At 37.3% G+C, this 72,089-nt stretch overlaps 3 protein-coding genes across 9 annotated transcripts; all 3 read left to right on the forward strand.

The window, feature by feature from the left end:
* The first annotated feature begins 12,904 nt into the window (after nucleotides 1-12,904).
* LOC113705841 (uncharacterized) lies at nucleotides 12,905-36,844 on the forward strand. 4 transcript variants are annotated; one of them, XM_072063294.1, is made up of 19 exons: nucleotides 12,905-13,137; nucleotides 14,440-14,568; nucleotides 14,859-15,086; nucleotides 17,789-17,875; nucleotides 19,895-19,984; nucleotides 20,096-20,222; nucleotides 20,313-20,413; nucleotides 22,163-22,331; nucleotides 22,430-22,551; nucleotides 24,967-25,095; nucleotides 25,173-25,271; nucleotides 25,363-25,420; nucleotides 25,500-25,575; nucleotides 25,647-25,776; nucleotides 28,769-28,926; nucleotides 32,339-32,411; nucleotides 32,765-32,959; nucleotides 34,013-34,106; nucleotides 35,742-36,844. In XM_072063294.1, exons 2-19 carry the CDS (start codon nucleotides 14,494-14,496, stop codon nucleotides 36,629-36,631), a joined length of 2,901 nt encoding a protein of 966 aa, XP_071919395.1. In that variant the 5' UTR covers nucleotides 12,905-13,137; nucleotides 14,440-14,493; the 3' UTR covers nucleotides 36,632-36,844. The 4 variants fall into 4 exon arrangements, with proteins under 4 accessions (XP_071919395.1, XP_071919397.1, XP_071919396.1 ...); XM_072063296.1 differs by lacking the exons at nucleotides 12,905-13,137; nucleotides 14,440-14,568; nucleotides 14,859-15,086 and adding an exon at nucleotides 16,885-17,184; XM_072063295.1 differs by lacking the exons at nucleotides 12,905-13,137; nucleotides 14,440-14,568; nucleotides 14,859-15,086 and adding an exon at nucleotides 17,225-17,492.
* Nucleotides 36,845-39,590: 2,746 nt separating this feature from the next.
* Nucleotides 39,591-45,836, forward strand: LOC113706497 (uncharacterized). 4 transcript variants are annotated; one of them, XR_011820663.1, is made up of 2 exons: nucleotides 39,591-45,202; nucleotides 45,331-45,836. XR_011820663.1 is itself a non-coding variant. In XM_027228410.2 (2 exons), the coding sequence occupies exon 1, from the start codon at nucleotides 40,859-40,861 to the stop codon at nucleotides 41,618-41,620; it is 762 nt and encodes a 253-aa protein (XP_027084211.1). In that variant the 5' UTR covers nucleotides 39,591-40,858; the 3' UTR covers nucleotides 41,621-41,669; nucleotides 41,781-45,836. The 4 variants fall into 4 exon arrangements, 1 of the variants encoding a protein (XP_027084211.1); XR_011820664.1 differs by having other exon boundaries at nucleotides 45,335-45,836; XR_011820662.1 differs by having other exon boundaries at nucleotides 39,591-44,807; nucleotides 44,923-45,836.
* On the forward strand, nucleotides 42,027-43,145 carry LOC140013425 (uncharacterized). Its single transcript, XM_072062702.1, has 2 exons — nucleotides 42,027-42,286; nucleotides 42,611-43,145. Exons 1-2 carry the CDS (start codon nucleotides 42,027-42,029, stop codon nucleotides 43,143-43,145), a joined length of 795 nt encoding a protein of 264 aa, XP_071918803.1.
* Nucleotides 45,837-72,089: the final 26,253 nt, after the last annotated feature.

Below are 72,089 nucleotides of genomic sequence, written 5' to 3' on the forward strand. Positions count from 1 at the left end.
CATCTTGACAGAAATCCAATGTTAAAGTATTTCATTGGATAGATTAAAGCAATAAAAGTGACTCAAACACACACCAGCGGCAAAAAATATGCATCAAGAGATGCTACAAGCACCCGTGTCTCTAGAACCCAAGGGAAAGTGAAATTGCAGCAGAGGCATGAAGATACCCAACGGCAAACATGCTTACAATCTACTATCATAGGAATCGAATGTTAACAAACCGCAGCTTGAACCAGCAAAAGAAGGTACCATAAAACAGCAAGTAAAACCCCAGCTTAGGAAGAAAAGATTACCTGCAATGCTTTCTTCCTCTTCCGAAGGTGATGACAACGGCATGAAATGGAGATAACTCCACTCCTTGCAATAGACAGCGGCTGCAAAGGCTTCTCGTCCCCTGCCTCACAAAGTTCTCTTTTTCCTAAAACTCTTCTCCTGATTTTCTTCCTTAGTCACGGAACTTTCCCCCCCAGATTTCAGCCGTCAAAAGCCTCTTGCCTTCTCGCTCAACTCAGCCGCAAGTCTGACTTTTTCTCGTCCCTTTTGCCGTCGCCTCCAGTTTCTCACCGTAGCTCTCTTACATTTCTTCCTCCTGGTTGTGGTTTCTTCTTTTCTACCCTAGCCCCTCATCCGATTCTATTCTCAGCAAGTTTTTTGTGGTTTTTGCTCTCTCAAAACCCTCCTTAAACCTGGCCGCCAACTATCTCCGTCCCTCTCTTTTCTCCCTTCGGAGTTTTTTCCTTTCCAAGTTTCTTTCTCTGCTTAGCCGTCACCTCCCATATGAAGCCTCCCACGTAACTTCACGTTTCCGCCGCCCCTTTTTCTGTTTTTTTTTTAACTCTCAGCCGTTGTATCCCCCTAAAATCCCTCTGTTGCGGCTTCCGTTTCTGTCTTTCTTTTGCTCTCTCCTTCTTTTTTCCAAACTCAGCCGCTAATTCCTTTCTTCTCTAAAACCCTCTCCCCCTGCGGCTGCTGCTTCTTGTTCTATTTATATGAAGCACTCCCAGGTTAAACCCTCATACGAAGGGTGCTGATGAAGGGTTGGTCCCTGCCTTCCATCCAGCCCTTCAATGGTTAGTGAGGCTGTCATTTGCACGCTGCAAAAATTTGCAGCGTGCATGCTGCGGCTCTCTCTTTTTTTTTTTTTTTTTTAATTAATTAAACAACAACAATAATAATAATAAAACAATAATAATTAATGATGAAAACAACTTAATTAACATTAGATAAAAATAATCTAAAAACAACAAAAAATGCAATTTTCCATTTTTCCATTTTTCTCATTTTTCACCTTAATAAAATAAAATGCCAAAAAGCTGAATTTAAAAGAAATAAACATATTTTTGTGAACAAATTTTCCTTTTTTTTCCTCTTTCTTTTTTTTCATTTTTCCAATCCCACTAAAGCCTATTTTTTCAATTTTTCTTCTTTTTTTTTTCTATTTTTCTTTAATTTTCTCTTTCAAAATAAACAAAATGCCAACAGATTGAACTTAAAAGAAATGAACGTATTTTTGAACCATTTTCTTTTTTTCCTTTTTTTTTTTTTTCTTCAAGAAAGCATTGAATAAAAACAAAATGACTAAAACATATTTTTGATGCTTTTTCTTTTCTTTCTTTTCTTTTTCTTCAACAAATTCTATGATAAAACTTAAAAATAAAAATAAAACTGGAAACTAAAAACTAAAAATGAACACGACAAATAAATAAAAAAACTAAAAATTACACCAAAAATTTGGTGTCTACAAACGGGTAGAAGGCAACTGAAGAGTCAACTAGCCGTTGGTGCTATCGGACGTCCGATGTTTGGTTTTTATGCGTCCGAGGGTAGGATGCATATTTGGACTTTCTTCTTCAATTCCTTCGGACGGCCGATGCGTCCGGAGTTACTAGTCCGAAGAGCAGCAATACTTGTCGGACGTCCGATACACAGGTGTTGAGCGTCCGATCATGATCAGTAGTCAAATAATTCCTGGCTTGTCTTCTTCGGACGTCCGAATCTGAGTTCTTCACTCGTCCGAAGAAACTCAAAGAATGTCGGACGTCCGATACTCTCCTTTTGTGCGTCCGACATCATCCTCAGCAGTTTTCATTCTTTTTTATCTTCTTTTTCTGCTTTAAATCCACAGACCTGTTTGGTTCATTTCTGAAAAGGATCTCTATAAAAAGTATTAGAAACATCCATTTGTTTTGTAATCATCAAAAGATATGAGTTGAGATAAACATATATGTACATATGTGTGTGTGCAAGTGTATGTGCATTATATATATATATGAGTTTGAAATCGAAATAGGTAGCCGATTTTCAATTTTGAATTGTGAATTCAAAATCAGAAAATCCAATTTGAAAAAATATAATCTCAAATTCGAATCAAATTTATAAGTTTCAAAAACAAAAAACCCTATTTCCTTTCTTATTTTCCCTTTTTCTGATTTCCTCGAATTCAATTTGTAAGTTGATTTTTTTTTTCAAAATTTCACACTCCTACTTTTTAGTTTTGAGAGGGTCCATTTCTTTTTTTTTTCTTTTGGTGTGCGTTGAGTTGGTACTAGTTTCATTGAATAGTTCTTATTATTCATAAAATATACGTCTTATTTATTTATTTTTATCTTACATAAATCATATTGTGCTACAATAAATAATACTTAAAAACTCTCGCTAAATAGCCTTCAACCCTAACATACCATTACTTATTGATTACAAATCAACAACCAAATCTTCTTTCCACCGCAAACGGAAAAGAAATCAAATGTTATAATTTTTGTTTGGAATGATGGAGAAGTCAAAGCTACAAAGAAGCAGTAGTAGCACGTGACATGAATGATAAGCGAAACTCTCAACCTTTCATTTCGGGAAATTCCAGCCAGGCTGCTAAAGTTCAAAACAACTACTACCAGTCCCCAAAAGGACTATTAATAATTTTTTCACATCGTAGATGTATATTTCTTTTTCCAACCGGCAACAGACTTTCATTACTAATCAGTCATTTACATCTCTGGGTAACAGCCTTTTAACGTCAGCTTTTGCTGCTTCAAGCAGCCAGCTTGGGAAGCTATTCTTCCACTCAATCTCAATTAAACAATTAACAGCAAATTTTGCTAAGACATGGCTTCTCTTCCGGTCAAAGAGAAACAACATTTATCAAATTTTTGTTTTAGTTTTCTGATATCAGACAGAATGAGTGTAGTCTCTGCAACATCCTCTTCCCCAGCATTTAACCTGTCTATATTGGTTTTGCAATCGTAGATGTAAAATTGTGTCATTGAAATTTGAATAAAAATTACTGCAAGCCTCTTAGTTGGAAATCTATCCACCAATATTGTACATAAATATCACTGGGTCCGTTCGGTAAGCATGATTTGTTACAAAAAAAATGATTCTTCTTATATTATAAACACAATTTCAATTCACCATTTTATTTCCCACATATTACAACACAAAAAATGCTATGGTATTATTTCAAATGATTTTTTCTAAGTAATCTCTTGGTATTTTTGAAGTTTGTTATTGTAGATTTCATAAACAAAAACACTTTATGAGAAGGAATCCAAGCAGACCCATTATATAAAGGCGCATCACTTTTATATAAAATTTTCATTATTAAAGCAAATTGTGGTATTTTAACTTTTTTTCGACCAAATAATGGTTACTTTAGTACTTATAATACTTAGAGTCAAGATGGTTACTTCTACTGATAGGATCATTTTGTGATGCATTTGGAATTAAAAGAATTAAATCACCATCTACATATAGAAAGAAAATTAAAAAATATGAATCAAGCTGAAAAAGAAAGAGGAGTTCCAAGATTAGTTATAAATTATAAACCTTTAAACAAAGTTTTACAATGGATTAGATATCCTATTCCTAATAAAAAATAGAAGCTGAATCAAGTACAAATAATTCAATAAATTTAGAAGATCTTAAAAAAGTTTATCAACAAATTAATTATACAAATCAAATTCTTCATACAATTTCTCAACATATGGAAGTATTAAACACTAAAATAGATACAATAAAGAAACCAGAATTGAAATTCCCAAATGATATCTCAGCACCTCATTTTCAACCTCGAAGCCTAACAAGGGAAAAAGAATAAGATTTAGTACAAAATATTAATAATCAAAAAATAAATAATACGGATAATTTACTAAATAAAATATCTTAAGCACTACAAAATATAACTACAGAAGTAAAACCTTCAACACCTAGAATAAATACCTTAGAAAAAATAATAGAAGAAGAAAATTCATCTGAAAAATCATTTGAAAAATCATCTGAAAAATCAATAAATTCAGAAAATGAAGAAGATATAATTTTACCACTAGAAAATCAATTTGAAGATAATCAAATAAATAAAATACGAAGAAAAAGAATTTATAATAAAGGTAATACCAAAGATTGAAAAATGGTTAGTACTAGAAATTATTATCCAAGACCTAGTCCTTCAGATATTCAATACGAAGAAAGATCAAAATTTCGTACTACTAAGTATGATGGAGATTCAATATATGAATGGAATATAGATGGTAAAACAGAATATGAAGTATTAAATAATTTGCAAGAAATGGGAATGGCTAGATTAGCATATAAAATTAAAAATATTCAAGAAAGAAATATTGCAACATTATTAGTTTCAGGATTTACTGGACAGTTAAAAAATTGGTGGGATAATGCCTTAACACTTCAAGATAAATTATCAATATTAGATCATACACAAGAAATTGAAAATGATCAAGGAAATATTCAAATACAGTCAGATGCTGCAGAATTTCTAATTGTAACAATAGTCAAAAGTAACATTAATCCTTCCTTTTTTACAAAAGCGAATAATTGTCCAAAAGTAATATTTTCAAATGAAATAACATCTGTTCCCATTTCTTTTTGTAAACTATCCATTATTTTTTGTGAAAATAAACTTGGTAATCCTGTTATGAATCTTTCTTTCCAAAATGAAGCATTACAATCTGATCTTCTTAATACAATAGTTAAAAACATATCTTTATACCATCTAAAGTCTGATAATGTTAAGAAAAACCCAAAACCTTGGACAGAAGAACATACTCAAAAAATAAAATATTTAAAAGAAAAAATTGAATCTTTACCATGTTTATGTTTACCACATCCTAAAGCATTCATGATAGTTGAAACAGATGCATCAGAATTAGGATATGGAGGAATATTGAAATAAAGAATAGACGATTCAAAAGAAGAATTAGTTAGATTTCATTCAGGAACTTGGTCTGACCCTCAAAAGAATTATTCAACAATTAAAAAAGAAATTTTATCTATAGTTTTATGTATATCAAAATTCAAGATGATTTATATAATGAGAAATTTTTAATTAGAATAGATTGTAAATCTGCAAAAGAGATTTTACAAAAAGATGTTCAAAATATAGTTTCAAACAAATATTTGCTAGATGGCAAGCTATTTTATCTGTGTTCGATTTCGAAATTGAATTTATAAAAGGAGAAAATAATTATTTACCAGATTTTCTTACTCGAGAATTTTTACAAGGACATGGATCGTGAATATACAAATTACCTGAGAATACAAAGAGATTTTCCTAAATTACAAAACAAAGAAGCAGTTCTGCAATCCAGAGGTTATCAGTACTCCATTTAGACTAAAGCCGGAAGACAACTCATTCCAGTTTATCAGATCCCAAAATATGATACAGTAAAAATACACAAAAGCCCTTATGCAACCCTTACTCCAAAAGAGAGAGCTTTTCTCTTTCAGAGAGAAATTCAGAGAAACCTTATCAGAATTCAAGTTCTTCAAAAAGCTGGTAGAAATGAGCAAAATCCTCAATATGGAGAAATTCTTCAATATTACAAGGATCAGAATAAACAATTATCTAATCAATTAAAAGATGTTATTTATTGATTTTGCAGGAATATGGATTCAAAAGCAGGAAATTCCAGGCCAAAGACTCCTCAGAATTATGAGATGAGTCTTACTCCTGTAACTCAAAATAGATTCCAAATATTACAAGACTTTCCAGCTTTGACATACAGTCAAGCTGCCTGCACTCCCACTTTCTCTCAAATAACACCTCTTCAACAAATTCCAAAACCCTTAGAAAAATCTAATGAAAATACCTATTTTACCAAGCCATTTACTCAACACATTACTCTAACCAGATTTCAAGAAGTACCTCTATATTCTACACTCAATTAAATTACCCAAAAAATCTTTCCTCAAAAGTGTTTTTGGCAACCAGATGATCTCTCAAAAAATCTGGATTACTATGAATTAATCCTTACAGACACTCAGTCTGTAGAAATTTTCCCTATTCCAGATAGAAAAAATTCAAATATAATCAGTCATTCGAAATGTATAATAAAGAAAGTTTGTTCTCTAAATGAATGGACTTCTCTTTATTCCAAAAAATCCTTTTCAGTAAGATTTATTCCAGATGGATTTACATATCAAGATTACAAAATGGCATGGTATCGTGCTTTCCTTTTTAGACCATTCAATCATTCCTGGTTCTTTACATTCAAAGAAAGTTGTAGCCGTGAATTTCCAATTTAGTTCAATTACTGGTGGAAATGGTTTGGACCACAACCAGAAATTCTACCTCCAAAAGTACTTATGGGATTTCAAACATATCTAAAAAGAGCAAAGGGGGAAGAATATGCAAGGCCAATTTTATTTCATATGGAGTTCAAAGTACCATGGATTTTTTGCTGGAGTTTCATAATTCATCAAGAACTAGAAAAACCACTTCCAATGTCATTAGTCAAAGAATTCAAGATTAAATGGCGGACAGGATTCAATCAAGAATTCGGAGATCAAGTTAACATCATCAGATTCCTAACTACAGGAGACAAACTCAAATGGACAAAACAGCTACCTACTCCAACTACTACGATACCTACTACAACAACTTCTCCACCAACTCCAACCACTATGGTACCAACTCCAACCACTACTCCAATAAAGAAAGAAAAAGAAAAAGACACCGAGATGGTATTCAAGGCAATTTCAAATGACTTTCTGATGAAAAAGATAATACAAGATCCAAGACTACTCAAAGAATATTTGGACTATTTGCAAAAGAAGGATAAGAAAGAAGAAACCGACAAAATTGACGAGTCAGCAGAATCATCCGAATCTATTTTTGATCCTTTCGGAGGACCATGCGGACAAGATTCAAATGACTTTTGAAAAAAGATGTCGGCCACAAATAAAGAAAGGCAAATGAAATTCAAATGAAGATGAAATGAGAAGATCCAAGCCTCTATAAATAGAATCAAAATTCAGAAGAAAGGCATCGGCGGATAGATCAGTGAGAAAATTTCCCCTATTGTACTTCAACCAATCCCTTTCCAATTTCAACCACTCCCTTGTATTCAAGCCTCTTTACTTTTAATATTAATAAGAAGATTCAAGGATTTTGTGCATCTATCAAGCTTCCGTTATCTGCAACTCAAAATTTAGTAAGTCCATCTACTTATGATCATTACAAGTTTGTATAGCTTGGGTAGAAGTGGTATCAGAGCCACATAGAATTATACATGCATATGCATATTTAAGATTTTGAACTACTATTTCTTTATTTGAATTACATTTCTATTTTGACTTGGCTAATTCATGCATTTATGTTTACATATTGAGGATTTAAGATTTAAGATTTCTCCATATTGAGGATTTTGCTCATTTCTACCAGTTCTTTGAAGAACTTGAATTCTGATAAGGTTTCTCTGAATTTCTCTCTGAAGGAGAAAAGCTCTCTCTTTTGGAGTGAGGGTTGCATATGGGCTTTTGTGTATTTTTACTGTATCAAATTTTGAGATCTGATAAACTGGAATGAGTTGTCTTCCGTCTTTAGTCTGAATGGAGTACTGATAACCTCTGGATTGCAGAACTGCTTCTTTGTTTTGTAATTTAGGAGAATCTCTTTGTATTCTTAGGTAATTTGTATATTCACGATCCATGTTCTTGTAAAAATTCTCGAGTAAGAAAATCTGGTAAAGAATTATTTTCTCCTTTTATAAATTCAATTTCGAAATCGAACACAGATAAAATAGCTTGCCATCTAGCAAATATTTGTTTTGAAACTATATTTTGAACATCTTTTTGTAAAATCTCTTTTGCAGATTTACAATCTATTCTAATTAAAAATTTCTTATTATATAAATCATCTTGAAATTTTGATATACATAAAACTATAGATAAAATTTCTTTTTTAATTGTTGAATAATTCTTTTGAGGGTTAGACCAAGTTCCTGAATGAAATCTAACTAATTCTTCTTTTGAATCGTCTATTCTTTATTTTAATATTCCTCCATATCCTAATTCTGATGCATCTGTTTCAACTATCATGAATGCTTTAGGATGTGGTAAGCATAAACATGGTAAAGATTCAATTTTTTCTTTTAAATATTTTATTTTTTGAGTATGTTCTTCTGTCCAAGGTTTTGGATTTTTCTTTAATCTATTGAATAATATAGAGCATTCTTGTCTTAATTTGGGAAAGAAATCTGCTATATAATTTAAACATCCTAAAAATCTTTGTAATTGATTTTTATCTTTTATTTCATCGGAAAATTTAGTAGCAAATTCTAAAGCTCTATTAATTGGTTTTATTGTTCCTTGATATATGTTATGTCCTAAAAATCTTATTTTAGTTTGAAATAATTTCATTTTTGGAGCAGAGACCACTAATCCATTTTTCTTGACTATTTTTAAAAATATGTTTAAATGTTTAAAATGTTGTTCTATTGATTCAGAAAATATTAATACATCATCTATGTATACTATACTGAATGAACTATAAGGATTAAAAATATCATTCATTATGTTTTGAAATTCTGATGATGCATTTTTTAATCCAAATGGCATGACTTTCCATTCATAATGTCCAAAAGGTATTGTAAATGCTGTTTTATATCTATCTTTTGGGTCTATTATTATTTGCCAATATCCTGATTTTAAATCAAACTTTGAAAAGATTTTTGCATTAAATAATCTATTAAGCAAATCTTTTTTATTAGGAATAGGATATCTAATCCATTGTAAAACTTTGTTTAAAGGTTTATAATTTATAACTAATCTTGGAACTACTCTTTCTTTTTCAGCTTGATTCATTACATAGAATGCAGCACAACTCTAGGGTGATTTTGAAGGTGTTATCAATCCTTTATCTATTAATATTTTTATTTCTTTTTTATAAAATTCTAGTAAATCAGAATTCATTTATATTGGTCTAACTTTTGTTAGAATATTCTTTTCATTAAAATCTTTTTAATAAGGTAATTCTATCATATGTTGTTTTCTATCCCAAAAAGTATTAGGAATATCTGCACAAATTTCTTTGTGTAATAACTCTTCTAATTCTGATATTCTTTTTTGTAGTTTAATTTCTTTTAATTGTTCTTCAATTTTTAAATAAGATTTTTCTTCTTTAACATAGTTTATCTGTTGTTGTACTTTAGTAATAGTATTTATTGTTTTATAAATAGAAGAGGTTTGTAAGGTTTGTAATTCTGATGCATCTGTTTCAACTATCATGAATGCTTTAGGATGTGATAAACATAAACATGGTAAAGATTAAGTTCTTCAAAGAGCTGGTAGAAATGAGCAAACTCCTCAATATGGAGAAATTCTTCAATATTACAAGGATCAGAATAAACAATTATCTAATCAATTAAAAGATGTTATTTATTGATTTTGCAGGAATATGGATTCAAAAGTAGGAAATTCCAGGCCAAAAACTCCTCAAGATTATGAGATGAGTCTTACTCCTGTAACTCAAAATAGATTCCAAATATTACAGGACTTTCCAGTTTTGACATACAGTCAAGCTGCCTGCACTCCCACTTCCTCTCAAATAACACCTCTTCAACAAATTCCAAAACCCTTAGAAAAACCTAATGAAAATACCTATTTTACCAAGCCATTTACTCAACACATTACTCTAACCAGATTTCAAGAAGTACCTCTATATTCTACACTCAATCAAATTACCCAAAGAATCTTTCCTCAAAAGTGTTTTTGGCAACCAGATGATCTCTCAAAAAATCTGGATTACTATGAATTAATCCTTACAGACACCCAGTCTGTAGAAATATTCCCTATTCCAGATAGAAAAAATCCAAATATAATCAGTTATTCGAAATGTATAATAAAGAAAGTTTGTTCTCCAAATGAATGGACTTCTCTTTATTCCAAAAAATCCTTTTCAGTAAGATTTATTCCAGATGGATTTACATATCAAGATTACAAAATGGCATGGTATCATGCTTTCCTTTTTAGACCATTCAATCATTCCTGGTTCTTTACATTCAAAGAAAGTTGTAGCCGTGAATTTCCAATTTGGTTCAATCACTGGTGGAAATAGTTTGGACCACAACCAGAAATTCTACCTCCAAAAGTACTTATGGGATTTTAAACATATCTAAAAAGAGCAAAGGAGGAAGAATATGCAAGGCCAATTTTATAAATATGTTCTATTCTTTCTTCGGGGATAGTCTAGTCTGAATTATTAACAGGCATATGATATTCATGACTTTGTACTATATTATCTTGCTTTGAATTAGATCCTATTTTTAATTATCTAAGAAATGCAGCCATATTTTATATTTGATTAAAGTTTTACCTAATCAGGAACAACTGAGCACTATGCCGGGAACATCCTATCATTGGACTTACCAACGGTCTAACAAGGCATCAAAATCTTACCAATGATTTCAGTAAAAGTTTAATAAAATATATAAACATAAATGCATGAATTAGCCAAGTCAAAATAGAAACGTAATTCAAATAAAGAAATAGTAGTTCAAAATCTTGAATATGCATGTGCATATATAATTCTATGTGGCTCTGATACCACTTCTACCCAGGCTATACAAACTTGTAATGATCATAAGTAGATGGACTTACTAAATTTTGAGTTGCAGATAACGGAAGCTTGATAGATGCACAAAATCCTTGAATCTTCTTATTAATATTAAAAGTAAAGAGGCTTGAATACAAGGGAGTGGTCGAAATTGGAAAGGGATTGGTTGAAGTACAAGAGGGGAAATTTTCTCACTGATCTATTCGCCGATGCCTTTCTTCTGAATTTTGATTCTATTTATAGAGGCTCGGATCTTCTCATTTCATCTTCATTTGAATTTCATTTGCCTTTCTTTATTTGTGGCCGACATCTTTTTTCAAAAGTCATTTGGATCTTGTCCGCATGGTCCTCCGAAAGGATCAAAAGTAGATTCGGATGATTCTGCTGACTCGTCAATTTTGTCGATTTTTTCTTTCTTATCCTGCTTTTGCAAATAGTCCAAATATTCTTTGAGTAGTCTTGGATCTTGTATCATCTTTTTCATCAGAAAGTCATTTGAAGTTGCCTCGGATACCATCTCGGTGTCTTTTCTTTTTCTTTCTTTATTGGAGTAGTGGTTGGAGTTGGTGCCATAGTGGTTGGAGTTGGTGGAGAAGTTGTTGTAGTAGGTATCGTAGTAGTTGGAGTAGGTAGCTGTTTTGTCCATTTGAGTTTGTCTCCTGTAGTTAGGAATCTGATGACGTTAATTTGATCTCCGAATTCTTGATTGAATCCTATCCACCATTTAATCTTGAATTCTCTGACTAATGACATTGGAAGTGGTTTTTCTACTTCTTGATGAATTTTGAAACTCCAGCAAAAAATCCATGGTACTTTGAACTCCATATGAAATAAAATTGGCCTTGCATATTCTTCCCCCTTTGCTCTTTTTAGATATGTTTGAAATCCCATAAGTACTCCATAAGTACTTTTGAAATCCCATATTTTTATTTTAGTTTTCTAATATCAGACAGAATGAGTGTAGTCTCTGCAACATCCTCTTCCCCAGCATTTAACCTGTCTATATTGGTTTTGCAATCGTAGATGTAAAATTGTGTCATTGAAATTTGAATAAAAATTACTGCAAGCCTCTTAGTTGGAAATCTATCTACCAATATTGTACATAAATATCACTGGTTCCGTTCGGTAAGCATGATTTGTTACAAAAAAAATGATTCTTCTTATATTATAAACATAATTTCAATTCACCATTTATTTCCCACATATTACAACACAAAAAATGCTATGGTATTATTTCAAATGATTTTTTCTAAGTAATCTCTTGGTATTTTTGAAGTTTGTTATTGTAGATTTCATAAACAAAAACACTTTATGAGAAGGAATCCAAGCAGACCCATTATATAAAGGAGCATCACTTTTATATAAAATTTTCATTATTAAAGCAAATTGTGGTATTTTAACTTTTTTTCGACCAAATAATGGTTACTTTAGTACTTATAATACTTAGAGTCAATCATTTTGTTAACATGTGTTTAGATGAGTTGTGGTTAAAAATAGTTATAGACAATTTTTTAGCAATTTATATAAGCATAGTCTGTCTAACGAGAGCACTTGTTAAAATGTATTTCACGCATTAAATTTTTAGAAATATAAAATTGATTAAAAAAATGTATAAATGCAAGGAGATTAGTTATGAAAAGTATATAAATGCAAGAAAAAATAATAATTGTTAGTATGTGTATATGTATAATAGGTCGGATGGAATATAAGTGTATTAACGAATACTCATTAGGTACCTATTAAATAATTTCATACACGTAATAAGTGATTTTCATGAGAGAAAAGTTGGAACGTGATGACAAAAAATGTTTATTTCAAATTCCCTTATCCTCGTTTATTTATAATATAATATATACAATAAATATATAGATATATAGCTATAATTCTACAGACTGTATAGATGACGCGCATCCTGACGGTTCGCTGTAGAAATTCCACACGCCGCAAGACTGGAAGGTACGTTTGAAAATCGTTTAAACTTGAGAAACTAACGGACGATGTTAAATTTCATTCTTTAATTGGCAATAACGTAAAACTAATGGAGGAGGCAAACGTCAACAGAATATCCTAACGTTTCGGAGGAAACGTCAACAGAAAGCGATCGCTCCATTTGACAAAAGACTCCACTACTATGAACAAAATGGCACCGTCCATTGTGGTGGCTTCAAGGCCATCTCTTTAGAATCTATCTAACGCGTTCTCGTATAATATACGCTGTTTACAGTTTACAGTTTTATATTCTCTCCCCTTTGCCTTTCTCTCTCAACCGTTCTTTTCAATTCAATTTTCATGTAAGTCTCTCTTTACTTGTTTGTAAATCTTAATCCATTAATTTGGTATATTTGTTGCCCTGTAATTTTGTGCTTATTTTCTTTTGTATTTCAGTTATTTTTTTTTTTTTTGTATTTTTTGGTAAAGTTGTGAATCAAATTTCTTCCATTCAGTTGTTTTCAGTGGTTCTGTTCTGTATATTTATCTGCTTCATTTTTTTGGGGTTTTATGTTGCCATTCCCTTTTTTCTTTTGAGAATTTAATCGATTGGATGAATAAGAATGAGAGCTTCTTTGCTTGTTGCTTAAGGATGCCTGAATCTTTCTTGCTTTCCAGGGTGCCGGTATTATGATGCATAAACTAAGATAGAAAAGAAAAAAAATTCGATTTTTATGTTCTCGTGGCATAAAAGAAATGATTTTTTTGTCTTTTTCTTTTTTTTGGAGAATTTGGAAACTGCGAGGGTATTGTGCATTGGGCAAATTTTTGGTTATGTATAGTTATGGTATTTGATTGGAACCACAAGCTGTTAAGCGTCTTTTAGTCAGCTAGTAATGAAGGGGATTGTTAGTTGTACAACTGTTTTTTCCAACGTGGAACGAGCATGATTGAGGTGATGATCCTATTGGCTGCAATGGATATGTATTTTGTTTTGTAGCTGTGTTAATGTGAAAGGAGCTTATGCACTCTTTTTTATTTGGTTTCTAGGGGTTAAACTTCAAATGTGTTAAATTGATTACCTTCTTAGTGATAACTGTAGTGGGCTATGCTTGTATGGGAAATGATCTGGCCCTTCTGAGCTAGTCTTGTTTGCTAGGAAAAAGGCAAATTTTGCCAAAGTTACATGGAAAGATGTCTGAGCCACCAGCTTCCTTTTCATAAATTTGAAAATCGTTATAAATCTGTCTCTGTAATGCACCTATAAGTAAAAAAAAAAAAAAATTGTCATTAATGTAGACGTGAGTCAGGACCTGGCAGGGTAAAGTCAGAGTGATTAATACATTAACATAACATGACTAAGCTTTATGGTAAAGAGAGAGGATATGAAGGTAGATTGTATAACTTTGTTTTTATGGTCAGTACATCGTGAATCATTAACAATCGGGTAGCTTATATGAGACAGACTTATAAAATGCTGCTCTAAATATAAGTGAGTCACGACTTTCTATGTTTCTGAATCAAACGAGTACTCTTATCAAATCTTATACTTTTCCTTTCTTATAAAAAGTGATACTTATCAGTTGAGATTATATTAGAATGTTTTAGGCTCTATATGCTGTTAACATTATACTTTAATAACTTATGTGTTTCCCTTCCCTTAGTGGAGATTGATAGTCCTGGTTTTCTGAGGAAAGTTGGCTATAAACCTGCTTCAGATGGGGTGGGGAAACATATACAAGAGACGCATAAGAGTTTTCTCGTTGGCACTCGTAATATACTTGGACTATAAGGTACGCCTATCTCCACTGATGCTTGTCTGTTACTGGATGGGTTCTTAATGGCTTTGGATACTTTGTGGCATTTTAATATTGTGATGGTTGGTTGATAATGGAGTCTTACTGAAATTATATGGAAGGGCACATGTGTTTCTAATAAATCGTGTTGGGAGAATTATAACAGTAATTATCTAATGGAGTGTATAAAGCCATTTTTAATATGTTGTGGAAATGGGAAATCTTTTCTTCTTGTTTGTTAGTGGAATTCTCTTTCTAAATGTTTGTTTGGAATCACATACTTGAAGGCTTTACAGCAGAGAGATAAATGGACAAGAAAGTCAAAGAAAGCTGCTCTTTGGGAGAAAGCTCACGAACGTAATGCTAGACGTGTTCTTAAAGTGATGGTGGAGCTGGAGGGTTTGTGGGTAAAGCTTGGACAGTATCTATCTACTCGTGCTGATGTGCTTCCTCAGGCCTATATTTCCCTTCTGAAGCAGTTACAGGATTCTCTTCCTCCTCGCCCCTTGGAAGAGGTATTGTTTGACTACTATTTTGTTAATTGAGGGAGGTATAGTTTGACTACTATTTTATTACTTTAGGGTGAACAATAAGAAACACTTGGATAGCAAATGATGCTATGCGTACTAATGAAAGTTCAATCTACATGAACTTGAACTTTCATCTACTTTCTCTGCCGTTAATATTCCTTTTTGTGAACTTTCACTGAAACAGCTGTTCTGTCTTGCCTTCATGTTGTATTGGAGTATAGCTTCTGGAAAAAACGTTATGAAGTTGTTATAGCAACAAAGTCATTGTCATGGCAGTCACAATAAAAGAACAATTTCAACTTTGTTGTTATGACTTTGGTGAAGGCACATAGGTTGTTGAATAGGCAAGGGCACGTAGGTTGTTGGGATTGGATTCTGTGCCTACTGCTAGTTCAGAATCAAGAAGAGGCTTTTGTTCCTTAGTATGTGTGATGAGTTTTAAATACCTAGCTGATGAGATTGGTATGGTGGTTGCTATCTTAAATAGCTAGGGCTAATTAGCTAAAGTTCAACCATGTTGTGCTAATTCAGAACCAAGTTGTGCTAAGTTGGGGTAATAGAACTCTCAAGTTGGGCCTACTTCAGTCTGGTGCTAAGTTGGAGTATGTCTTCTAGTGTGGACGATAAGTTAGGAGGATCTCAATCATTCAAGTTACACTGTTAATCAAGGCCTTTTACTGGGATATCTTAACCCCACCGTAAAATGTTAACAGAAAATGGTAGTGCACTATACTTTTGGTTATTCCAATCTGGTGTGATCACATGAATTAAATGTGCCCAAACTGTAGAAGGTCTATGTCCCAGTAGGATTGGCTTAGCTTGATCACTTGATGTACATTTGTTATAACCAATCTAACATCTCATATTTTCCCTCCTGTATGCTGTTCTTGTTGCCCATTACATCTTGCCATCTGCCAGGATTCCTATGTCATATACGTGTCTGATATCACAAGTCATCATGTTGAAACATGTTCTGCCCTACAAAGATGTTGACAGCATGGCATGCGCATGTTTATCAACATGCACACTCTTCTTTTTATGATGTTATATTATAGCAAGTCCCATGGTTAAACTATATCCACATCATAAGACACTGTGTTGCAAAATGTATGCCCTGTTTGGCAAGTGAGTTTTTGGGTGTTTGTCTAAAACTTTACTGTAGCTTACTGTAGAAGTTGTAGGAAAAATTTTTAGGATGAAAAACTTTTTCTTTTTCTTTCTTTCTTTCTTTTTTCTTTTCTTTCGTCTCTTCTTCTTCTCCCTTCCCCCTCCCCCGCCATCTCTGCCTCCGACGAAGAAGAACTAGCAGCCAGGGGAAAATTTTTTTTTCCCTTTTTCTCTCCCCCATCTTCTCCCTCTCCCTCTCCCTCTCCTCCCCCTCCCCCTCGCCCTCCCGATGCCAGAGAACTTGCAGCCATGGATTTTTTTTTTTTTTGCTTTTTCTCTCCCCCTCTTCTCCATCTCTCTCTCCCCCCCTCCTCCCCTCCCCCACTCTCCTCCCAGATTGCAGTCCCCCTCCCCCTCCCCCTTGTCCGATTTGGTCTCGCGACCAGATCGCAGCTAGGGGGAGGGGGAGGGAGAGAGGAGGGAGAAAGAAAAAAAAAAGAAAAAAGAAAAAAGAGGGGAGGACCAACAGATCGGTCAAAGGGGAAGGGGGAGGGAGAGGGAGAAAGAAAAAAAAAGAGGAAGGCCGACACAGGAATTGGCGTCGGAATAGGTGACCGGCGCCGGAAGTGGCGGTGGAGGTGGTGGTCGGCGACGGAGGACGTGGTGGGTTGGGTGGGGAGGAAGAAGAAGAAAAGAGGAAGGGAAATTTTTTTGTGTATTAGATATTTTGAAGTGTGTAGGTTAAAAAATTTGATAGGTTAAAAAATTTGATAAGTTTTTTGGGTTACTGTAGCTAACGTTGTTAAAAAACTAGTAGCAGACAAACTTGGTAAAAAACTCAAGTGCCAAACAGGGCTGTAGTATTTCACAAACATGTTGGCTTTGTAACATGCGCTCGTTGTTGCACTTTGCTACAATTGCCACCTGCAGTTCCTGCCCTTGCTGAGATTAGTTGCCCGTGAGCAAAGAGCAGCGTGTATGTCTTTTGGTCTTATCTATAAACAATGTTCTCACCTCACAAGAGAGATTTTTTTTTAACCTGTCCCTCTACTATAACCTCCATTGCTTTGCCTCTCTTTGGTGCTGAACAAAATCCCATGCAGGCTTCCTTCTGATCCAACTATGTTGATGCCAGTGTACAACATATATACACAGCTCAAGATGCTATCCTAAATTTCTATTAATATGTAATCTGGAAGGTTCATCTGCCTAACATGTTTCCTTTTCCATCTGAACTCAACCCATTGCATATCTCTCTGGTTTGATTTGCAACTTTTATCACAGGTCACTGGTCCAATCCTATATTTATTATTTACACCTGTCTAGAAAAATATTTTGAAAATTTAGAAATCTGGGATGTCAATTCCAAGTAATAAAGGTTGCATTGTATGCTTTAAGATCTATTTGGGTACTATAGATAGGGCTTTTATTATGCTTCTTTCAGTGAAACTAACTTTCCTTATCAACTTATCTATCTTCCCCTTTTGTTGCTAGTCTTTATATGAGTGTAGTTGCTGGTTTTATATTAATTTCCTGAACATAGTGGATATGGGAATCACCAGCTGATGTCTGTTCAACAGGTTTGCCAAACCATACAGAAGGAGTTGGGGAAATCCATGGAAGAGATTTTTTTGAATTTTGATGAATTGCCTCTTGCGACTGCATCGGTAAGCTTCTATACATGAAGTAGATTGAATTAAATATAAGGAAATGTAAACCAAAAATTGCCCTGGTGGCAATATTGAGACTTTAGTAAATGGGCTTGCTGTTGAAATACTCAAGTTCAAGGACTGGTGATAAGAACTGTTGTAGCCGTAAACCTGTTAATGGTAATATCAAGTCGAATGGATGAACTGAATGGATTTGCAGGCGGCCATGTGGCGATGCCTTACAAAAGATTGTGACAAAATGCAAATACATGTACATTATTTTTTAGGTGAACTATCCCAAAATTTATGATACGCAATTGAATAGCCTTTGCTTTTTAAAATTAGGCTATTGCGAAAGGTAAGATGATCCTTTTAAGAAAGTATTTATGCTAGTTTTTGTGTGCTTATCTTGTGAACTTTGTGGAACTGCTCTGCAGTTAAAGGTGGTGAGCATAACCTCTCTTAATCTTAACCTTAAAAGTATGCATTAGGTATTAGTATGTACTGCAGTATGTTGCATACTATCCATTAAATGTTATCCCGCAACACAATCAGTATATGGTAGTCTCTGACTGAAGGGCCTGGTTTAGCTTATTGTCAATTTCACTGCAAATTTTGTTGGACAACATTGTCTCCTCATGGTTCCATTTTCTGTCTGGCACATTGATGAATATGTGGGTGGTTACATGCTAAAGATAGAGCTTTCAAGAAATTTTTGCTGTTTTTTTTTTAATTCTTGTTGTTGTTAATTTTTTTTGGGGGGGGGGGGCGAGGGGTGATAGGCGAATATTATGGGATTGTGTGCCTGTTGGTATAAGAAGTAGCACACCATCCATAAGAGGAAGAATGCAAGGAAAATGTGGAATTGCCAGGAGGGGAGGCTAATTAGGCTACAACAGCAGGATTTTGCTCCTGATGGGGATGGGAGTCTGCTGAAGTGTACAGTGCTGACAAGCGACTGGTAGTGGGTCTGGGGAGAGCACTGCACAAGTGATGGTGGAGGAGGCATAAAGGTTGGCAAAGGAGAGTGGAAGGGAATGGTGCAATTGTGCTGGTGGAGGTGGCTTATTATTTAGGCTTTTGCAAGTTGTGTGGTAGTGGCCCGGGGGGGGGGGTTCAAGTAGATGCGGGTGTATAAGGAGGGGATGGAGAGGGGGATGGGAGTTGGGCAGTACCCATGCTCTGTAGTCCACTGGCATAGGTCTAATGCCAGTGTACCCTGGAGATTGCGGCAATTCTTTAGTACCAAATGCAAAATGTCTTATGAATTTTAAATTTGGCATACAGTGGACATGGTTTACAATTTGGAACACTAAAAGATTTGCAGATTTGTCTAGACTGGAAGTAATTGTAATGTGATGGAGGCACCGTACGTAATTAAGCGTATGTGGAGTTAATTGGGAATGGATCATACAATTTGCAACTAGTGTGTTTGCTCCACTAACTATAGGGCTTTTGGTTGGAGGATGACATTAGCTTCTTTCAGTTTTGACTGCTTCTCGATGTTTGGCTTGGAATGAAGCTACTTTCAGTTGCATGTATCCATTCATCGATGTGTTGAAATATTTATTGATTCATTTATGGTTGTCAACAAAAGACAGTTACACTGAGAACTGTTGTCAGCATGTTATATCATTATGATGTCACAATACCCTCAATTCTGGTATTATTTCACTGTCTTCAAAGGATGCAAAATAGATGTTTCATTGTGTTGCAGTCAATCTATATGTGCTATGATAATTGGATATAGCTGAGTGCTTATGGGTTTTCGTTGTCTTAGAAAGAAAGTGCTGCTTCCCATTCTTTCTTCTCATTTGTTCTTTCCCTTTTTTCCATTTCCTAAAGTTCTATTTCTAAGCGTAATTTACTGATTGGACATCCTGATATATGTCTCGTAATTGGAACTTGATCAATGTCGAACAGTGATCATTTTGATGCTTATTTGACATTAAACAGTGTCGAGTATCTTACCCAAAAAAAAAGCGCTGACTAATTAATCTTTTGGGTTAACTCCTTGGTATCCTTTATTTTCCTTAGATAGCTCAAGTTCATCGCGCAACTCTAAGTGATGGACAGAATGTAGTTGTCAAAGTTCAGCATGATGGCATTAAGGCAGTAATATTGGAGGTTAGTAACTCTTCGGTCCTCGTGTTAGAAATATGGGGTGTGTGGGGTGTGGGTGTTACTAAGTCTGGAGCTTAGCTTTAATTGACCATTAGGTTTATCCTCATCTTGCAGGATCTGAAGAATACAAAGTCAATAGTTGACTGGATAGCATGGGCAGAGCCTCAATATGACTTCAATCCAATGATAGATGAATGGTGCAAAGAAACACCTAAAGAATTGGATTTCAACCATGAGGCTGGTTAGTTTTAAGTCATTTGCAAAATGGTTTTCATTTTGATGATGCAAGCCTCATTTTGTGTGTTTTTGATGATTTCTTCCTCACTTACAGAAAACATAAGAAAAGTTTCCAAAAATTTAGGATGCACTGGCAAGTATGGTGATGATGTACCAGCCAATCATGTTGATGTACTGATCCCAGAAGTTATTCAGGTTCTACGCTTTTCAGTTTTCATTTTTCCTGTTGTATTCGTGATTTTGGTTGCTGTGTAGTGATGCTTCCTTTAGGCTCTTATACAGTTTTCCCTTGAGAAGTCAACAAAAGTGTGATACTGCTCTTAAAATTGATTTTAGGCCATGTTTAGTGACTCAGTTCAGCATTTAAACTTAATGGATTTAGATCTTAACATATTTAGACCGCTTGATTACCAAAAATTGAATATCTGAATTAATTAAATGGCATTGAATTTCCTTGGGAAAACTTGCTCCCAAAATTAAGTGATAAGCTATTCACTTATCACTGAATGTGATATGCACTCATATGTATTATATTTAATACTTAACAATTCAATAACTTAATGGATTCAGACTTTAGATTTTAGATTTTAGACTTCAATTTTATCAAATGCACCCTTAGTATTACAAAGCTTCTCCAGAACAGTTTTTATGGTGCTCTTGAAACCTTGGACATTGATGAATTTGATTCTTTGGATGAGCTATCTGTCACTCTAATCAGATTGGTTATCTGGATGAGCTATCTACCACTCTAATTAGATCACTTATTCTATGTTCAGCTTACCAAACCCTGCCTCTTTGAGATACTTGGAATTATAATTCAAAAGAAAAGACAGAGCAAGAGAGTTGTTCAGACAAAAATACTATTTTCATGCATTTGTAGTGAAAGTGGAGCCATATCTATTCCTCCTTTACAATGAGTTAAATTTAATGGGAGGTTAATGTTAAAGTGCTTAGTTGCAGTTAAAATCATTTTTGTTAGAATTACAGATAATAGGTGGAGCAATTAATTCATTTTTTTTTACCATAATATATAATGGACAGGAAAAAATAGTTACTGACAGGGAGAATGTTTGTGTAGACCTCTTAAACATGTACTAACCAAATATAGAATTTGAAGCCCTCAGTTCACATCCATAGGCACAGAGATAGAGAGAAGGCATGCCTGTGTCTGTGTATTTGTGTATCTTATATTACTAATGAATTCAGTTTCCCTGAAAACAGCAAGAAGTTTATTATGGTGGAGAACTCTACATGGGCCTGTGTCCCTGCTTGAGAACAATATAGCACGTTACTTGTCACTTGTGATCCTGACATTCATGTTCCATATTTTTGCACTTCATGGACCTGTTAATTATGTAAACAAGCCACAATCTGTAAATTTTGGGGAAACTGTTTTCTCATGAAACATGGTTGCATGAAATGCAGTTTGAAGTTTAAAATAGTGGTGAGCTTTACTTTGAACTTCCTTGTTAAAAGGGATATAGCAAGTAGTTGTCACTTGTGTGCCTAATGATTATTGCCATAGTTGGCATTTCATGCGTCTGGAAATATCTCATATTTGTTCTTATACAGTATTGTCCTAGGGTCCTACAGCTTGTCTTGTTTGGACTTAGACTCCCTACTGGTATGACATTGAGGGTTCCTTAATGAACTTATTGTTAATTGGGTTATATTTGGTATATGTAACTGTATGCGAGTGGGAATTTAAGTTTCCTTGGATTGTAGTTTGGGAAGTATCCATTTGCAATTTGTTTGTTGGTATCATTTATATATTTGTCTTGATGACTTATGCTTAATAATGTAGGAGGTTTAGTGGATTGCTGACAAGCAAGTTCTTTTAGGTGGCATTTGAAACTATGCTGACTGCTACTACATATATCTCCAATTTATTTCTACTTCAGTAATCAATCCTTACCCTGTGTTATATTTTGCTTGTACTGTCAGTCAACAGAAAATGTCCTCATTCTGGAATACATGGATGGTGTTCGTTTAAATGACCTTGAATCACTACAAGCTTTGGGTGTTGACAAACAAAAGCTCGTGGAAGAAATCACACGGGCGTATGCTCACCAGATTTATGTTGATGGATTTTTTAATGGTGACCCTCATCCTGGTACAGCATCTTCATACCCACCATGTGCACTGGCATGACTATGCAGGAGATTCATGGTTTTTGTCTAACAAAATGCTTGCACACCTTGTATATCCTAGGAAACTTTCTTGTGAGCAAGGAACCTCCACATCGTCCAATCCTTCTTGATTTTGGGCTCACTAAATCACTATCAAGCTCTATGAAACAAGCTCTAGCGAAAATGTTTCTGGCATCTGTTGAGGTCAGTATGCTGCAATGTCCCAGGGGTAATATTAGTGATGGGAAAAGATTGTCCATGATAAGGTTAACTTTAACGGTCACATTGATAGCTGAATCTGCAAAGCCCTTCTCAGCTTCAGTTACTCACAGCTAGTCAACTTACATATATCTAAAGGTTCTGAATTAATCATTTTTTCCCTGTTACCATGCGGGAGTTTTCGAGTCCATTTGGCTTATGGCACTCTCTCTTTGGTATATGGTGTATGCGATCTTCAATCCTATAAATTTTGAGAATGGTAGAGTTGCTTGCTAAAACACAAAGGGAGTTACACTGTTAAGAAAGATTTGCAGTGCTTTTTGAAGTGCTTGATCTTTCTATTCTTCTGTGTTTCTGGTGGCTTCAAGCTTTTGTCTACACAAACCAGTTTTGATGGTTTTTGACATTTCTTTGGTTTCATCCTGGATCTACTTGCGGTCTCCTCCTATATGGAGTTTGAAGAGCACTGGGTGAAAATTTTTTTATTTGATTTATGAAGTTAATGAACTAATGTAGCATTTAAGTTCAAATTGCACAAATGTCAAACATGCTGACCAGTACAAATCGTGTATGTCGTTATTGTGTGTAATAGTCTTAACTTAATGCTACATGCTGGTCTTGTACGTGAGTGCATAACTTGGAAGTCTTTCCAGCATCACTTTCTAAATGAGAGTTCATGACAGGGATTGATATTCTTAAATCTGTGAGAGAAGTACCGTCTGTGTTGCTGATGCCAATATGCCAGTCGTGTGCCTGGGTGCAGAACTTGGAACTCTTTTTAGCATGACTTTCTAAAAGAGAGTTCATGACAGGGTATGATAGTGTTAATTTGTGAGAGAAGCAGTCTCTGTTGATGAGTGTGGGCAATTGCTGCACCTTAACTTTAGAATATTCGTTAACATTATCCTACACTTATGGCCTCAAATAGTTATGCATCCTAATAGGCTAAAAGTAAAATAATGGGGGGAAAGGTAGTGAAAGAAAGAAAGAGAAATGAAGACATATAGCGAGAAGAGACGGTAAAAATTTGCGTGAAACATCTCAGTAGCCTAATCTCAGTGCAACTTCATCCAGCCAGTAAATGAAAGAGCTCAGGTGTTCGTTTGGATTCAGAAAAATGGGGTGAAGGAGAGAACAGAAGGGAAAGTAGAGGTTTTTTGACAGACAGTTTTAAGTGCGAGAAACCTAGAGATGTGGAGGAATGTGAGGATGAAAGCTTAAGAAAGTTTTCACAAGAAAGTGGAGAGAATGTGAGTTTGCTTCATTTATAGCTTTGAATATCATATTTAAGCATCAAAATAATAAATAAAAACTGTGTGGGTGAATCCTTTTAAGTTCCTATAAGTTATCTTTCTCGTCCATAAATCCCAAACAGCATAGAAGAAAGTTGTCATCCTTTCTCCTCCTTTTCTTTCCCAATTGAAGTTTTCTTTTCAAATTTTTCTTTTTTATAACTTCCAAACTGGGCCTAGAAGCTCTTCATTTCTACTTCAACCGGCTAATAGAAAGACTGAATTTGTCTTATTTTTAGTTTTTATCTGTGATTTAACATGATTTTATGTGTTGTTATTGTTACCATGTTATAAGTTGCTCCTACCATAATCATTGTAACAAATATAAGTTGCACCTAAACAATCTTGTCTTGATTTCTCTCTCTTTTTTTTTGGCTTGATGTTGTTATCTTTTCTAGAAGTTTGTTAATTTCTTTAGCTTGTTTGATCAATAGAAACATTGTTTAATTAAATAAGGTGTGATTCTTTTGGTGCTCAATAGATTTATTTATTTATATCTTTTCTTGCTTTACTACATTTCGGTAGGATTGTTAATGGTTTATGGTTAATTATTCCTTTCCTTTATCATCTTATGACGTTTTTCAGCATGGTTGTGACATTTTCTCTTGGAATTATATTTCTTTTGATTTATCATAACTTATTCTACAAATTTAACTTTGTTTGTATACTTATTTTTGTAGAAGGAATATTGCATACCGTCTCATTTTCTTAAACTAATTTAATTGCTAGATCACATGCTATTGTATCTAAAGTAATGAATTTGTCAAAGAATCAATGAAGTGTATTAAGAATATGTTCAAATTTCTTAAATACGTGTAATGAACCAGTATGATGTCCATATGCTAGCGGCAACTCCAAGCAGTTGTCCCAAGCCACCTTTCTTCATTTCTGACCACTGTTGTCCCAAGCCGCATCTCTCCTTTTCTGACCATAGTTGTCCCTTCTTGTCACAAAGACTCCGTCTTTGTGGCTACATTCATCAGTAACAGTGCTTCATTTAGAAGAATGCTTTCTGTTTGAGTAATTGTTTGCAGTTCCTGGATATTAGTTCTTTCAATTATGATGGTTCTTTACTCCTTTTACCTGCAAAATTGTGGTGTCTTTGCAGGGTGATCATGTTGCACTCCTATCTGCTTTTGCAGAAATGGGCCTTAAGTTACGCTTGGACATGCCAGAGCAGGCGATGGAGATAGCAAATGTGTTTTTCCGTGCATCAAGACCAGCAAATGAAGCTCTTGTTAAGACACTTTTTGTTTTCCAATAGTATCCAATTCCCTTTGTTTTACATTGGACTCATTACTGTGTTTGGTGTAGGAAAATGTCAAATCTTTAGCTGAGCAAAGGGCTAGAAATATGAAGTTCATACAAGAAAAGATGAATCTTAACCAAAATGAAATAAAATATTTTAATCCGGTAAGTTTGTTTTCATCTTTTGTGTTTTGTATTTTTGACACGCTATAGGTGAATTTCATTTCCCAAGTTAAGCTGGTGGTGTTCTATCCAGGTTGATGCTTTCCCAGGTGATATTGTTATATTTACCCGTGTCATCAATCTGCTCAGAGGTATTCAAGATCTTTTGCTTTTCTTTATTGCTTGTTTTTGAGGATTGGGTTCTGATTTAGTTGTTGACAAGGATTTCAGGGCTTTCATCGACAATGAATGCTCGAATAGCATATTTTGATATTATGAGACCATTTGCTGAATCTGTTTTACAGAGGTAAAGTCTATATTGCTCGTGTTTGGCCATGCCCAGAGGTGTCATCTAATCTATTTTATACCTACTTTCAGGAGCCATAGTGAAGGCTCGTCACTGAACAAAGATTGGATCTTCAATAGCCCTGCCCATTCTGATATTGAAGTCAAGCTGAGAAATCTCCTAACTGAACTAGGGAATGCCAATAAAATCCTTGGAATCCAGGTGAATGACCATGGTTTATTGTTTTACTCTTATTTGATCATTACTAAGATCTTTTTAGCACTCAGTTTTGCATTTATAACCACTCATTATAAAAAAAAAAAAAAAAAAAACTCATGCCAGCCTCCTTTAATGTGTTCAATTTTCTTTGATCTTCAATAAGTAGTCATTAGCTCTTTAAGTAATTAGTCGAAAGGGAAGTGAGGGATAATTTTCCTTGTGTGTTCATGGCTTTTTTTCCCCTTCAATCAGCTTTATCTGTAAACAAGTTAAGGCAGGAATGCAATTTCAGTCAGAATTTTCTGTGAATATCAAATTATTGACATATTGGAATATTGTTCCTACATGTCAGGACAAGGGTATTTCCATTCTAATCCTTGCTGACTTGGCAAGGTGAAAGTCCTTTTTATTATGTTGGAGAATCTTGTCCTTTTGTTTTGCTTGTCATCTTTGCTCTTTCTTTTCTAGGCTTTGCAGTTCAATTGTTTTCTTAATTTCACCATGCTAAAACTCACCAATGTATAGATAGAAACACAAAAAGGAGGTACCAAATCCTGTGTACTTTGTACTTTCCTCTTCTTATCCATGAAGGTAGTAGTTTTATTAAAATGCACTAAGGTGATGCAACTCAGGAGAAACAAGTAGTTATCTTCTTATACAATATAGGCCCTATCAAAAGAATCATATAGACTATCAGTTGATTGGTGACCATTCATTCAACAGTCAGGGGTGTCCTGGGATTGAATTTTAACTGGTTCTCATGGTCTCCAATCAAAGCTCTCTTTTTTCTCTCTCTCCTGTGTCCAAAATGTAAAGAGTGGGTTACATATCCCAAATGTCCTCGTGCTTTCTCCTTTCAGAGAAAATTTTCCAACTTATTAATTATAGGCTCTGCACATATTTTCATGCTAACCATTTCACGTCACAAGTAGTAAAGAATGTTGGTACCCTCTACATATCCCAAATGTCCTCATTCTCTCTCCTTTCGGAGCAAATTTCCAAGTTATGAACTATAGGCTCTGTACACATTGCCACACAACCCATTTCACCTTTCAAATAATAGAGAATGCTCGTACCAACAAAAACTTGGAGTTTTTCTTTTTTCTTTTTTTAAATGATTTTGGAACCTTACTTACTGTCTTGATCCATGGACCCTCTATGCCGTGGTTCTGCTGAAAATGGACGGTGCAAGAGGAGGTGGCTTGTCGCATCCTCACATCTTAGCCAAAGTAATTAGCAATTAACATAGATCATAATCCTTTTTCTCAAGTTATTCCCCTGTTAGGATGCTATCATGGGTGTCTTTCTAAGAAAGAAATGCCACTTTTCTTGGAGCAATAGTACCTCATTTTTGTTTGAAAGAAACTCTATTGATGATTCACCTCTCGGCAAAGTATAATAGTACTTCCAGAAATTTCACATTTTGCTCCACCATTCCACTTCACCGCATCAATGTGTTGGTTATCACTTACAAACAAACATCTGCTAGAAAATTTGCTTGTGGAGTACTTAGGGCACTTGGATATCTCTTTGGATAGGTGACTGGCATATCACTCCTGAACTGTTTCCAGTAACGATGACAACAACAGTCTCACCTTGGTTGATTGCAATTTGCTGAATGATGGGACATATTTATACTTAAAAGCTTTGTCCCCACAACAAATGTCACTCTAAAAACTGATAATGGTGCCATCATCCACCCCAAAGCAAGCTTGTTATTTGAGTTGTGCCGTCCTTGGTACATGCTCTTCCAAAAAGTTACTGAAGGTGTTTTTAAAGACAATCTATTTTGTTCCTTTTTGCTTCTATAATTGGTTGATTTCAATACAAGACCAGCCAGAAAAGGAAACTTAACCATATTGGTTCTTTTCAATCTCGTCAAAAGGCTCTCACTAGAAAATTGAGGTCATCATTTTATTCCAAAATCAATTTTTTTTATCTCAGTAAAATCATCAGCAGGGAACAATTAGTGTAGAAGATAGAGGTTTTGAAATCAATTTTTTGAACACCTATGTTTTCCAACGAAAAGTTCTGGAGGTTATAAAGTTCTGTATATCTGTCTTCTGAAAGCTTAAATTAGTCCCTGTTTGCAGCTCTGGGTGTGCGATTATCGTGGATGAGCTTATAGTTTGCTTGCCAATATTGCACTTGCCGTAGGATGTTCTGTGTCCTCAGCAGAGCTGCTTTAAAATAATGAAGATACAACCAATTGGATGCCTCAACTTTTAATGAATAAACTGTAGGTACTTACCAAAAATCTATGCATTTATTTCTAACGTTTCTGGATATATTTAGGTGCTCAAATCCTATATCTATGCCAATTCTATGATTTTGGTAGCAGCTTGCGAATTTTATTTGTATGAGGTCACCTTTAGTTTGTTTATTGTCTATTTCCACTCGATATAGACCAACATGAGTAACTTGCAAAATGATAAATTGCAGACCAAAGTTGAGTCTTATGAAGATGGGTGAAGTATGATCCTAGATAGATGTGAGCAAGAAGTTTAATTATATTTTCTAGGTGTCATGTATCAAGTTATTATCTGAGGTTAGAGAAGTATCGTATCCTTTAGTCGATTGTATTTAAATTGAACCAACTTGGCAATTTGAATCTCATTTTGGAGTGTTGCTGGCTTTGAGCTTGTTAAATGGCAGTTTTGAATACATTAAACATATTTGACGTATCAATGTGAGGTTTCTACTATCTTATAGTGTGCAGTTAGCGAAATTCTCTGACTTGTCTACGAAAATCTGGGTATTCTTTCTTTGATGGCACTTTAACTTTTTTGCTAATCGAATGATGCTGGTGTCGCTGTAATCTCCTTAACATCTTATAGTATTGGGAAATGCCATCATTAATACATCTCTCTTAACAAGTCCAGTTCACGTAAAGCTATTTTAGGTTTTATCTTTAGTTTTATTTTTTTGTGTTAATCATGTCCTACTTCCTAATTATATATTTCCTTCTTTATATTTAACTTATATTATTTTTAAGGTATGTGCCTACAAAGATGGAGAAGTGATCATTGATACTGCTGCTGGAATTCTGGGAAGATATGATCCTCGACCGGTTCAACCTGATAGCTTATTTCCAGTTTTCTCAGTAACAAAGGGAATCACATCTGGGCTGTTACATTGGCTAGTTGATAATGGGTATGCACTTAATTGCTTAATATACAGCTTTGGTGTGAGATCAACTTGGTGAATGTTGGGCTGCATAATGTTTTGATATTTAATGCAGCGGATAAGGATATATAGATTGTGTAACTAATGATTCATAAGCAAGATGAGAAAGTCAATATAGAAAATGAGAAGAAAGAATACGTATTAGCTTCATTAGATGGAAATTAAGAGGCAGGGCGGGCTGCAGGGGGCGTATATTTGTTGTGGGGTGAACACCCAAAGGTCGCCTCAAAGGCGGAGGTGCCCCTGGGCATGCACCCCAGCACTCTTCACGACCCAACAGAAATCAGAAATCGTGAATTTTGGAGGAAGAAAGCGAAATAGGATAGGAAATATAAACATTGTTAATTGATTCCTAAATGGTTTTTACCATTAATGATAAGTGGGGAGATGATATGGAACCATGGAAAAGTTTATTAGGATGTAAGAAGAGTTGAGAGTCTGTCAATTTGGGGTGCAAAGGAGATTTGGGGATGACAAAGAGGGATGATTTGCAGTTGACGGCAGCTGGACTTTAGAGGTATAGGGCAATTGCTAGAAATTATTTAGTAATAAGTCCTCCTATTTTAACTGACTTTTAAAACTTATCTCACATGTTATCTTTATTTCTTATCTAACCCAAAACTTAGTATCTTTTAGATGTTACCATCTTTAGATGGTAATACAATATGATAAGAATATAGAAATCTAAATTTCTAAATTCACGGTCCCTTGTCATTTTAAGATGTCCATAACCACTATTTTACCATATTTTTCATACTACTATTACTACCATATGTTGTAACAGTTTAATTTTTGTAAAGTTTCTTAATTTTACATATTTTTATGATAGTTGTTTGTATATTTGATGAAGTTTTTCTCATTTTCTCCAATCTTTAACCATGCCAAATGTGACTGAAAAAGAAGAGCAAAGCAAATGAAGCGTGTCCAAAAGTGAACCATCCCCTTGGACTGCCACAAAAAAACACCATTGGATTTCAAAGTGGCATGATCTAATTCAAAAATTTAACCCAATTGAGCATGCTTAGCATATTTTTTCACGGTAGCAAGGAAAGGTTTGATTCAGCGGGAGAAGAAGAGGCAAAAGTTGGAACAGAAATATCATTTGATTCATCGATCCTCAAAAAAAGAAATAAGTGTTCAGTCATTAAATGACTAATGTGAAATTTATAGAAAGTTACAATCTCCACCGTGGAATAGTGCACCTATCTCATACTAGAAAAAGGAAATTACTAAATACTAAATTTAGTATTTAGTAATGAAAAATAGATACTAATAGGGCTGGAAGGGGGTTGAAACTCTTTTTGAATTATTATGGAATAAAATTTGAAAATTATGTTCATTTTCATCATATATATATTTACACTTATAAATATTAAAAATTCAAAATTCGTAAGGCTTCCACCCCAAGCCCGGCTTTCGCCTCACCTGGGCGGAGGCAAAATGCCCTGCCTAATGCCTTTGCCTTTTATGACATTGACCTTGACTAAGTGATTTGTTATCTGTATGGTGTATGACCTTTCATGTATTTACTCCTTAAGAAAAAGCCAACCAACAGTGTCAAGCTTCATCAATTTGTCATTATCTTCTCAGTTTCAGTTTTAAAGTTGTGGAAGTTTAGTGGTTCGTGATTGTATGATTGTTGATTCTTGTTTGACAGGCAGCCTATTCTACTGAAATTGTGCATACAAGAACAGTATGCACATGCACTGTTTGATGAACCTGTATCTGTCCACCCTTACTTGGCCACCCGAGTATTACTTAGTACTTATTTTTGGATAAATGGCATGAAATTCAGTTATCAATAAAAAAAATGTTAGCATCAAATTCAATTTCTGAAGAGATATTAGTAACTAATTGAATTAATTGACTTATTACTCTTATTAGAATATTCCAATGTAAGTATCATTTCAAATGCTGTCTGATTGTGACAATCTAGATAAAAGTTTAGAGCCTGAGTTTTCTGCACGCTAAAGATAATAATTGTTGATCGTTTGGAAGTCCTTAGTCATTATATATAACTGCTTTGGGGTTTTTAATCTCTCTTATTTATTTATTTATAAATTGTTAAATGCCAGATATAGTCGATGGCAATATTTTGCAGTATCTTTTACAAAACCATCTCTGCAGGGTCCATTTTCTTTATCAATGGACATGAAATCTGAAAATCTTGTAACTTTTCGTCTTGTACTTAATTGATCATTTCATTTTTTGATCAGATCTTTAGTAAGCTTTTTGGAGGACAAGTGATTAGGGTATGAGCACCTTGGGTGGTCTATTTTATGTCAAAAATGATTTGATATTGGGTAAAAAAAAATGTTACATATTCCAACTATGGTTCAGCAAATTTCATGCAAATGAATCTCCAAGGCTAATCCCTAGAAGTTTGAAAATTGGATTGTTTTAAAGTTGGGGTCATAGAAATATCTCTGTTTATCATATTTTGCACCAGATATGATATTTTAACAGATTCAATATCTATGCTCCAATTGGGAGCAGTAACAGAGCCACGGTCCTCCAAAACGTGTAGTAGTGTATAGATTTTTGCTAGTTTCTGCAAAATTCAATGACAATTGTAAATTCAACAGTTTTCCCCTCAAGGCACTGACACGGTTAAACTATACAAATGACTATCAGGTCTTGTATAGTATTTATCATGACTTTTATTTGGAGTATGTAAGCTACATTAAAGTATGAGCTACATGAAGTGAACGTACATTATTTCTTGTTTCCACTCTTTTTTTTATTTAATTTGGTATTGGTTGTTGATTAATTAAAAAAATTATTTGGAGAGAGGTTTGGCAGCTATATATTTTAAAGAAAACGCTGAAAGACCGATAGACATGAAATATATTCTACATCAAATTCCAATCTGATTCTTTCACATTGGCAGTTAACTACAAAATGTTTGTCATCTTGCAAGCTGTACATTTGTCTAATTTTCTTATTTTCTACTGTGATTTGAAATTGAAGCTAGCCTAACATCAGGATGCTTTAAAAATGAAGCAGAGATTGATAACTCGAAAATGAACCTAGAACTGGTTACTCAATTGGACTAGAAATTTTTTTAAATAAAAAATTTTGAATACATGAGATATAAAGACTATGAAAATATCCTCGAAGCATAGCTTTATAAATTTTACCCCCACAGCAAAAATTTTCTGGCTGCGCCAATAATTGTGAGGGCATTTTACTGAAAACTGATATTATTTTCCATTTTTGTAAGAATATACATGATAGGCTTAACTTCCACATGATGTTGATTCTCTATGAGTAGTGTTCATTTATTTTCACTCCCTTTTCTACTTCATTGCTTTCTTGAGTAGCCAGATGTTTAAATTGATAGGCAGAAGAATGACTGCTTGAAGTTTTCATGTACCAGGAAGTTGAGGCTTGAGGATAACATCCAAAACATTTGGCCAGGATTTGGATCAAATGGAAAAGATCAAATAAAGGTGTGAGCTTTTATGCTCCAATTTATTCTTCATGTCATCTTTTGCTGATAAAAACCTGTTATATCTACTGGAAATATTTGTAGACTTCTCAGGAAGTAAGGAATCTTAAATTGTTCTAATTTGGTCTCCAGAACAAACCTGTTATATCTAATATGTGGATATGAGCTGTATATGGTTTGGCACTTTACAGCATCATTGAAAGTGATAGAGGGTTATTGAAAGAGTTTGACCAACACTTCACAATGTATTTCAACCTAAGAATCTGCTTTGAAATTGAGTTTTGCATGTTTTCATAATGCTGTACAAAGGTTCTGTTTTCTGTTTGTTTTACAACTGATTATTCTCTCTGCTAGGTTCATCATGTGCTTAACCACACCAGTGGTCTGCATAATGCTCTAGCTGAGCTTATGCGGGAGAACCCATTGCTAATGACTGATTGGGATGAATGTTTGAACTGCATGGCTATGACAGCCCCTGAAACTGAACCTGGCAGTCAGCAGCTGTACCACTATTTGTCATTTGGTTGGCTTTGTGGAGGCATTATAGAGGTATTCTGGCAGTTCGACATTATAGAATTGCAGTTTGGTCCCAAAGTTTGGGCAATGCACCAAATTGATCCCGAATGGTATAAAAAAAAGTAGTATGGTCCTTAATGTTTTCAATTTTCATTAAAGTAGTCAATATTGTTCCTACAAAACAAATTTGTTGATGATTTTTTCACTTTGACCAAATAAAGGGCAATTGACATCATTCATCATCAATGATCAGATTAATGTGGAAATTACGGAAAACAGTAATACATCTAGATCCGTTTACAAAAATTATCTGCGCTTTCTATAAGTAAATTTTAAAAAATTGTCTTTCTCAAAAATCTGCTTACTGAAGTTATGATCAACATAAAAATTGAAGGGAGAAGTAGGTAAGAATGACTTTGCAATTGATTCCAAGAGTAAAAAGTTTTTCCTTATTGTTTTGACTAACTTGCATGTGGCTCTTCACCAGTAGCAATTGCCCAAATTCTGCCAGTGGCCTTGTCAGGTCAAAATGGCAATTAGGAACAGAATTCTGTTAATTGTCCTTTTTCTAGAGGAAAGTAGATGTACTATGGACCTGATTTATATGGCTGATGCAGTGCCTAAATTTTAGGGAAGAAAACTGCAATTGTCTCTAAATTGTAGCATGAAGAAACTAGAGAGTTGAGCAATTTTATTGTACTTTGAACTTTACTTTTTTAATATCTATTTTCGGACTAAGCTGTACTAAAGATAATATGAATGTATACTGATGCAGTAAACTACTGGCCATGGTTGCCTTTTATATTTGGACCTGCCTTGCCATGGCAAGGTCTATCCATTCCAACTTCACGCATTAGAATGATATTTGACTAGAGTAACTTGTGGACTTCAACACCTTTCTTTTTTTGCCTTTTTCTGTGTGTTTGGTTTACCATCAGAATCAGAATTGGCATGGCATTTATTCACATTAAGTGACATATTTTGAGAATGCAATTCCATTCTAGTCCAATTTCATTTCCATAATAGAACCATAGACAGCCTTTTTGTTATACTTTTCAATCTGTTAACCAATTGCCGTTTGAACAGCATGCATCAGGAAAGAAGTATCAGGAAATTCTCGAAGAAGCATTTATTCATCCTCTTAAGATTGATGGCGAGCTGTATGTTGGAATTCCTCCAGGCATGATTTAAACTCTTTATATTTTGATTTCTAGATATAACTGATTGAACAAGTGGGGTCTACATAAAAAATCCAGTCTCCCAAAATAGAACCAAATCCTATTATATTGTTTATATAGTTGAGAGTTACATGAATAAAACATTTAATCAAAATATGTCATATAGTTTGTGCAATCTTGCTTGGTTCTATCAGGGTAGATTGTCTAGAATTTTTATAATCACAAGCTTTTAGGAGGGATCTAGAATTGTGTGTTTGGATGTTCAATATTAAAGTATCTTTGAACTTGACTCACCATTGCTAGCTGTTGATATCAGATGGAGGCACAATGGTCAAATGACTTGTTTAATTTGACCATTATTAAGCTGACTTGTAGCACATGCTATAGTTTGAAAAGCCTGCGGCAGATGTGGGATAATTATGGCTATGGCACTTGGTAAACTTTAGCAGAATGTTTAAATCTTCCTTACCAGAGAAAAGACTTAAGAAATTGATGTTAGTCTGGAGTTGGATCTTGTGAATGCGTACACGTGCCTGAATGTATGTCTAAGCGCATGTTTTTTTATTGAAGTCTGTGTGTTGTGGGGTAGTAGGGAGACATAATATAGTTAATATGTCATGGGATCCACGTATTACTACAATTTAACCTTTAGGACAACCAAATTTTTGGTGTTGAGGTGGGCGGTTTCTAGTGAATGAGTTCCTCATCTAACTTCAATTTAGCTGTGGTTCTCGCCTCTCTTTCATCAGCAAAAGGAAGCATGGTGGGTTTTTTTTTGGGTCTAATTGTATCCCTTGGATGCTTTTAGAGCTGAAACTGATGGTGTAGCTGGTTTGAGGTTGAAGCTGAAAAGTAATGCATAGATTAGAATATTGCCCTGTAACCTTTAGGTTCAAACTTACGATTAGAAATCTACAAAGTCGTCTTATTAGATTCGTTCTATTTATCTTGTTCAAATGGTAATGATACTGTTTTTAAGATTTATGCTAAAGTTCCTCCCAATTGTAGATTCTAGTTTGTTTTTCCTTTAAAAACCTTGATTTGCACTGTAAACCTAAGCCATATTCCTTTCTCTTTTCTTTCTGCCTTTGTTAAATCAAGTACCATAGATTCTTGATCTATCACCCGATGCCCATGTCCTTAATCAGCCTGTAAGACAAAGCTCTTTAGAGTCTCTTGTAACTTGTCTTTAATTTGGTTGAATTCAGCACTTGATCAGGTAACACTAAACAGTTATAGTAGCTGTTTCCTTTCTAAGAGTCCTTGAATGGAATATCTGCCAAGAGCCCTTTTTTTTTTGGGGATTCCATTTCCTGCTAAGGTGCTTATTGTTTCTTTTTGGTGACTTGTGGACTAGATCTTTTTTGTTTTTTAATATTTTTGGGGTGAGGAGGGGTGGTGACGTAGCCACAAGGAAAATGCAGTCACCTTTTTACTGGTCAAATTTGCCTTACAGCAATCCTTTTGAACGTGCATCGTTGATTGTTTTGGTTTTGTTTAGTGGTTGAGTTCCATCACTTGTTTTTTGGTAATAGTTCTTTATCTTTTGCTTCTTTTGCAGGGCCTGCAGATGATGTGATATTTTGTTAGTGTCCTTTGTTCTTCTAATTGATCAATCACGTGATGCTTTTTCCCAGGAGTGGAGTCCCGGCTGGCCACGCTAACTTTGGACATGGATGATCTAAACAAGATCTCTACTATTGGCAACCGTTCAGACCTACCTTCCAGCTTCCAGCCACAAGATATTTTGCAGCAGCTGACCAGTCTTCCTTCTCTGTTTAACACCCTCCAAGCTCGCCGAGCCATCATACCAGCTGCAAATGGACACTGCTCAGCTCGTGCACTTGCACGCTACTATGCTGCACTTGTTGATGGAGGGGTGGTGCCAGCACCCCATTCTTCTTCGGGGCCTCCACTTGGAAGCCATCTTCACACTCCAAAATTTCCTACTAAGAATATTTGCAAGAAAAATAGAGCTGCAAATATCAAAAACTTGTTGACTGCATCGAAGAAGATTGGTAACTTTCACCAACGGCAAGAACATGATAGTTCTGGTGGAGGTAATTCTCGCAGGACTGCAAGGGGTAACAGTTACACTAGAGTTCCTATCGACTCTAGCAGTAGCAAACCTTGTGCATCTGAAGGTGATAGTTTTGATGGTAGAAATGTTAGCAAGCTCTTCTGTAGCCCTCGGATTCATGATGCTTTCATGGGCGTTGGAGAATATGAAAATCTTGCCCTTCCAGATGGGCAGTTTGGGCTTGGTTTTAAGAGATCTTACACAATGAGTGGCGACATTGTTGGCTTTGGGCATTCAGGTATGGGTGGCTCTACTGGCTATTGCAACATAGAACACAGATTTGCAATAGCTGTGACTATCAATAAGATGTCAATGGGGACTGTAACTGCTAAAGTAATCGATTTAGTTTGCACAGAGCTTAATATCCCATTGCCAAAGGAGTTGCGTAGGTTTGTGGAGGGATCACCTGATGACGTGCTAAATTCGGGAACACCTATCATCAATTGAGGGAAATCCATTTTCACAAGTTTTTTTTATTGTGCAAATATGTACATGGAGGAGCATTTGTTGCCTCATCCTTTGTTAAGTTTAAGATTTGGGTTTTGGGTGCTGAAGGTTCGTCAATCCGGCTTTGATTGACTAGTTCGCACCTGAAATTGCAGAAATGTGCGAACTGTGAAGAGGGATTTTTTTCTTTTGGAATGAACTTAAAATTAAATATCCTCCATCTATCAAATTATTCCTATTGATTAATCAACAAAAAAAAAAAAATGCATACCTGCACATGTGATGTCTTTTAAAATGTTTATTTTCTAATGATTGTTATCATAATGGTAAATATATAGTACGCAAGTAGCGGATATTTTAAATAATTGTTTAAAACACAGCAAACCATCTCTAATATTAGTTAATATTAGTTAGTTGGCCTATATGGCTCAAATCAAGTAAACATCGTCTAATACCATATTTTTTTGTCAAACTATGTCAAGGGTCATCAAACTTTTCAAAAATCTAATATTGTCCACCTGAATATTTTTTTGGCTAAATACTCTACTGAGAATGATTAATGTGACCTGCTTAAATTTGTTTTAGAAGCGGCATGAAACTTTTTTTTTAGTGTTTCTAAAACACCCTCTTTTTCGCCAAATGTTTTTAGATTACCAAAAACAAAACAAATTTACCAAATAGTGTTTTCTATTTTTGTTTGTTGTATTTTTTGAATAAAAAAAATACCAAACATAAATGTGGCCAAATGTGACCTAAACTTTTCAAATGTCTCATTTTACTTACTGAATTATTTTTTTATATCAAATAGCTCACTAAACTTTTCATCTTCCATATGTGCACAATGTAATAAACTTTTTTGGGGAAAATTCAATTGTCCCTTAATGTTTTCAAGGAAACCAAACCCTCAATGCAAATCTTAATACATGATTGCCACATCGTTTAGTAAAGATACAAATTGTTATGTATTAAAATTCCTTTAAATACTAGGCAACATACTGTAACAGGTTGCGGTTATCATTTTGTATGAAGAGATCTACGTATGTAGTATGATATAAGATATATTTTTTAATGTTCAAAGCATCATTAAGTTACAATATTAGTACTGTAAAATACTAAAAGAAGTACTATAAAAATAAAAATTAAATAATATTAAGTGTTTGGATAGTAGATCATTGGGGATAATTTTCTGAAAAAAAATACTATTGCATTTTTTATGTAATGTATGTAAAATAAAAAGGTGGTTGGAAAATATATTGATGATGTAAGCAAATAAATTTTTGCAAATAATCCACTATCCAAACAAACTAGCAAGTAGAATATAGTAAAAGCTACTATCTAGTTGTTTGACTACTATACTATTAAATATGGTGAAAACTACTACTAATCTAAATAATAATTCAAAATTTTGTTGTTGTGGATTGTATTAATAATCATAAAATAGCTATAAAATACCAATTTGTGATAGTATATAAGTGCCAAAAGGTACTAAAAGCCTATAACTTCCAAAAGATCAATATGCTATAGTACTAATATATCATATACCAAAAAACGTACTTTGAAAATCAAAGCTACAATTATAATAATACCAAAACTAGTACTATGAAAAAGCTACCTTCTATCCCAACAGGGTTGCAAAATGTCATTATCGGTGATGGTATTAATGATCATAAAATAATTCTAAAAAACAAATTTTATAAGTATATGTTAGTGTCAATTTGTATTGAAATTTTGTAATAAGCAAAAGATAAGTAAGTTATAGTATTAATAGTCTCAAATACTAAAAAAAATATTATGAAACCTAAAACTAATACTGCTCAATATAGTTAAAGTTCCAACCTAATTATTTGACTATTGATACTATCACATATTACGTATTGTAATGTCCAAAATGTGGATAAGTTAATATTAGTGCGGTCAAATATTTAGAGAAATACTACTAAAAATAGTACTCTCCCCTAAAAAAAATGTAATTACTTAGCCAGTGTTAGTGTAAGATATAACGAAAACTATGTCTCATCTAAATAATACTTTGAAATTTGATCATAATTTTGCCAAAAAATCCATCATAGTCAATTGTATTAATGATCATAAAGTAGTTGTAAAATAATGAAAAAATTAAATGTATAACTATCCAATATAGTTCAATCTATAATTGGATTATTCTTTTTACTAACCAAAATTTTGGCTAATGGTACTACCAAATATGGTGAAAACAACTTCTTATGTAGATAATATTTGAAATTTCACCATAATTTATAGCAAACATGATTATGAAGTAAGTACAAAAGATATATTTCGTTAGTAAATTACTAAAATATTCAAGAAAATTATGTTTTGAGTTATTAATTGTGCCAATATGAATTAAATCATAATATAGAATAACAATGTACTATAAAAGACAAAAAATGAACACGAAGCACTCTTACAAAACAAATTTATGAGCATAATAGGACCAAATGTTAATGTTGATTAAAGCTTAAAAAAGTATTATATTAGTATTGTCAAATTTTACTCTTATATATAGATTATTTTAAAATTTCATCATCAATAGTTATATTAATGATCATGAATAATTCACAAAAGTTGAATTTCATTAGTAATTCATAAAACTATTATAAAATTTCACAATGTAGAATATATGAATAAGTTAATATGTAAATTATAGTATTAGTATTATTAAATACTAAAAGAAATATTAAGAAAATAAAAGGCAGTATAGTCTAATATAGTATTAGTACTATCAATAAGTCATACCAATATACTAAAAGAAGACATACGATGATTAAAAAAAAATAGAACTATCAATTATAGTATTGGAAGTATCAATAAGTTATGGTACTATGATCATTAAATATTAAAAGATATATTATGTAATTTGTAATGTCTAATATAGTTGTATTACTATTGAATAAACCATTATTACTGTCAATAAGTCATTAGTACTAGTACTATTAGATACTAAAAGGTGCACTATAAAAGTAAAAAATAGTACTAACTACTATAGTATTAATGTTTTGAATATTTTCATCGATGATTATCAATTGTAGCAATCATCCATCTTCGGTGCTTCAATAGTTGGTCGGAAACAGCCCCAATACTAATGGGATTCATGTGCAATATTCATCAAGGGTCACAATCGTGTATTCCAAGATCAGTATTGGAGATTGTAGCCAAACAATAGTGGGTAATCGAGGACCGGAATATCAGTTGTTTTATGTTCTCTTAAGGGAACAAAACAGCAAACGGAAAACATGTCCTTCCTCCAACCATACTTTTAACACAAACATCTTGCTTCTCTTCTCCTTCACTTCACTTATTGTCATTTGGAAGATTCTTGCTGGTTGTTGGTAAAATTTGGGAATTCATATCTGTCCAAACTTCATGAACCGTAAGAACTTAAGTTTTGCCTTGGTTATGTTTGTTAATATGCCTCAATGAAAACACAGTCAAAATCTCTTCTTTTATGCAACGGTGCGGCTGTGGACATGGCTGTCCTCCAGCCCTCTGCTGGGAGGCAATCATCGCCTTGCCAGGTGTTCCAGCGTAAGTCCTTCTCCGCATTATTCTCTCCCTATTCCTCACACCCAACCCTCTCTATGAAAGCTTCGTCCTCCACACACAAGGGGGAGCCGGCTATTCTCTTTTCATAAGACGATCTTGATAGGCTTTCTACTCCCTACAAGTACGCTCTGGTGGGCAAGTTTTCCAGAGGCAAACCAAAAATGGACGAGGTGCGTAAGTTCTTCCTTACGTTGAATTTGAGGGAGGCTGTTTCCGTGGGTTTACTGGATTCAAAACATGTCTTCATCAAGCCGGCCAATAAGGTCGACTTCCATAGACTGTGGGCTCGTAGCATCTGGTATGTCCATGGTTTTCCGATCAGGGTTTTCAAGTGGTCGACAGCTTTCCATGTTGACAAAGAACCGTCGGTTGCTCCAGTATGGTTCCAACTCCCTAAACTGCCGGTTCACTACTTCCATAAAGAGGTTCTGTTCCAGATTGTCTCCTCGGGGGATTCCATTGTTTGTGGATGCGGCAACTTCGAATGCGACATGCCCAAGCTGTGCTTTTGTATGTGTCAAAGTTGACCTCCTAAAGCCTCGGCCATCTAGAATCTGGATTGGTAATGGCGCGCAGGATGGGTTCTAGCAGAGTTTCATCCCGGAGAATCTCCCACAATATTGCTCCCATTGCTTTCGGCAGGGGCATGGAGTGGAGGGCTGTCATATGTTTCGACCAGAGCTCCGAGCAGGCAAAATGGAGGGTGAGAAGTCAATGAAATCACAAGCTGTGCAACAAAGGATAGCAAAACAGGTGGCTGTTCAAGCAAGCCCAATACCACCTGTCCGCACCACTGGAGTGGGAGTGGCATTGCTGGAATCGAATGAGCATGAAATGGGTGCCACCGTGCACACTACTTCTTTGTGTAGGAGGGGTGGAGTAGTGGCAGAGGCTTCAGATTGTGACGAAAGAGGGAGCCCAGCACAGGAGAAAGAAGACAGGACAGGAGAGGTGCGGCGCTCGAAGGTGGTTCTGGTGGAGGACGTGATGATAGATTCAGCAATGGCAGACTCTGTTGCTGTTGCTGGGGGATTGTCGTTGCTGGGTAATAACGTGCAGGTGATGGGTGCTGCCCACGGCACTTTTCAACCTATTTTGTATGCAAAGGGGGAGGATATTGCTGGGCAGCTGGATGCTGGGGTAAATGGTGAAGCTGATGAGAGTCATGAGAAGGAGCAGGTTGTGATCCTAGTGGTAGCGGGAAACCTCTCATCAAGGTCCATCGCAAGTTCTGAGATAGGTGGGGTGGAGTGTGATGACCTTTGCGCAGAGGAGCTGGGTGCAGCGGTGAGGGAGGAGGAGGTGGTTGCAGCAGAACTAAGTGCTAGAAATTTTTCTCCACGGGATGAAGTTGGAGCTATGCCACGGGACATTGGATCTCTGGTGGTGGATATCTTTAACTTGGATCCTATCATACAACAAGTCTAGGAGAAGGTGCACGGAGATGAGGGTGGTAAGATGATTTCCAAGCGTAGAGGTACGCGTGCCCCACCTCCTACTGATCGTTCTTTACGCTCTAAAGCAAAACTGGCCAATAACTCTTTTGCTGCACTCTCTGATGATTAATTTTTTATTTTGAAATATTCAGGGTATCTCGCGTGCCCCAAATTTTCGTAGATTAAAAAGTTTAATTGCTGATTCGTCAGTTCAATTAGTTGCTATATGTGAACCTAAGTTGTCTGTGGGAGAGATTCACTGGATACGACTAAAGTTGAGGATGGATAAATGCATTGCCAATAGTGAGGGTTCTATATGGGTGTTCTATCAAAACTCCCTTGTATGTGCCCTCCTGGGTGAGTCGGGTCAACATTTATCGCTTAAAATACAATCGCAAATGGTATCTGGCCCCATGGTCTTTTCGTTAGTGTATGCAAAGTGTAATGAGCAAGAGAGAAGATCGCTTTGGTCTGCTCTATTGCTCGATAACCCGGGCAATACACCATGGTTTCTGGTTGGGGATTTTAATGTCATTGTCTGTGAGGAGGAAAAGCGACGTGGTTTACCTTTTCGCCTGGGGGAGGGTTTGGATTTTATCTGTTTCATGGCTTCGGATAGAATCCAGGATGCTAGGTTTTCGGGGGCAAAGTTCACATGGTGTAATAATAGAGGGGGAAGCGCGCATATCTAGAAGAGGTTAGACAGGATGTTGTACAATCAGCATGCGTTGGGTTTAGAGTATAATTTTGCAGTGCAACATTTGGGGTGAGATCCCTCGGATCACGCTCCCTTACTATTGTTGGCACTGTCTATACTTAATAATAAGCCGAGATCCTTTCGATTCCTGAATGTGTGGACGTCTAAATTGGAGTTATTGGATGTTATTCGACGATGTTAGGGTGGATCATTTTTGGGCCCTCCCTTGCAGAGACTGACTGCTAAATTGTGGGAAGTAAAACGGTAAGTGCAACTGTGGTCTAGGGACGTGTTTGGAGATATTTTTACGCGGGTGAGGAAGGCAGAGGGGGAGTTGCTAAGGCTGGAGGGTTTCTTTGATAATGATCCTTCGGAGTCGAATTTAATTGCACTTCAAGAAGCGCGGGCGGTTCTGAGGAATTCTCTAATGGTAGAGGAAGGATATTGGAGGCAAAAAGCGAGGATTAATTGGATTCAGGAGAGGGATAAAAATTTAAAATATTTTCAGTCTGTCGTTGCGGAACGTAGGGCGAAGGCGGTCATTCATCAGATCAAAGGTGCAACTGGGGATTGGATGGTAGATGATGATCGGATTGCAGCGAAGGCGGTTGAATATTTTAAAACTTTATTCTCGGCGGAGACTTCGTCAGGTTCCTGGGATACACTGAACGTGCTCACTCACATGGTTTCTCACACACAGAATGCAGAGTTAGTGAAGGTTCTGGAGATGGAGGAGGTAAGAGAAGTGGTGTTTGGGATGGATGGGGAGAGTGCAGTGGGACCAGATGGCTTCACTGGGATGTTTTTTACCTTTGCATGAGAGGTGGTGACGGGGGACATATGTGAGACAGTGGTGAGCTTCTTTTGTGGGCAGGAATTGCCCAGGAGTATCACAGCAACATGGGTAGCTCTTATTTCCAAGGTTAGTTCCCCTCAAGATTTTAGTTAATTCAGACCGATTAGCCTATGCAATTTTCTCAATAAAGTGATCTCTAAAATTTTAGCGATTAGATTAGCCAAGATGTTGTCTGGCATCATATCACCCCAGCAAAGCAGTTCTGTGAAGGGTAGGCAGATTTTTGATAATGTTCTGTTAGTTCAGGAGTGTATAGCTGATATTAGGAAGGCTGGTAGAGGGGGTAATGTTGTCTTAAAACTCGACATGGCTAAGGCCTATGATAGGGTTTCATGGCTATTCTTGATTCAGGTGCTGAGATGGTTTGGATTTTGTGAAGCTTGGATTGATATGGTTTGGAGACTGATCTTGAATGTGTGGTTCTCAGTTATTGTCAATGGGTCGCCCCGAGGTTTATTTAAGTCTAGTTGTGGGATTCGTCAAGGGGATCCGATTTCACCAGGCCTTTTTGTTTTGTGTGCTGAGATGCTTTACCATCATCTGAATTCCTTGAGTGGGCGGCAGGGGTTTGTGCCTTTTCGAGTCCCGTAGGGTTGCCCGATTGACACGCACCTAGTTTATGCAGATGATATCATTATCTTCTCGAGTGCCATGAAAAGATCGCTTCAACTACTTATCAAGGTGTTGGAGGACTATACGTTGATATTGGGACAGAAGGTGAACCATCATAAAAGTGGTTTCCTAACCTATGCTACATTGTCGGATTTGAGGAAGCGATTTGTGGCACAGGTCACGGGGTTTCGTTCCCAGGCCTTCCCGATGACGTATTTAGGGTGTCCACTATACTCGGGTAGATGAAAAAAGAGCTATTTTGCTGCGATTTGTACTTCATTGGCAAGTAGGGTCTTATCATGGAAGGAGCGACTGTTGTCGGTAGATGGGAAGTTGGTGATGATACGAAGTGTGTTGGCACCCATGCCGATCTACATTTTTCCTGTCTCCAATCATCCGAGAGGGATATTTGACAAATTGGAGCAAATTTTAGCCAATTTTTTATGGTCTTCTGATTTTGGTCCACGGTTTCATTGGATTAAATGGATTCAATTATGTAAGCCTATTGAGGAGGGAGGTGTGGGTGTTCGGTCTTTGCAGAATGTATTTGATGCCTTTTCGTTGAAATTATGGTCAAATTTTAGGCAGCGACGATCATTATGGGCTGACTTCATGCACTTGAAGTATTGCCCAGATATGCATCCGTGTTATTCAAATTTCTCCTCAGGGCAGTCACACACTTGGAAGAGGATGATGAATGCTCAAGTGATAGCAGAGAAGCATATATGATGGTCACTGGGTAGCGGATCTACTAGCTTTTGGCATGACAATTGGATGGAGACGGGCCACTATGTAGGCAGGTGGAATCCTTTCAGAAGTGCTCGGTTGCAGACTTTGTCATAGAAGGTAGGTGGGATCTGCAGTGCTTAAATAGGGTGCTACCGGCGGGTTGGGTATAGCAGGTGATGGGAGTGGCTCCCCCTACCATGGCACAAGCGGATGACATGATTTGGGCCCCCACCAATTCAGGTGTGTTTACTATCTTGTCGGCATATCAGATAGTGCGCAAAGGAGGTACTGTTTCCCGCCTATTTGCTTCTTTGTGGCATCGGGTTTTGCCCTCAAAAATTTCCTTCTTTATGTTAAGGTTACTGTATGGTAGATTGCCATTGATGGATGTGTTACACAGGTTTGGGATTCTGGACCCCTCTAGGTGCTTTTGTTGTAGTTTGAACCGTCCCCAGAAACTATTAACCACGTCTTCTGTATGGGGGAGGTGGCTAAGCAGGTTTGGGGTTGCTTTGAGGGTCTTATTGGTGGGTTTAGTGCGGCTTTCACGGTTAGACATAAGGTGATGAGTTGGTGGGTTAAACCTACTCTTAATAATTACCTTGATTTTATTCTCCGCACGTTGCCATCCTTAATCTGCTGGAATTTATGGAAGATGCGAAATTTGTGGATATTCGATGGTAAGCTAGACTCGGTAATGTATGTTTGTGATCGGATTTTCTTGGAGCCGAGGGAATGGTTCTATCTTCGGTTTCAGGAGATATCACTGCTTGATAACTCACGGATTGTTTTTTTTTTGATATAATAGCTAGGTTGCGGAGCAAGATTATCATATGGGAGGTTTGTTTGAAAGGTCCGCATCAGTCGGTGGTGAAATTGAATGCTATGGTTTTTCAAGGGTAATCCGGGGAGGAGTGGCGGTAGGGGATTGTTCAGGGATTATGATGGGAGGTTCCTACTTGGCTTCTCATGTTGGTTTGGGGAGGCTACTAGCCTTCAGGCGGAGATGAAGGCTCACCTTTTTGGTGTGTAGTTAGGTGTGTCCCGGGGATTTGTTAGGTTGCACTTGGAATCTGATTCACTGGTGTTGGTCCGTATTACTCAAGGGAAGGTTCAGTGCCCGTGGCAGTTGCAGAGGGAGTTATTGGTTTTACAGCAATATAGACGGTATTTTGACACCGTGTCTCATTGCTTCCGAGAGGTAAACAAGTCGGCGGACAGATTGTCTAATGTTGGCGTGGAGACTAGGTGTACTGCAATTTATGAGACCTATAATGCGTTGCCTCGATTGATGAGGGGAGATATTTCTTTAGATACGTCTGGGTTTCCACATTTTTTTAGATGCCAGCGGTAGGGGTTATTTAGAGATGGGGCAGGATGTGTGATACAAAGTTATTTCTTATAAAAAAAATTATATAAAATACATTAAATGCTTCCATTACAAAAAAAAACTAATATAGTATTTATATTGTCAATAAACTATAGTATTAGTACTGTCAACTATTAAAAGAACTATGAAAAAATAGTACTGTTTATAAGTACAATCTATTATGGTAAAAATATTGCTAATGTGCTTGTATTAGCACTGTAAAATACTAAAAGAAGTAATATAAAAATAAAAAATAATATTTCTTAAAAAAAAAAAGATGAACAAGTTATAGGATATGTATTATCAAATGCTAGAAGAAGTATTATGAAAATAAATTATAGTACTATCCAATAGAGTATCAGTGTTGTCAACAAATCATACTAGTAGTGTTGGAAAATACTAAAAAATTTTAAAAACATAATGTCAAGTATAGTATTAATAGTGCCAGCATGTCATATTATAGTGTAGTATAATATTAGTATTACAAAATTATTTCTTAGCTAAACAATTGTTTTGAAATGATTGGAGATTCTTGTGAAAGACAACTGAAATTAGTAAAAAATATTGTTAAAACTTCCTAACCTACGACCAATGTGTTACTACTAGATAATGAAAATGATCCTTGTCAATTTAATGAGCATTTGAACCTCCATAAGACAAGAAAAGAAAAAGGATCCTATTATGAAGATGTCATGATAGTATTATGTAACTAATATCTTGAATTTTATCATTATTGATTGAGGTTGGTCACAAAATATCTATAGTGAACTAGTTTTACAAGCAAATGAATGGAGAATTTATAAGATCATAAAAAGAATCATATTACTATAACAATTTTTCATATACAAAGATAAGTTAAAGAATTTTGTAGAAAAGTTTGGAAGAATATTGTTTAAAAAAATTTCATATTAGAATTGCATTAAAATTTTATAAACTAGAGACTAAAGGAATGAAGTGTTGAAAGAAAATTATCATCATAACAATAGTGAAAATAATTACAATAATAAATTTATAATTGGAGAAGTTAAAGAAATTTCATGAAATGTATAAGAAGTATGAAAATTTAATTCTTATAGGGAAAATTATACCGAGAAGAAAGAGTTGTGATAAACTTTACTATTGTAAAGTTTAGGGCATATATGAAACATTTGAAAATTTAAAGTGCTAAATACAGAAGAGAACAAAGAAAAACACTTTAAATTTTTAATTTTGGCATGTAAGATGTCGAGATTCATGCCTAATACAATAGAAACAAGAGGAAATGATAATTATCAAAGGAAGAAATTGTATTCAAGTTCAAATTGTTGAGGGATAGAGGAATATCTGGAATAGTTTTGTAATCTGTAAGGTAGTGAATGTATATTTGTGTCGCGCACCATTTTTTTTTGAAAAATAAAATTACGAATTATAAAATGAATTTTTAATTAATTTTGAGTGAAAATGAGTTTTTAATTTTTAGAGAATAAACAAAGAAAAAAGACCTAAAATGGGACTTAAAAAGTGTGACGATTTTGACCCAAAATAATAGTTTAAAAAGGTTTTTATGAAAAAATAGGAGTCGCCACTTGGTATTGAGTTAAAGTATACCAAATCATCGAAAAATGTGTTTTTAATAAAAAAATAGGTAAAATCCTTTTTAAATGACTCTAGATCTTTGAAAATTAGAGAAAAAGGGTTCGGGAGTCTTGGTTGAAGAAAGAGAAGGCAAAGATTTGATCTAAGGCATCCTTTCAATCTAACCAATGCTAGTTGCTTGATTTAGTCAAAAATTTTCTTAATTTAACCTATAAAACTTATCACATTTGGATGTTATTATATGGATGTAAACCTATACCTAATGGATATCGAGAGGGTCGAAATATCTCTTCAAAATTTAATTGGTGCAAATCGCATTAATTGTGATGCCCAAAATGATTCTTAGAAAAAATCATGAATATGCAAAGAGTGAGACTCGAAGAAAAGAAAAATATAATATATAAATATACGTGACCTAAAAAGAGGAATGCAACATAACGGGTACGGTGGACTAAGATTCGTGACTCAATTTTTCTTTTTATAAAAGAGATACGAGCGTGCTAAGGCTAAGAAGCCATACTCGTCCATTTCCCATATTTAAAGGGTACTCTCCTAACCTAATCAAGCAAATGATCTAACATATTTCTAATTTTCTTAAATGGAATGCAAATCTAAATGTTATGTTTCACACATAAGAATAAGGGATATACATATAGAGGAAATATCATGCAAGATGGTAAAGATCCTAAAAAGTAGAAAATATGCATTAAGTGTAGTGATTGTCACGCAAGCATGTGGTTCTAGCATGTGGACGGTCTAAAGGGTCTAGCATTGGATTAGCTCATTTCTACAAGTCTTCACTAGCGTTGGACTAGTGAGAAATCGGGGAGAATGGCCACAACTAGCGTTGAACTAGTATAGTAACGTCATACGTTTATTATCACTAAATAAATCATATACAACGACATAATTAAAGCAAGTAAGCATATTGAACACATAGATCACATAGCACATATACATGATTTCTAAATGCAAAACCCTAATTAAAGCGAATAAACACGTAAACACAAGCATGCAAGCACATAGGCAGATAAATGCAAATAAAAACTTAACTATTACAGTTGGGGCCTTAATTACAATATAAGGGGGGAATTAAAATAATAATAACCTAACTATTACATTTATCTAACTAAATACATTTTTAGCGAAAATTAAGAAAGTAGTGATCAAATGGTGGATTCGACCGGTAGCAAACGGTGCACGTCGGTTCAAGCCTATTTTCCTTAACTTTCACGTACTTGTGTTTTAACTTATGATTCACTAATTTATTATTAGCACTTCTAATCATACACTTCCTCTTACTTAATACTCATTCTTATCCACCAAATTTAATACACACACCTCACCAAGTGATCATACTACCAAAATGCTCAAAAACCCTAATTTGTTCTAACTATAAAAGTAAAAGTAAAAGTAAAACTCTCGATTCTATTATATATTACAACTATTGAGGGAATAAAATGAATAGTAAAGGAATTAAAAAATAATTTATTCAAAATAAGAGGGAATTACAAGAAAGTATAAGCAAATTTTCAAGTCGTCACAGCTAATTCTTGGGGTACACCCTAATGGAAGGTGGGGCTATCACATTGACCTAGACATAAAGGATGTTCTAAAAAGTTCTATTACTATCAATTAAAGTTGAATGTCTACAGCATACAAGAATTCACCTATCATCTTGGCTTAATTGAACAACTCTTCACTTGAACATGCATCGTTTCCATACCATACACCACAAAATCTTCAAGAGTCCAACTCTTTTCCAAAAAAACATTTTGTCAAAATACTTAATGAAATTGTTAGTATTAATATTTCTCATATGAAACTTTGGTTGATTATACTAGCACCTATTTATTTACATACATCTAAATAGTTATAATTCTTAATATTTATTTGATTTTGTCAATAATTTTACCTTTTTAATATTATCAACACCCTTAAAATTCAAAATCGTCTAAGAATGTTTCTTGGGGTGGAGATTGAGGTTGTAGTTTAAGGAGATAGCTTGTTAAGAATATCAGTGTATAAAGGTAATAGAAAAGAGTTTGGAGGAAGATACATATCAAGCCTGAATAGTTTTTTGAATGAAATAGCATGTTTGTCTTTAGAAGTTTTTTAGTAAGTAAGATAACTTTGCACTAAAAAGTGACTTTCTCTGGCAAATTGTTTTAAAGTTTCTAGTTAACCAAGAAAAACCGCTATTAAAAACAAAAACTCATGTGAAGACACTCAATTCGTTAGTTTGTTTTTTTAGCAACTTCAGTAAAATCAATGGTTACATTTTATGGGTCCATACTATAATGAACTTGTGATGAGATTATATACACAAGTAAAAGAACTCATTGAAACCAATAATCTTGTCTATGCTAATAGATCCAAGGAATGATATCTCCTAAGGTAGACAAATGAGAACTGTTTACATTATAAATTGGGATGAAAAAAGTAATGCTACTAGGGTAATCCAACATGATAGTATGGAATGACTGATTCAACATCTTAACCACAATAAGTGACTCATTATATAACTCAAATTTCTTCACTTCTTCATTTCACGCACGCAAACTTTTCTCAACCGTAGAAAAAGAAAAGTCATTACTAGTCATTCCCTTGGAAGTGTACATGTCTCCTTCACTCCTATAAGAAGGGTAGTCTTGCTTATCACTATCCCTTGCTTTCAACTCTTCAATCTTCTCAACAACCACACTCAAATCCCACCTTCTCTCCATGTTCCATTCACAACAACACATTCCAATTTTCAAGAGTTTAAGCATTCGGCCCTCTCCATATTTTGTCCCATACATGTTGTTGTCAAATACCTCACTTGTCCATTCTTCTCTCACAACAGAATTAACCCATGTTGCCAAATCTTTATTAGCGCCCTTACCTTGTCACAAGTAGTTAGTTGGAAATCTTCCGGTCAGCAACTCAAGTATCAAAATACCAAGGCTTCATACGTCTATCTTTCTAGTAACTTGATCATGCTGCATGAATTCGGGTGATTTGTAGGCCACCATGAGTTTTGAGCATTTTCTTTATTCATCAATAAAGCTAGAGCTTAGTTTGCAAGGACTGGTTCAAATTTTTGGCCTAGAAGAACATTTGATGATTTCAAGTGTCCATGTGGTAGAGGCACTTCGGGAAGCTCTTTATAAAGGTATGCCAAGCCCCTGGCGACTCCTTTGATGATATTTAAGCAAATTGGCTAGTCAAGATGTGACAGCCCCACCTTCCCCTAAGGCGAACCAGAGAGGTTAGCGGACTGCCTGCCCAGCTCTAGCCAGGACTAACGGGTCAGTGTACGTCGATCTAATACGTTCCGGAACATACCCAAGCGTGCAAACAAGTCAAAATCACAAAATAAAATAAAATAGAAAAAAAAATGAAAAAAAGCGCCGACGATGAACAATGCCGGACACGTCAGAATCCGGAGTTCAACCATACATTAATCCAACATATACATACACTGAAATTCAACATTTACAACCAAATGGCATGCCACAAAAATCATTCATCATGAATATACATGTTTGGTTTGCCAATCAAAAGAAAACGAGCCCAATACACATTAGGGTTTCATTCAAAGAGCTATTCAAAAGATACATTTACATGAGCTCAACTTGCTAGTACAACCTTTCCAAAAGTGATCATTTTCCTGTAAGGAAAACAAATGGAACGGAATGAGCTTAAGCCCAGTGAGTTACTACCACATAAGCAACAAAGAGCACATAGCATGTCCTTTCAATTAAAGTACACAATTAAGGAATGAAACAAAACGGTAAAAGGATACGGACGGCTCTCAAGAGCCCATTTCCTCGCTTATATTCTTGATCCAATTTCATTGACCCTCCGTCAATGTTAAAAGTACCAAACCGTAGACCTCACTTTTCTTCCATTCCTTCCACCCAACATACCCCAACCGGGCCCGCACTCCAAGCAGTAACTTTAGGTGATACTCGAGTACACCGGAACCAAGGGTCTCATTACCACCAGATTCCCATTTCAGTCCCCGTGGCTAGTCAATTTTCACGACCAAGCTCTCGCTGGCTCGATTCAAGTGACTACCAACAGGGTCGAGTTCCGTAATACAGTAGGGCCGTTGGATACTCGTCCAACCGACACCCAAACAATATCCCATGAATGGAATCCAATAACTCATATAGCAAGTACAGTAATACAGTGAAACGGTAAACAGTCATTCACAGGAATAAAAGGAATGAGGGCGATCAAGTACACCCTCACCCTAATCATTTCCAATAGCCAAACAAGCCTTCAAGGCATCACAATCACATATAGCAAAGCCACATTATAAACATCCAAGTGAGTAGTATACTCACCACTCACGTAGGTGAGGTTTCATGCACCACCGTCCAAAGTACGTCATGCACTAACGTCACGCCCTAGAACACGTAAACAAATACCATGAGACTCGATAACGAATCATAAAGTCATGCCAATCACAACCCCAATAGGGTTTCATATGCATATAAAAGCATGATAGCAAACCAGAAAATCAGGAAATCTAACTATATTAGCCCTAACAACAAAACAGTTTTGGCCTCCTTATGCGGTAATGGCACAAAATGCGTTACGCTTATCGGATGAGGGTGTAAGACCCACCATCTCGAAGCTACAAGACAGGGCTACAACAATGTAGAAGGCCACTCAGTCCAAATCCTAGCACAACTAGGTCAAAAATGCAGAATACCAAACCAGAACCGTAATTGCAGGTTTACAAATCACACTATGCTGTAATTAGTCCAACTCAGTCTATACAGGTCCAAATGCATTGATTCCAAAGGCATGAGGTAGCCAAGACATCCAGCTACATTTCATCAGAAGACACCAACATCCAAATCCAAAGCAATTCCAGTCAAAACAGACGATTACAAGCGCAGTTCGCACATTCTGATCAACCCAGAACAGAAACAGTAAAATCGACATATCTCACTCTACACCACTCCAAATGACCTTAAATTTTACAGGCACCTCAAACACATCAATACCTACAACTTTCATGTTTTAAGCAAAGGCCAATTCAGCCTCTAACCATATGATACAAAACCGGATAGAAAAGGGGGTTAGGAAACCCTAACTTCCTCAAATTCCTTCCAAACCCCAAATTGGTTGCAATTACCAATCATTTACACCTACTAGAGTCATTACCCCTCATTACCAACCATCATAAATAACCACAACATCATGATCACATTAAACCAGAAAATTTATCAATAAAATAAAAACTTCACCAATTCATCTCAAACCGAGAAATAAACCACAAATTTCAGCACTTTAGTCCCCACTAGGCACAAATTAAGCATCATTAGGTGTAGGAGGAAGTTCAAGCACCACTTACCTAGTAAACAAGAGAAAAGGAGTTGTAGAACACCTTGGCTTCCTTGAACACTTCCACAAAAACACTTACTAGCACCAAAGGGAGGGATTTTATGGAGTCGAAACTAGTTTAAGCACTTGATTTGGATGATTTGCACTAGATGGTGGCTAAAACTTGAAGAGTTTTCTTCCTTCTTTTCTAGAGAGAGGGCCAGCCACAAGGAGGTAAGAAAAGAGTGAATTTTGGTTAATTTGTGAGATATTTAACCAAGTAGTCAAAAGGTCAAAAGCCATGAATAGTTGTCTACAAGTGCCACCACTCACAAGATGACACTTGTCACCTTCATAAATGCAACTCTATTCTTTTATTCCCTCTCACATCAATCACATCTCAACCTCTACTTATCTCTTAACACCCGATAAATTTCACACAGTATCCGGAATTTAATCTAATTGGCCGAATTTTTCCGAACTTTTCGCACTAGTGGGTCCCACGTCCATTATATACTTTTAATTTTTCAAAAACTCTCCAATACTAGAAAAATCATCTAAAAACTATAATTACTCATAAAATTTACCAGGAGAATTTTCCTAAGCCAGAAAATGCAAAAATTATGCCTTTAAATGGGAAAAATCCTAAGAAAATTATTAGGGATTTACGGGTTCTCACACTCTCTCCCCCTTAAAAGAATTTCGTCCTCGAAATTTCTCACCTTAATTTCCGAAAAGGTTTGGATACTTCTTTTGCATTTCTTCTTCCACTTCCCAAGTAGCTTTCTCTACTCCATGGTTTCTCCATAGCACCTTTACTAGCGGAATCCGCTTGTTTCTGAGCTCTTTGACTTTTCGATCGAGCACTTGGACCGGTTTCTCTTCATAGGCAAGCGATTCGTCTACTTCAATCTCCTCCGGTTGTAAGACATGGGATGGGTCGGGATGATACTTCTTTAGCATCGAAACGTGGAACACATCGTGGATTCGAGAGAGACTGGATGGCAGTTCCAATCGATACGCGATTGCTCCTACCCTCTGAAGGATCTTGTAGGGTCCGACGTACCGCGGTTGAAGTTTCTTTCCTTTGCCCGCTGTGATACTTCGTAAGGGTGTGATCTTGAGAAATACATGATCTCCAACTTCAAACTCCAAGTCTTTTCTTCGATTATCTGCGTAGCTCTTTTGTCGACTTTGAGCTGTTTGGATTCGTTGCCGTATCAACTTGACCTTCTCTTGAGCCTCTTCCATCCATGGAATAGTTGCTGGGTCTAGTGCTTTCTTTTCGCCAATTTCGTCCTAGTAAATCGGCGACCGGCACTTGCGTCCGTAGAGGGTTTCGTACGGAGCCATTTGAATCGACGAATGGAAGCTGTTGTTGTACGCAAACTCTACCAAGGTCATGTGCTGACCCCAACTGCCTCCAAAGTCCAAAATACACGTTCGTAGCATGTCCTCGAGAGTTTGAATCGTCCGTTCTGACTGGCCATCCGTCTGAGGATGATAGGTCGTGCTCAAATTGAGTTTCGTCTCCAGGATTTCTTGAAACTTCTGCCAAAATCGAGATACAAACCGTGGATCCCGATCGGAGACGATGCTCACAGGAACACCATGTAGCCTTACTATCTCGTCCATGTGCAGTCGGGTCAACTTGTCCATTGAATACTTCATGTTCACCGGCAAGAAATGGGCCGATTTGGTTAATCGATCCACGATCACCCAAACGGCATCATGTCCTCTTTGCGTCCTCGGTAAACCTGAAACGAAGTCCATTGTGATATTTTCCCACTTCCATTCGGGTATCTCCAAGGGTTGTAACAGACCCGATGGTTTTTGATGTTCGGCTTTCACCTGTTGGCAAACGAGACACTTTTGTACGTATTGAGCGATTTCCTTCTTCATATTGTCCCACCAATAGGTTCTTTTTAGGTCCTGATACATTTTGCTGCTGCCCGGATGGATTGTATACTTAGACCGATGAGCTTCCTCCAGAATCTCTACTTTCAACGACTCATCCTTTGGTACCACTATTCGGTTTCGATACTTCAAAATGCCCTCAGGACTATAATTGAAGTCTGTTGTTTCTCCCTTTTCCACTTTCTCTCCCCACTTCCGTACCATCAAATCTTCACTTTGCGCCTCTTTAATACGTTCCAGGGTCTCCACTCACACACGGATTCCAATAAATCCCACTCCTTAATCATCAACACTGCTACTTGCACCTTACGGCTCAAAGCATCTGCTACCACATTTGCCTTTTCCGGATGGTAATTGATTGTGCAGTCGTAATCTTCCAGGAATTCCATCCACCTTCGTTGCCTCATGTTCAATTCCTTCTGGGAGAAAAGGTACTTAAGACTTTTGTGATCCGAATACACTTCGAAGTCACCCCATATAGGTAACGCCTCCACTTTTTCAGTGCAAAGACAACTGCGGCTAGTTCCAGATCGTGAGTCGGGTAGTTCTGCTCGTGAAGCTTCAATTTCCTAGAGGCGAAAGAAATCACATTCCGGTTCTGCATCAATACGCACCCCAATCCTTCTCGCGACGCGTCGGCATACACCGCAAACCCGTCCACTCCATTTGGCAAAACTAGCACTGGAGCCATGGTCAATCTTCTCTTTAGTTCCTGAAAACTTGTTTCGCATCGGGCGTTCTAGATAAATCGATCATGCTTCTTTGTCAGGTCAGTTAAAGGTCCTGCTAATTTGGAGAAATCTTTAATGAACCTTCGGTAGTACCCAGCTAGCCCTAGAAAGCTGCGAATTTCCGTGGGATTTTCTGGCCTCTTCCAGTTTGTCACAGCCTCTACCTTCGCCGGATCCACTGAAATGCCGTCGTGGGAGATTACGTGCCCTAGGAATGCCACTTTCTCCAACCAGAACTCGCACTTACTAAACTTGGCGTACTGATAGGGTGTAATTTTCTCTGTTATTTTATAATTAAATTCCCCTATTACCTGACTGGATGTGAATTAATTGATGGATTCTACTCATTTTTAGTATTTTGCACTTATTTCAGGGAGTAGAACGAAAATAGGACAACATGTGGAAATTGAGCAGAAAAAGAATCTAGAGGGGAGAGCTTGTCCCAGGGGCATTTTTGGAACAGAAGGCGCCAAGCCCATTTTGGTAATTTTCGCAAAGGAATGCCGACTGGAGGGTTGGCTTCTGCTTCGGAGGGCCGGCCGCAATAAAAGAAGGAAAAATGGAGAGAAGTGGGGGCTGGATTTTATTTTTTTCTCTTAGTTCTTTTTCGTCTTGTAGTTGGCCGCAATTGTTGACTTTTCTTTTCAGTACTTGTTAGCTAGTTTTCTTCTTACGTAGGAAGATTGTGAGGAGCATTAGCCTGGCACTTCATTCTTGCTGTAGTTTTTCATTTGCGCTTGGCTCCACGCATGTCAGGAGCAGAAAGTCTGACTTTTCCTCCGTGTACCGCTGGAGTGATTTTGCTACACGAATGCTTGGAATACTAAATAGATTCACTTGCTGCGGGAGACTTTCAATTGTATTCTTACTGTTCGACGTATTGCAACTTCCAAAATTTCAACGGACAATGGCCGCTGTTTCCTTTTCAATTTCCCGCGGATTTAGTTCATCAATTATGAGCTAATTTCCCACTTCTAGCCAAGGAGCAACGAAGGCTCTGATTCGTCTAAAATTTGTGAGATCGATTTAATTTTATCTTTCCCTTTTATTTATTGGTATTCGCATATTCCCTGAATGCTAGGCTTATGGTTATTTAATTAATTGGTTGTCTTGGTTCCAGATAATTAATTGATTGGATAGTCTATTGTCAATTGGGGTATTAAATCCGTAATTGTTTAATTACCTCGAAATAGTGACAACTGGCACGATTAGATTCGTGTCAGGGGGATACGCGGGCTAATCTAAAATAACCCTGGTAGTGTGTTATTTGGTTAGAATAGGGCCCCTCTAATACGTAAGGCAATTGGGGAATTAAATTCTACGGGCGTACCTAGGATTATTTCTCAATTAGAGCAGTGATTAACGGGCGTACCTTGATCACCGACACAGTAAGGAGGGGTTGACTGCCATCGCTTGCTTGGCAGTTATAACCTATTTATTGGTAAATAACTGGGATCGCCTTTGCTTCGATGATCAATTAGGTGAACCATTGCTGAAGTTACTTCTTGACTAGATCTTTAGTTAATATTTCCTTGATTGTAGTGGATTGCCATTTGACTTTTAATTGTCTACTTTATTTTATTTTTGATTGTTTCCTCATTTCAATTAATTTAGGCCTTTAATTATTGTTATCCTGAGTTCAGTAAATTGTGGTTTAATTTCTAGTTAATTATTTATTTTTACTTTCTCATTTGAATTTATTTAATTATCGTCGTTCCTACAAAATCACCCCCTGTGTTACTTTGGATTTCTTACGAAACAAATATACCCAGTCTCTGTGGATACGACCCTACTTGCCCTGTCTACAAATTCCTAATCATTTGTGAAAAGGAATAACCATTCCATTCGGGTATATCGGATCAAGCAAACTCTTCGGGAACAGGGTGAATCAAGTAACCCATTGCACACCTAGAGTCCCTGCTCCAGTACTTGGAATTGGGTTTTGGTCATTTTAACTGGCAATTAGGTTTAATTTTATTATTGCACAGGCTGACGACCTGTCAATTTTTGGCGCCGCTGCCGGGGACTGGCGTTATTATTTGTTTCTTTTTAAATTCAATTTTGTCTTAATTTTTTGATTTTCTTCTAGTGTATGCCTCGATCTTGTCGCACAGGTGATTTGGTTTTTGATCCTGAGGTAGAGAAGACCGCGCGTAGAACGAGAAAGGAAACCAGACAGCTCAGAGAAGAGCACTCTAGTGCTACATCTCAAAGACCCGAGTCAGAAGTTGAACCAACAGATTCGTTTGGTAACACTTCGAGTGACTCTGACCAGGAGGAGTTCACCATGGCTAATGCACAAACATTAAGGGAGTTGGCTGCTCCTGATTTAACTCAGCAGCCTTTGTGCATTACTTTCCCCGCTTTAAATGACAACATTCCATTTGAACTAAAATCTGGTCTGATTCAGCTTTTACCCTCTTTTCATGGTTTACCAGGTGAAGAGCCGTATAAGCATCTGCAGGAGTTTGATGTCGTGTGCAATAGTATGAAGCCCCCGGGAATCACAGAAGAGCAGATAAAAATGAGGGCATTCCCCTTCTCCTTGAAAGATTCTGCAAAGGACTGGCTGTACTACCTGTCACCAGGTAGCATCACCATGTGGGGCCAATTGAAGAAAAAATTTTTGGATAAATATTTTCCTGCGTCCAGGGCAGCAAGTCTAAGGAAAGAAATTTGTGGGATCAAGCAGCATCCAGGGGAGTCACTTTACGAATATTGGGAACGGTATAAGAACTTGTTGCGCAGGTGCCCCCAACACCAAATAAGTGAGCAGTTGATTATACAATATTTTTATGAGGGGCTCATTTTTAGAGACAGGAGCATCATTGATGCTGCAAGTGGAGGGGCACTGGTGAACAAAACCCCTCAGGAAGCACGGGAGTTAATAGAGGGGATGGCAGAGAATTCACAGCAATTCAGTACAAGAGATGATGTCCCAATACGTAGGGTGAATGAGATAGAGACACCCTCTGTGCAGCAGCAGCTAAATGAGTTGACTGCGTTCGTTAGGCAACAGGCTGTGAGAAATGCATCACAAGCCAGGGTATGCGGGATTTGCACTGGTATAGGTCACTCTGCAGACATGTGCCCAATGATTCAGGAAGAAACTGCGGAACAGGTGAACATGGCTGACCACGCGCCCGCGCCAAGGAAGCAGTACGACCCTTACTCAAGCACCTACAACCCCGGGTGGAGAGATCATCCCAACCTCAGTTATGGAGGGAATAGGCAACCCAACTTCACGCCGAACAAGCAGTCTAACTTTGTGCCGAATAAACCACCAGGGTACCAGCAGCAATACCAACCCCGACCCCCTCCGCCCCCTCAATCTGGTTCATCTACGGAGGAGATGCTGAAACAAATGATGACAACCATGGCGCAAAATCAGCAAAGGACGGAGGCAGCTATTATGCAAAATCAGCAAAAGACGGACTCCGAAATGCAGGACATAAGGAATCAGATAGGTCAATTGGCCACCAGAATGAACCGTTTGGAGTCCCAGAACCAAGGGAAGCTGCCATCTCAACCGGAGTTGAATCCGAAGAACGTGAGCGCAATGATCCTAAGGAGTGGGAAAGAAATTCAGGGGCCTGAACCTGTGATTCCCAAGGACAAGGATGAAGAGAAGATCGAAAATGAGCTCGAAAGGGAGGACAGCAATGGTGCAGATCCAAAGGTACTTCCTGACCCAATAATTACAGTTAAAACTAACCCGCTTCCTTTTCCTAACAGGTTGGAAAAATTAAAGAAACAGGATAAGGAGAAGGAGATCTTGGAGGTTTTTCGCAAGGTTGAGATAAATATCCCCCTCTTAGACGCCATCAAACAAGTACCAAAATATGCCAAGTTCCTAAGGGACTTGTGTGTCAATCGAAGGCGATTGAGGGGAGATGAACGGGTCATAGTTGGGGAAAATGTGTCTGCGGTCCTGCAGAGAAAGCTCCCACCAAAGTGCGGGGACCCAGGTATGTTTACTATTCCCTGTAAGATAGGTAATACTGTGATCAGAAGGGCCATGTTGGATCTGGGAGCATCAATAAATGTCATGCCTAAGTCTATCTATGCTTCTCTAAAATTAGGTCCATTAAAAGAAATTGGAATAATCATTCAATTAGCTGACCGAACTAATGCATATCCTGATGGGTTGGTTGAAGATGTGTTGGTAAAAATTAATGATTTGGTGTTTCCAGCTGATTTTTATGTACTTGATATGGATGATGATCACTCCCCCGATCCCTCACCTCTGTTATTGGGTAGACCTTTTATGAGCACAGCACAGACGAAAATTGATGTTAATAAGGGTATTCTGTCCATGGAGTTTGATGGGGAAATTGTGCATTTTAATATTTTTGATACTATGAAGTACCCCTCGAACTCCAACTTTAGCTCAGTTTTTTCTGTGAGTGCTATTGACCCTGTAGTGCAGGAAGTGTTTGAAACTGATGGCAGGGATGAGCTGGAGGTGGCTTTAACCAAGCACCTCGAGTTGGAGACAACTCCTCAGGTGGAGTGGAGTGAGGATTTAAAATGCACAATAGGTGCATTACACTCATTGCAGACCACCACGAAAAGGTATGAAGTCTTACCTATTTTTACTCCCGAACCTCACCAGAGGGTGTTGCCATCTGTGGTGCAGGCACCTGTATTGGAGTTGAAACCTCTACCAGAGCACATGAAATATGCATATCTGGGTGATAATGAGACACTCCCGGTGATTATCTCATCGGCACTGTCAAAAACCCAGGAAGAGAAATTGATCCGGGTCCTTAGAGAGCATAAAGAGGCGATAGGTTGGACAATTGCAGACATTAAGGGAATCAGCCCGGCCGTCTGTATGCATCGGATTAGACTAGAAGAGGATGCCAAACCTGTACGGCAGGCTCAAAGGAGGCTCAATCCCCTCATGATGGAAGTTGTAAAGAAAGAGATTCTAAAATTGCTAGATGTGGGGATCATCTTTGCAATATCTGATAGCCCTTGGGTGAGTCCGGTCCAGGTAGTCCCAAAGAAGGCAGGAGTGACGGTAGAGGCCAACCAAACGGGTGAGCTCGTGCCAGTGCGCAAACCCACGGGATGGAGGCAGTGTATAGACTACCGTAGGCTGAACGCCGTCACTAAAAAGGACCACTTCCCTCTCCCTTTCATTGACCAAATGGTTGAACGTTTAGCTTGTAGGGCTTATTATTACTTTTTGGATGAATTTTCAGGATACTTTCAGATAGCAATTGCCCCGAAGGATCAAGAGAAGACAACCTTCACGTGCCCGTTCGGGACCTTTGCCTACAGACGAATGCCATTTGGGTTGTGCAATGCACCTGCGACTTTCCAAAGATGTATGGTAAGCATCTTTTCTGAGTATGTTGAGAAAATAATAGAAGTTTTCATGGATGATTTCAGTGTGTATGGTGATAGCTTTGATACGTGTCTAGATAACCTGAAATTGATCCTGATAAGGTGTATAGAGACTAATCTTGTGCTTAATTGGGAAAAATGTCATTTTATGGTTGAGCACGGGATAGTCCTGGGTCATATTGTATCATCTAAGGGCATAGAAGTTGACAAGGCTAAAATAGACATTATTTCTGCATTACCTTATCCCGCGAGTGTGCGGGAGGTGCGCTCTTTTCTTGGACATGCAGGTTTTTATCGAAGGTTCATCAAGGATTTTTCAAAAATTGGAGCCCCGTTGTTCCAACTCCTACAAAAAGATGTAGCCTTCGAGTTTGATGATAAGTGTGAGAGAGCCTTTAACAAGCTGAAGGAATTGTTGACTTCACCCCCAATCATCCAACCCCCTGATTGGAATTTGCCATTTGAGATCATGTGCGATGTCAGTGATCATGCTGTTGGGGCTGTACTGGGGCAAAGAGTAGGAAAGACGGCTCATGTCATCTATTACGCATCCCGGGCCTTGAATGGAGCCCAGTTGAATTACTCCACCACTGAGAAGGAGCTTCTTGCAGTTATTTTTGATTTAGAAAAATTCAGGTCATATTTGCTAAGTGCTAAAGTAATTGTATTTTCTGACCATGCAGCATTAAGGTACCTAATGACCAAGAAAGATGCAAAGCCGAGGCTCATCAGGTGGATATTGCTACTACAGGAATTTGACCTGGAGATAAGGGACAAAAAAGGCTCAGAAAATCTAGTAGCAGACCATTTAAGTCGCATACCGATTGGGGAGGATAATTAGCCGTTGAGGGATGCATTCCCTGAAGAGCATTTATTTTCTTTAAATTCTCAATTGCCTTGGTATGCTGATTTGGTCAATTATCTAGTAACAGGTGATTTTCCTGCAGGTTGGCCAAAATCGAAGAAGGATAAACTGAAGAGCGATGCCAAGTATTTTATCTGGGACGACCGTACCTATGGAAGAGATGTGCTGACCAAATAATGAGGAGATGTGTAAGTGAAGTGGAATTTCAATCAATTTTAACTTTTTGTCATACTTTTGCCTGTGGAGGTCATTTTGGACCCAAGAGAACTGCTCATAAGGTTTTGGAAAGTGGATTTTATTGGTTTTCATTGTTTAAGGATGCCTATGTGTTTTGTAAGTCATGTGATCGCTGTCAAAGGGTAGGTAATATAGCCCGTAGAGATCAAATGCCCCAAGTCCCGTTGATTTTTGTTGAAATTTTTGATGTCTGGGGTATAGATTTCATGGGGCCTTTTCCTACTTCATTTGGTTTTTTATATATTCTGCTGGCAGTTGATTATGTGTCTAAATGGGTGGAGGCTAAGGCCACTCGAACTAATGACTCGAAAGAAGTTGCGGATTTTATCAGGTCTAATATTTTTATGCGATTTGGAATGCCTAGAGCTATTGTCAGTGATAGGGGAACGCACTTTTGCAACAAAACCATAGCTGCGTTGTTTCGCAAGTATGGTGTACTCCACAGGGTCTCAACGTCATACCACCCTCAGACCAATGGTCAAGCGGAGGTGTCGAATCGGGAGATTAAGTCCATTTTAGAGAAAATGGTGCGCCCTGATAGGAAAAATTGGAGCCAAAGGTTGGAGGACGCACTGTGGGCCTATCGGACGGCGTACAAGACTCCTATAGGGATGTCACCGTACAGGTTGGTATTTGGGAAGCCGTGTCACCTTCCAGTGGAGTTTGAGCACAAGGCTTTTTGGGCGATAAAGCAATGCAATATGAATTTAGAGGAGGCCGGTGCTCAACGGAAGCTGGATTTGCAAGAGTTGGAGGAGATCCGGAACGAAGCATACGAAAACGCCTTGATTTATAAGGAGAAAAACCGGGCATTTTATGACCAACAAATTTCAAGAAAAACATTTGAAGTTGGTCAGAAGGTCCTCCTGTACCAATCCAGGCTCAAGTTATTCCCAGGTAAGCTACGTTCCCGTTGGATTGGACCTTTTATTGTGACTCATGTTTTTCCCTATGGTGCAGTTGAAATCCAGAGTGCTAAGACAGACAACAAATTTGTGGTGAATGGACACCGTCTCAAGTATTATTACGAAAGATTTTCAGGTGGAGAGGGGGAGACAATAAGGCTAGACGCACCACCGTGTTCTAATCAATGACACTTTACCATGTCTAGCCAAAGACATTAAAGAAAGGCGCTCATTGGGAGGCAACCCAATTGTTTCTTTCAATTGCTTGTTGGTTTCGTGTCATAGTTTAAATCTGTTTTCCCTTTAATTTGACTGATTTTGTGTTTCAGTTTTCGTCTTTGCTGATTTGTAGGTGACTTTCAGTCATGACGTGCTCGCGTGGTGACATGCAGGACGCTCACGATCAGGAAATTCTGAAACTTCTAAGAGCTCTCTTGCCCTCATGACGTGCCCGCGTGGTGACGTGCAGGACGCTCGTAATCAGAAATTCTGAAACTTCTGGGAGCTCTCTTGCCCTCATGACGTGCCCGCGTGGTGATGTGTAGGGCGCTCGTGATCAGAAATTCTGAAACTTCTGGGAGCTCTCCTGCCCTCTTGACGTGCTCGCGTCACGTTCGCGGAAAAGGTAGGGATTCAAAAAAAAAATGAAAAATATAGAGAAACTATTATTATCATTTCATTTATTCAAATAATAATAAAAAAAAACATTTTTAAAAAATATATATATATATATATATAATAATAATAATAATAAATTAAAAACTAAAAAAAAAAATAAAAGAAAAAAAAACAAGAAGAAGAAAAATTTGTCCTCTAAACCGTAGCCTAAAGAGAAAAAAAAAAGAAATTCCTTTTTCTTTTCCTTCTTTTCTTTTCTTTCTTTCCTTTCTTTTTCTTTTTTTCTTCTTCTTTCTTTCTTTCTCTTTTCTTTCTTTCTCCCCTGCTGCTCCCCTGCTCTCTGCGCACGCCGCAGCCGAATCCATCGACGCCGCCCGCCGCACGCTCGACCAGCCCAAGCTGCCGCCGCCGCCCTTCGCCGCTGCTCTCCACCGCCAGATCACCAGCCGCGAGCAGCCGCACGCAGCCCCCATCCTCGTACAGCCAGCCGCCGAGCAGCGCAGCCACTACAAGATCTCCATCGACGCCGCCGCTGCTCAGTCCGCCGCCGCTGTCCCCCTCGCATCGAGCTCCTCCAGTCGCTACCAGCCTGCGCCGCCGACCCACCAGCTCTCTCTCTCCGCAGCCGACCCACAACCGCGCGTAGCTGCCGCCGCAGCCAGCAGATCCATCGCTGCCGCCGCTGGAGCGCGTGGCCAAACATCCAAGCGCGCGGGCCTGCAGCACTGATTTCAACATTCTCCAACCAGCAGTCACCAATCCAGGCGCTCTGCCGCTGCCAAATCCGCTAGCTTCACCGTACGCCGAGCACCACATCACTACGCGAGCAGCCACGCCGCCCCCAGAACACGAGGCGCGCCTCCCTCGGCCCTTCCCCGCTACTGTCCCACTTGGTTGGCTACCTTCTTTGGCGAAGGTATTTAGAAGCTGTCTCCCACTTTCCTAATATTGCTTGGTGTTGCTTGGGTTGCTTCTTAGCGGTGTTATTATCTGTTGGGGGTTATTACTTCAATTGTGAGATATCCACCAGTGGTACTGGTTGGAGTGTGTCCACTCGAATTTGTTGTTTATTTTGGATTTGGGTGAACTTGTGCAATTGATTGGCCAACTGGTGCCATTTGTTGAGATCCTGGGTGAGCTACAATACTGCATTGGCTTGACTGTCTGAGTAGCTGTGTTTAATGTGTTGTTACTGTCCCCTTGCTGCCCTACTATTGCTGAATATGAGTTAGCACTTTCCTTGGCCAACTGGAGCCGTTTAGTGAGATTTTAAGTGTATTGCAATGCTATGATTATTTGTTCGATTTGGAGATGACATTTTGAACATCACGTTGCTTGGGGATATTGCTTGAATTGCTGGATAACTCGCTGGGGTTTCTCTTGAGATTTTAGTTGAGTTATTTCTGAATTGCTTGTTGATTACTTGCTGGAACTCTTTTGTTTGCTATTGGCTGGGTTACTACTGGGAGATTTTTGCTTTGTCAATTGCTGGTTTCTATACCTGTTGGATTTTCTGTTGCCTTGAACTTACTGTTGGGGGACATGGTGAGACCAAAATCATCCTCTAGGTCTAGGGCCTCTCGTTCTCAGCTCCCTCCACAGGCCTCTATTCCAGTCAACTCACCTACCAACCTCCCCTATTCTTCAAATGTACGAACCCGTTTGGGTAGGGGTCGGGGTGCTCAGGTAGATACCCCTACTCACTTTGGGGGACACTTAACCTTCACTCGACTCGCTGATCAGCAGCGATATGCTAAGGTCTGCGAGCGGCGGATTACACCAAGCAAGACTTGGGAAAAATTAACCGTCATGGGCCTAGGCATACGAGAGGAGGTCGAGCAGATGTTTACAGCCATCGGGTGGCGCTCATATCTCGACATCTTATGCCCCGCCTTTGTCGAGCTGACTCGGGAGTTTTACTCCACCTTTGAATTCGAGTTACCTACGAGATACACCGTAGACACACCACAGGTCATTCATTTCCGGCTCATGGGTCGAGAGTTCAATTTCTCCATTATCCAATTCAATCGGGCATTTGGGTTTATCACTAGAGAGTATGCTGGGTCTAGGGAGTATGCAGAGAGTGCCTGTGACTACATAGAGCCGTTTCTCTCCCACTACCATGATGTGTGGGAGGACATGTCCGTCGATCAGCAGCGTTACGATCCTTCCCGGTCTAGGAGCTCCTTTCTTAAGGACCCTAGTGCCCGCTATATTCAGCGTTTCTTAGCCTACAGCTACTCGGGGCGCAAGGACAGCTCTGGCATACTCTCTCGCCCCGAGTTCTTCTTCCTCTGGAGTATGAAGAACAATATCAAGGTTAACTTGGGGTGTTGGTTGGCCGCCCAGTTCAAGACCGTCTTGGCCAAAAAGAACAAACCCTTATCCTTGGGTCCTATATCACCTACTTGGAGATACAGCTGGGGGTTCTTAACCTGGAGGACCACGACCTACATTTGGCGTGCGAGATGGAACTCTTGGACGCAGACTGCTTGGAGAGGATGGGAGTCATCGAGCGCCTGCCTGATGGTTCCTACCAGTTCATCCCTCCTGGACCACCTAGAGCTCCGGGTGCGCATCATTCGTCCCAGGCAGGGCCGTCCTCCTTTCCTGGATCAGCCGAGGACACAGCTGGGCCATCTTCTTCTGCGCCACCTCCACCGCATGGGACTACTGAATGGCAGCAACTCCGGGAGCAGGTTCAGACTATGCAGGCTCGGATGGTCAACGTTGACGCCAATGTCGCCGGCATAGCACAGAATTTGGCGCAGTTTCTGATGCATACAGGCTTTGCACCTCCGTTTCCACCTCGCCCTCTGCTATGACCGATTTCAGGGAAGTTTGGCTGATTCCCCTCTCTCTTTTGCTTCGCTTTTGGTTTCTATTTGTCACATTGCGGACAATGTGTCCTATAGGTGTGGGGGGGGGTCTAAGGGGGTGCTAGTGTTTTCCGTTTTTTTAAAAAAAAAAAAAATAAGTTTTTAGTTTTTAGTAGTATTTCTTAGTTTTATTTCTAGTTGCTCGTTTTCGTTCTTTCTTCTTGGTGCTTACCTTTCATGTGAATGCTAAAAGTTGAGATGTGGACTTATTGACTCCAAGTCTACTTTTGCCAAGTTTTTTTTAAAAAAAATACAAAATGTATCGGGTTAATGTGGTTGGTTCCAGAATATCTTCCTGGTGAATATCGAATTGCTCGGCTCCTTTGATTTCTGTGATTAATTTCTCTAGGCATGGGGAATGACTGTTGGCGTTTTAATGTGAACTGGTCCAATATTGACTCCAGTTCTCTATGTTTGGCAATAATGAGGCGAGTTGTTCCTATTCTTGGTTCTTAGTGTTGTTAGTATGTGTTTTTGGCTTTGCTTGGCTGTGAATAAGCTTGACTGTACTCCGCTATTAAGTTACTACTGAGTAACCGGGGATCGGCACCTAAAAGTGTAGATTCCCGCGACAAAAGGTGGTACTTTATATGAGTACGTGGTCGTATAGCGGTAGGAGCTGAGTAACCGGGCTCCTTCATCTAAAAATGTTGGAGTTCGCGTCAAAATGCCCCGACGGCTAACGACTAAGTCTTTTTGTGTTAATTATTATTGTTTTGTAAAAAAAAAAATGAAAAAAGAGAGAATAAATAATGGGAAGGCTTGCTGGTTTTTGGACTTAATATGGAGACTTGTGTGAATATTTGGACCGTTAGCTGATAAATGTTGTGCGCCATTCCCTTTTCTTAGAGTAGTTAACCTGGAAATTGAAGGAATTGGCAGTTTAGGGGCTAACCGGGGGGATGCTTCTTGGATTCTAATCACCAATGCTCGATATGTGTTTTTCTCTTGAATGTCTTGGCAATATAGCAGATTGGGCAATGGCCATCATCGAATTTTGGTATTCGTTTACTTTTCTTATGTTTGAGGACAAGCATGGTTTAGGTGTGGGGGGAATTGATAGGGTGTAATTTTCTCTGTTATTTTATAATTAAATTCCCCTATTACCTGACTGGATGTGAATTAATTGCTGGATTCTACTCATTTTTAGTATTTTGCACTTATTTCAGGGAGTAGAACGGAAATAGGACAACATGTGGAAATTGAGCAGAAAAAGAATCTAGAGGGGAGAGCTTGTCCCAGGGGCATTTTTGGAACAGAAGGCGCCAAGCCCATTTTGGTAATTTTCGCAAAGGAATGCCGACTGGAGGGTTGGCTTCTGCTTCGGAGGGCCGGCCGCAATAAAAGAAGGAAAAATGGAGAGAAGTGGGGGCTGGATTTTATTTTTTTCTCTTAGTTCTTTTTCGTCTTGTAGTTGGCCGCAATTGTTGACTTTTCTTTTTAGTACTTGTTAGCTAGTTTTCTTCTTACGTAGGAAGATTGTGAGGAGCATTAGCCTGGCACTTCATTCTTGCTGTAGTTTTTCATTTGCGCTTGGCTCCACGCATGTCAGGAGCAGAAAGTCTGACTTTTCCTCCGTGTACCGCTGGAGTGATTTTGCTACACGAATGCTTGGAACACTAAATAGATTCACTTGCTGCGGGAGACTTTCAATTGTATTCTTACTGTTCGACGTATTGCAACTTCCAAAATTTCAACGGACAATGGCCGCTGTTTCCTTTTCAATTTCCCGCGGATTTAGTTCATCAATTATGAGCTAATTTCCCACTTCTAACCAAGGAGCAACGAAGGCTCTGATTCGCCTAAAATTTGTGAGATCGATTTAATTTTATCTTTCCCTTTTATTTATTGGTATTCGCATATTCCCTGAATGCTAGGCTTATGGTTATTTAATTAATTGGTTGTCTTGGTTCCGGATAATTAATTGATTGGATAGTCTATTGTCAATTGGGGTATTAAATCCGTAATTGTTCAATTACCTCGAAATAGTGACAACTGGCACGATTAGATTCGTGTCAGGGGGATACGCGGGCTAATCTAAAATAACCCTGGTAGTGTGTTATTTGGTTAGAATAGGGCCCCTCTAATACGTAAGGCAATTGGGGAATTAAATTCTACGGGCGTACCTAGGATTATTTCTCAATTAGAGCAGTGATTAACGGGCGTATCTTGATCACTGACACAGTAAGGAGGGGTTGACTGCCATCGCTTGCTTGGCAGTTATAACCTATTTATTGGTAAATAACTGGGATCGCCTTTGCTTCGATGATCAATTAGGTGAACCATTGCTGAAGTTACTTCTTGGCTAGATCTTTAGTTAATATTTCCTTGATTGTAGTGGATTGCCATTTGACTTTTAATTGCCTACTTTATTTTATTTTTGATTGTTTCCTCATTTCAATTAATTTAGGCCTTTAATTATTGTTATCCTGAGTTCAGTAAATTGTGGTTTAATTTCTAGTTAATTATTTATTTTTACTTTCTCATTTGAATTTATTTAATTATCGTCGTTCCTACAAAATCACCCCCTGTGTTACTTTGGATTTCTTAAGAAACAAATATACCCAGTCTCTGTGGATACTGTCGCGCCCCATTTTTTGATAAAATAAATAAATAAATGGTTTGAAAAAATGTATTTGTGATTTTAAAAGAAAAATGGGTCTAAATGGGACTTTTGAAAATGCGACGATTTGACCCAAGAAAAATAGTTCAAAAAGGGTTTTTTATATGAAAAATGGAGTCGCCACTTGGTATAGAGTTAGGGTGTACCAAGTCACCCAAAAAAAGTGAATTTTTTAAGGAAAAAGGTAAGGAAACCCTTTTGAACGACTCCTAGTCCACGCAAACAAAGAAAAAGGTTCGGGAGTCACATTTGACGAAGGGGAAGGCAAGGATAAAAATCCAAGGCACCCCTTCGACCTAGCCAAGGCTAGTTGCGTTGATTTAATCAAAGATTTTCTTGTTTTAACCAAAGAATTTATTACATTTGAATGCACTACATGAATGCAAACCCTAGACCTAGGGGTATTGGGGGAAATTTCCCTTCAAAGGTTGGGTGGTGCCAATCACATTAATTGTGAAGCCCAATAACGATCCTTTGAAGAAGTCACGAACAATGCGAGTGGGATGCAAATGAATGGAATGCATGTATGCAATGTGAAGGTATGTGAAGCGAGAAAAATAATAAAAATAATAGGATGTAAGTGGAGGTGTGCAAATGTATTTACAAGTGTTTTGTGTGCAAGTGAAAGGATAAAAAGGTGTACGTGTGCAAATGGGAGGAAAAGTGAAAGTGTAATGATGGAGTGGATTTAGAATGCATGGGCCTAGGGAATGCATGCATATTGGGTACGGGGAGACTTAAATCGTGACTCAATTTACCCTTTTGTAGAGGGAATACAAGCGTGCTAAGGCTTAGAAAAAGCCACACTCGTCTATATTCCATATTTAAGGGGATTCTCAAGCAAATGAACCCTATAACTAGCATGAAATGCAAAAATCCTAAAATGGAGGGAAAAAGGGGTTCGAGGGGCATGCAAAATGATAAAACTAAGAAAAATGCATGAAATGAAGTGAAACATGCAAATGATGTACTAACGAGGGAAAAACCCTAAGGGTCTAGCGTTGGACTAGCCCATTCTATGAATTCCGACTAGCGTTGGACTAGTGGAAACGATAAAAGAAGCCACAACTAGCGTTGGACTAGTGTGGTGACGTACATTCATCCATTCCATTCATCCACACTATGGAAAACAAGTAGATATACCAAAAACTCATAAACACATAGCACGTAACATTTAGCAGGCTCGACTAGATGCAAAAACCTAATAAAGCAAGTAACACGTAACACATAGGCATGCAACCAAGCTAATGAACCTATTACATTCACTAACTAAAACAAAAGGGGAAGGGGAAAATGGACCAAATTGCTCGCCAAAGCCCTATCTATTACAAGCCAAGAGGTGTACACATACCCCATTAAAAGAATAACTTAATGAAAACAAAAGTAAATGACATAAGTAAAAGGAATTAAGGAAAGGCTAGGAAAGCAAAGTAGACATGCAATTCACTTAACACGTTGGATCACGTAGGAGAGAGACAAAAGGGATAAAAGAAATTATACCGCTCCCTTTGAATGATGTCCAAATGAAAGAAAAATGGCTTCAAAACAATAAAAATGTCACGGTACCACTTTAATTGAGAAAAAATTAAAGAAAATAGGCAATCACAAGCTCACTTGATCATAAAGTCCCCAAAAGTCATGACTTAAGTGCAATTAAAACAAAGCATGGTAGTTAATTGAAGCAAAGCAAGCAATGAAATCGCAAAAATTAAAGCTACCAAGGACCAAATTGAAGACATTATTCAATTAGTTGGGTCAAAGTAGCATTAGTTAGAAACTTGAGGGGGTAAAAAGATAATTTTCAGAAATATCTCATGCATGCATACGAGACAAGACTCTCATTTCTGGTTTCCTTTCCTCTGCAGCTTGCTCAACCGAATAGAACATCAACAAGTATCATCTTTTGAATCAAACAACCACAAGATACAACTCCCAATCATCAACTAAGCCAAATATTACACTTTTATTGCAGGATTAAGACAGAAAAACTGGATTGGTGACCGCCAAGGAACAAAAAGAAATAGCAGTAAAAAGAAAGAAACATAGTGCAGCAAAGTTCAGCACGTTATGAGGCTTTCAATAACCAAGAATGAATCAGGATTTTCCCAACCAGACATCAAGAGTTCTAGATTAAGAAAGAGCTACGACAACACTATAGTTTAAGCAACAAGCATAAAAGAAACCATGCAAGCTTTTAAAAATTTATGCAGGCCTACGGATGACACTGCTGCAACAACTTGCTGCATTTTTATGCGAAGGAGAGAGGAGAATGAACTAGTGTGGACGCCTGTGGACTTGGGACAATGAGAAAGGAAAAACGCAGCTCCATGATCTAAGCAACATGGCACATGATTCTAACATCCCAACAAACCAAAACATAAAAGGAAGATCACAAATGCTGGAGAGAAAAATGCAGCAAGCATTCGGCAACCAGATTTTTCATTTTTTAGCAAGGTGTTTGATCAGTAGTTTAAGTATTATAGACCCCAAACGTACAAACTCAACATCAAAACTTTCTTTTTCTTTCCCCTCAAACCATACTTAGCATGCAACTGAAATGCAAACTCAGAGAGCAGCCAACAAAATTTAAGCAAACGGCAATGACAAATCCTATGAACTCTCATGAACCCAAACCATGAAAACAAATAAGATACTCAGAACACAGCTCACCATATAACTCATACGCATTCAGTTTCATAGGATGAAAAATCACACGCAAGTTGACATCTTTTGGTACATAGTCTAAGCAAAAAACCTGACCCTATGAAACCTGTAAATACCTCACTCAATGCTCCAAAACTTCAAACCAATTTACTTTAAATCAAACAGTGAAATCATAATTTTGATGACTGCCTTTCCCCCCCAGAAAAATCTGAAAAAAACAAAAGACGCAAATCTTGGCCATTTTCTGCAGCTTTTATCTGATATAACAAACCCAATGAATCAACAAAGCCCATAAAACCCAAGAGTTCCAATCCATTTTCTACTAAAATCTGGCGATAAACACTCCATAAGCAAGGTCAAAACAAATAGAGACAACTGGAACCCTCCTAACTCATCAGCTATTGAAGCATGAACGGTAACATCAATAACGAACACAAAAACAAACGCAAGAATATACCTGAAATTTTGAGTTTGGATTCGGGTGATCGATGGAGAAAACGTTGATAA

This window comes from Coffea arabica, chromosome 8c (assembly GCF_036785885.1).
Source record: "Coffea arabica cultivar ET-39 chromosome 8c, Coffea Arabica ET-39 HiFi, whole genome shotgun sequence".
NCBI lineage: Eukaryota > Viridiplantae > Streptophyta > Magnoliopsida > Gentianales > Rubiaceae > Coffea > Coffea arabica.

Coding starts and splice junctions, on each gene's coding strand:
- LOC113705841 (XM_072063294.1), top strand. CDS start 14,494: ATGGGGTGGGGAAACATATACAAGAGACGCATAAGAGTTTTCTCGTTG. Junction 14,569..14,858: donor TAATATACTTGGACTATAAG/GTACGCCTATCT, acceptor ACATACTTGAAG/GCTTTACAGCAGAGAGATAA. Junction 25,777..28,768: donor ATAAAATCCTTGGAATCCAG/GTGAATGACCAT, acceptor ATTATTTTTAAG/GTATGTGCCTACAAAGATGG.
- LOC113706497 (XM_027228410.2), top strand. CDS start 40,859: ATGTTTCGACCAGAGCTCCGAGCAGGCAAAATGGAGGGTGAGAAGTCA.
- LOC140013425 (XM_072062702.1), top strand. CDS start 42,027: ATGGTATCTGGCCCCATGGTCTTTTCGTTAGTGTATGCAAAGTGTAAT. Junction 42,287..42,610: donor TCGGGGGCAAAGTTCACATG/GTGTAATAATAG, acceptor ACTGTGGTCTAG/GGACGTGTTTGGAGATATTT.